This window comes from Caloenas nicobarica, chromosome 1, assembly GCF_036013445.1.
Source record: "Caloenas nicobarica isolate bCalNic1 chromosome 1, bCalNic1.hap1, whole genome shotgun sequence".
Taxonomy (NCBI): Eukaryota; Metazoa; Chordata; class Aves; order Columbiformes; family Columbidae; genus Caloenas; species Caloenas nicobarica.
Window position 1 is genome coordinate 147,301,473 of NC_088245.1, and position 72,089 is coordinate 147,373,561.

At 44.5% G+C, this 72,089-nt stretch overlaps 2 protein-coding genes across 4 annotated transcripts in view; both read right to left on the reverse strand.

Annotated features, from left to right (window-relative positions):
* Positions 1–6,297: 6,297 nt before the first annotated feature.
* Positions 6,298–42,575, reverse strand: LONRF2 (LON peptidase N-terminal domain and ring finger 2). Of its 3 annotated transcripts, none has more exons than XM_065655810.1 (12): positions 41,730–42,575; positions 26,412–26,530; positions 23,058–23,180; positions 21,891–22,052; positions 20,867–21,092; positions 18,712–18,808; positions 18,247–18,361; positions 17,445–17,566; positions 16,460–16,618; positions 13,359–13,425; positions 11,105–11,254; positions 6,298–10,110 (listed from the first exon to the last, which is right to left on the reverse strand). In XM_065655810.1, the coding sequence occupies exons 1-12, from the start codon at positions 42,496–42,498 to the stop codon at positions 9,952–9,954; spliced, it is 2,268 nt and encodes a 755-aa protein (XP_065511882.1). In that variant the 5' UTR covers positions 42,499–42,575; the 3' UTR covers positions 6,298–9,951. The 3 variants fall into 3 exon arrangements, 2 of the variants coding, with proteins under 2 accessions (XP_065511882.1, XP_065511873.1); XM_065655801.1 differs by having other exon boundaries at positions 13,359–13,521; XR_010607804.1 differs by lacking the exon at positions 13,359–13,425 and having other exon boundaries at positions 10,024–10,110.
* Positions 42,576–67,611: 25,036 nt separating this feature from the next.
* CHST10 (carbohydrate sulfotransferase 10) overlaps positions 67,612–72,089 on the reverse strand; it is a 12,963-nt gene continuing 8,485 nt past the window's right edge. Inside the window, exons 4-5 of the mRNA XM_065649277.1 lie at positions 71,957–72,062; positions 67,612–70,166 (exon numbers count right to left, since the gene is read on the reverse strand). Coding sequence (XP_065505349.1) covers positions 69,629–70,166; positions 71,957–72,062 — 644 coding nt within the window. The 3' untranslated portion in view covers positions 67,612–69,628. The remainder of the gene's footprint in view (positions 70,167–71,956; positions 72,063–72,089) is intronic.

Genomic DNA, 72,089 nt, shown 5'->3' on the forward strand with positions numbered 1-72,089 from the left:
CCCCAGAGGGTGGTGGACACTGGAACAGGCTCCCCAGGGAGGTGTCACGGCCCCAAGCCTGACAGTGTTCAAGCAGAGACTGGACAAGGCCCTCAGACACATGGTGTGACCTGCGGGGTTGTCCTGTGCAGGGACAGGAGTTGGACTCGACGATCCTTGTGGGTCCCTTCCAACTCAGGACGTTCTATGATTCTATGATTCTTGGCTATTGCTGGAAACAGAGCACAGGGCCAGACAGGCTTGTATTCCCGTCCAGCCTGGTAGCCTTACGCTCTGTTTTGGTGCAGCATACTCTGGGCTCTTTGGTCATCACCAGCCCTGGGATGCATAAGCCTGGGCCCGTATCCTGTCCTACTTCAAGAGGAAACGTGACAAACAGGCAACCCCCTTAGGACACTTCCCTGTGACTTTGTCCAAACTTTATCTCCACTTCTCCAATCCTCCACTCCTTCACGTTCCCACACGCTTAGCAGACCAAGACCTTATACACCATTTGGGGAGATCAAGCCAGAACACTGTAAAGCCTTGTGGATGTGCTTGTCCAGGAGATGCCTGCTAGGATCTCCTGTGACAGTCATGAGCATTGTATCAGAAGCCAGCCAGAGCCAAACTGCTGCCCTCACAGCCCCACTCCCGCCTGCGTTCACCCCACACACACCCAGGGTTCCTTGTTGTGAAACTTCTCATTACTTAAAAAAAAAGCATCAAGGCTATGTCTACACAAGCAAATTAAGAAGAGCTGAGGAAAGCTTTAGGCTCCTGCCAGACAATGTTACCACCACCCCCACCCGCCCCCTCAAATTTGCAGTCACAGCTGAGGAGTCAGCACAACGCAGGGACCGTTCCCAAGAGGTAGCTTGTGTGAAGCTGAACATTTTGGGTGGGAAACAGGATTTAACACTGTGGACACGCACAGCTGTTCTGTGCCAAGCAGTGCTTGTGCCAGAGAACGGTCTCACGTCCAGTTTATGAATAGAGGCACAGCCAAAAACATCCCCACTTTCCCTGTATTCCTTCTTTCACCTGAAATGAAGAGAGGCAAAGCGACGAAGCATCCTTAGTTAATCCTCCCAAAGTCCTGTGTGTCCTTTCCCCTGTCGGTGTGTTTTTATGTGCAGTGGCTGTTCCTTGGTTTCTGCCCAAGCGGGTGCATGTCAGACATGAGCCGCACGCTCCTGTTCCAGGACTGGTTCCAACCCCATACGTGCTTTCAAGCAAACCCACTCCAACACGGGGACAGATGACTCAAGCCAGGACTCAGAAATATTTAACTCCTCTGTGCCAACAGCTTTTCCAGCACTAAGCACGGAAGGAACAGAGTGCTGAGAGAAAGGCAAACTGCAATCAGCACCTGGCTCTCTAAAGGGGACGAGATATCTATCCTCCCTCCCCCCTCCCAAAAAAAAAAAAAAAAGGTGTGCCCAGGCTGTCTTACAACTGGAAGGACATCAACTCTTACCCATGTCTCAGTATGCATCCTCTGAGAGGAATTACCTGTTACTACCCATTAAAGATAAAATCAAGAAGCCTCTGCACTGTAGAATTAGCATGTACTGACAACATTTGAAAAAGTCCAGCCAAATCTGGCAAGCAGAGTTGATTGCTGCAAAGTAAACAAGAAAATTACTTGCTTGAAAGCACCATCTGGTAAGGAGGCACCTCTGCAAAATGCGGAGAGCCTGCAGTTCAGACACACAGCTTCTGAGTGCAATCCCATAACTATCAACACAGCAAACAACATACTCAAATGTGTGAAGAGTGGGAGGTGCATTTTTTTACAATTCCTTCATTTAGGAAAGTGTGATTGATTTGGGCTTCTCTAGCAAAAGAAAACATACCAGAAATAACAGAATTTCTGAGACTGGACAAAACAAAACAAAAAGAGGAGAAATAAAAATATCTCTGTGAGCAATTAATTTGAGGAATTGGTTGATACACTGTGGTACCGAGGTCACAATATTGCAGAAAAAGGAATGGACAGCTTTATGAATGCCATGACTATACAGCATTACTTGCCAAAGGTTATAGCCTCCCTCTAATTCTATATACCACAAGTTTGGAAGAGGAAAAGCAAAAGCTTTCCAGGACATACAGAAGCCTCTAATTGAGGGATTTGGGAAAAGTATCTTTCCAGATTCTTTTCATTTTTCCCATTTAAGCATTTCTTGTACTTGTCAAATGTCTGGTACTAGTCAGTGTTAAGAAAGGACAATAGGCCACTTGGAACATCATCCAATTCTAATGGAGGATTTACTCTGCTACAGGGACCGAATGTGCTTTATCCTGAGCTTCATAGTCACACCTGGCGTGGGAACAGAGAGCTGATTCTTAACAACAGTGAATGAGAATAAAAACTTAGTCTGAAGTAACTTCATGTATTCCAGATAGTTTTCCCTCACATACACTTAAGCTTTGGGAATGGTGCATCTTAAGCAAACCAGTCAGGATACTAGCCATTATATATATATTAGCCATTCCTCTGGAATTACTCTGGTCCCACCATGGAGCACAGCTCTTGGGGTTTGGGTGCTCACTCACGTGTCCTTCTCCATCCCATTTCCAGCAGAGACCAAAGAAACAACCGAGAGAAGGGAGGAGGTGGCTGAAATGGAAACACACATGGCGCACATATTAATGAAATCTGGCTCTGGGTATGTAATTTCTGCTTTATTTGAATAACTCTATTTGAACATCAGTCTCCATTGGCAATTAAGCTTTGGGTCTACATCATTTGGGTCCTACTACACAAGACCTCACAGATTTACTTAAATAGAAGTTGATCTCAGAGTGCTCCACGTGAAGAACCAGGTGTTGATACGCCTGTAGAGATCAGCATCATTTCCAGGTGCTCCAGCACAGTGTTTACTGGAAGTACAGGCAGGGCTCTAGGCAGCTGCCTAAAGATGTCATGATGGAGTCAGCCTTCAGCAAAGCCCTGATGCAGCTTGGGCTCTGGTGGCGTGTACTTGAGTTGCAGAAACCAATTTTACCTTGACAGCCTTGTTACATATCTTGATATAGGACCCATTATCTGTAACACTGAACATCATTAGTGGTTTAACTGGAACAGCTAAAAGACATGTTGGTGGCAGGTTCAGATCCCCATGCAGCCTCATGGGGAGAGGTCTTACCTGAACACTGCAAAACATTCACAGGGAGGGAACGGGGAAATCATGTTAGCGCTGGACAAGGGTCCTTGCTGGGTGGACTTCCGTTCTGGCAGTGGATGATCTCACTTTCTTTTGTCCAAGACAAATAATTTCAGATAAAAGTAAGTGAAACCAGCATGGAGCACTTAGGCATTTTCTGATACTGTGACTACAAGTCCATCGGCTGGAAACCATCTTCTGCTAGCCAACAAGGGCAGCCAGCCAGCACTGTCAGGTGCCTCAGCCACCAGCAGAAAACATGAGGTGTTTGCTCCAGGGCAAGGCTAAGCCTAGGCTCAAAGTTGCATATCTCCTCTTATGATGAAGGACACCACATTACATGTTGCTCCCTCTTTCTGCTTTAGAACTGTCATTTCCTGGTCAGATCTGCTCTGACGTGCCACGGTGGTCCTGCTGCCTGAACCTGCTCTCCAGCTGCAGCTTTGGCCAAAACACTGGCAACTAGAGCCACTGGCCAGTGAAACCTTCCTGGGCATTTAGTTTAATTCTTACCTTTTCTCTCTTTTTCCCTTGAAAACAGTGGATGAGCAAGGGAAGATCAAGGTCTCGTGAGGAGAAGGGGCTGGGAATCACAGGAAAGACCCAAGTCACGATGAGCAGTGGGTCTCCTATGGGCTTCATGAGCTGAACTGAAGGTGGGAGGATTTAATGCCATGAATGGTTTGGTGGGCTGAAGGGGCTACATGGAGGTGTTTCTCTTGTGGCTTTTGTTATGGTTAAAGAAAATTATGCTCTCGAGCACTTGTAGTTTGCCATCCTCCAGATACCATCCTCAGGTCTGCATGGACACTGGGAGTATAACTTGAGAAGTTTCAGCTCTGTCTCTGGAATATACTTGAGTAGGGAAAAAGGGACCAGAGCTGTTTCTCTAACTTGGTCTATGCTGAAGTCAACTGGACTGGTCCCTAGGCCCAGCTTCTGTGTTCAGAATCCAGGTCCTCCCAGGAGCAGGGCTCCAATGTAGCTGTTGCACAAAAAGAGCAGCAGATATTTATGAGAATAAAACATAAGTGACATTTAAAAGTGAAGACATTTCTTCCATGGATGCACGAAGTCCCAAATTTAGCAGACAAGGCCGAACCCCACATATGGCAGCACAGAGCTATAAAAGTTGTCAGCAAGTGATATTCATCTCAACTTAGAAACAACTTGTTCCTACTATGTAACGTAAATGCGATGGAAAACATGCCTGTCTTTTAGCTGTAAGTGTAGCAGACACATTCATTAGAGGAACTAAGGAAAAGTGCTGGCATGGATTCACATTTTTTTTTCCACCCCATCGATACTCTCAGATTTTTTAGTCCAGATTACTCATTTTTCTTATTCTATGGCTCAATAGCCAACAACTTCCAGCAAGTCCTCAGCCTTCCAAATATAAGTGCTGCTGGACAGCATTAAGCAGCATTATTTTGGGTCCCTGGTTTGACGAAGCAGAGGGCAACGCAAGGAGGACAACAGACCACTAGGGTTTCCACTCTTCAGGAATGGCATCAGTCTATGGCTTTGGGAAATGGGCACAATCTGACCTGCTGCTTTTCCAGGGCTCGACATCTCATAGCAAAGGATATGCAGGGTAAGGAAACATTAATAGGATTTTTTTCTAACTTCATGCAGTCATTCTGCTTCTATTGCTTTCAAAGTCTGAGGTGCACAAGGATGTACATAATAAAAATGAAAGCTAAATTGGTTGCCTTTCCTCACCTCCTTCCTTTCCTGAAAAGACTGATGTTTCAAGAACGCTGTTGTCTGGCACATCAAAGCAGCTCAAGCAATTTACACACGTACTCCAACACACACTTGCACTTCTTTTAAAAGAGCAGTGCTGTAACGGATGTTTGCTCAAACATCCAGTGAATACGGGCACAAAGGCCAAAATCAATCCAACACCAGAAGAAAAAAATAATTAAAAAAAAAAAAAGGCTAGTATTTACAAAAAATGCCGTCAGAGTAGTTTTGCTCAGCTGGCAGCGAGACACAGCTGAGGGATGGGATATGCTCTCTGCCATCTGGCTCAGCTTTGCCCTCCCACAACTGCATTTTGCTGCTGCCGCAGCCTGGCCGGTGTCCCACCACCTCCCACACCAGCGCCAGCCCTGCCCAGTGCCTCGGCGTGGAACATCGTCTTTGCCTTGCAGCACTCTGAAGGTACTTTATTTCACCAGGCTTATTAAAGCATTTTGTGTTCTTAACTGTAACCATATTTTTTTCAGAGTTTATTCTGTGGGAAAAGTCGGGTCACACTTATGGCTAGAAAATACTCAATATCCAAGAAGCTATGGGAGGAAGAGCACACTGCGCGATCCTCTCCCATCTTCGTCGCATCCCACTCCTGGGGGAGTTAAGGGTTTATCTTCCCATTCCACCTCTGCCCAGTGCTCCTAACCTCCCATCCCTACAAATCCACCTCTCAGCTTCACAACCAGCAGCCCTGGGGCCCCAGCAAGTCCCACCGTGCTGTGTCCTCTGCAGCCTCCCATGCTTCTCTCACACTGGGGGCAAAACCTTTGCCATGCAACCTATGAACCCCAACATCTAACCACTGCTCCTGGGATATTTCACAGAGTCACAAAATGTTAAGGATTGGAAGGGACCTCAGAAGATCATCTAGTCCAATCCCCCCGCCAGAGCAGGAACACCCAGATGAGGCTACACAGGAAGGTGTCCAGGCGGGTTTTGAATGTCTCCAGAGAAGGAGACTCCACAACCTCCCTGGGCAGCCTGTTCCAGTGCTCTGGCACCTCACGGAGAAGTTTCTTGTAATATTTAAGTGGAACCTCCTGTGTTCCAGTTTGTATCCATTGCCCCTTGTCCTATTATTGGTTGTCACCGAGAAGAGCCTGGCTCCATCCTCCTGACACTCACCCTTTACATATTTATAAACATTATTATATTTGCTTCTTAAAAATTTGTGAGGGTCAGTTCTCATCCCCTGGGCTCCTGTCAGGGAAACCAAATGATCATCCCCCTTCCAACAGCCCATGAGCAGCTTGTTTCTATTCATATTGTTTACCACAGCTCCAGCTCTCAGCCCTCACAGAATGATAAAGCTTTCCCATAAACTCACGCTCTTATAAATTCAACCTGTTTTATTCCAAATATCACATAAATTAAATACATTTTCCATGAATATTGCAAATATACATGAAATGAACATTGCAATTTTAAAAAAAGTTTTGGCTTTGCTTATGCAACAAGAAGTGCCAAATGTGGTTAGAACATGAACTTCTGTATTTACTAGATACAAAAAGGTGCAGATTAATAATTTATATTTATACATATGTACACACTCCATTTCATAACTAACTTTAAAACAGTAAAAAATGGTTTCAAGTTTATCTACATTAAACATACTCGTTTAAATCTGGTCAGAAGCCCCAGATAAGAGTTGATACAATCATTTCACAACTGCAAAATTAAGGCGCTACCGAAATACCAGTTCCACTAGTGTAAAATGTAATAGGAATAGAGAGTGTACAGCTTTCTATTTATCAATTTAAAAGTGGACTGGAGAATGAGGAAAAAGGAGCAGTAAGAAACATGACAAGATCTACAGGTTAGAAGTACAAAGATATCTCAATGACTATCAAATGAACATATTAAAATACAGTAGATAAAAGGCCTCAGTGGCAAACAATTAGTATGCTTCTGAAAGACAAAAAAAGGTTAAAATATATATCATTTTGTAGCTTGAAGCTTTACAGGTGAACAACAGGTGTAGAGGTAGAGGGATTTTTTTTTTTTTTTTATTTTTTAAATTTTGGCCTCTTTATGATGTATAAAGAAGGGCCACATTCACCACAGTGAAAAGACTCATCATATATCCCAGCATCCTTGCTTGGACGGCAAGCAAGAGAAGTGTAATGAGCTAGAAAGGCAACAAATCCTGTCTGTCTCTTCCAGGAGCTCAGCTCCAATGCTTCCACATGTACCTTGACAACAAGTTACACCTAAGCGTAGAATAGCTGTAACGTGGACATTTCCTCTAGAGAGAAATGAGATAGCTAGCTTTTCCCGTGAGGTACTACTGGATGCCGTAGAGATTATATGGCAGAGATAATTTGGTAACAATGAAATCGGTACTTTCCCTTAGAAAGCAAGTACCACAGGGCAGTGGTGATTTTTTATTTATTTATTAAAGCTCTGCTATTCGATCAGCATTCAACGTTTTGGAAGAAATGTCCGCTTTGGGCTGCTCATATGATTATTTGCATCCATACACGGACAATTCCTGTGTTGTTATCATTAATCCAAAACATCAGTCACTGAAATATTCACGAACTGCTTTAAACCTTGACTAAAAAAAAATCCCTCTACAGTTCAGCTTTCTTTTAGGTAACTATCACTCTATTAATTATGCAGGCCTTCATGAACACTTTCATGTAAAATGTGTCTTTACACATTACAGAACAGTAGGAAACAACCTCTCTTGTTCTGTAGGGTTTCCTCTCAGAAGTACCTCAAAAGTAGGTATCTTGAAAAATCACTTTTGCAAATAATATTCACATTGGTTACTGAGGCAAAGCCAAGAAGACACTAACTAGCACCTTGATTTTTTTTTTTTTCTTAAACACATTCCTCTATGTAAAATTAAGCACACATAAGATCAGGGACCAGCAATATACAAATAGCATCGACGTCCCCTTGCAGCTAAACTAGTAATACTCAGAACTACACCAGACACACGAAGGAGCGAGATGAGTCTAGAAGAAATACACAGTGTGAAAAGGGGCGGGAAGAACAGGAAGCTGAACAGATAGGATTGCGAGACCAAACAGTCCATCTTCTGGTCTGAGAATTAGTTTGGGAACCACCCTTGGGTGGCTCTGCTGACAGTGGGCTGAAGACTACTGACTTCTGACATTTCCTCCCCCAGGTATAGCACAATTCCTTTTTATCCTTCGGTGACTCCATCTTCAAATCCTGGAGGAAATGCATTCAACTTGAATTTTGAGTATTTTGGTGATGGTAGCAGAACTTGCAGAAGGCTACTGTAGAGGTTATGACATCATTGGTTGTAAGTTATGCACTTCACAATTCAGGGAATATACTTACAAACTATTTAAATAGAAAAGGCGTGTTCAAGGTAGAGGCAGTTACAGTACATTCAGGGTATGTTACAGAAACCATTTGTGGTAGCCGTTTGCTGAAAGGAAAAACCTCCGTATTTTTGTTTCCCAGACCACACAGGTTATGACTATAATACCCAAAGAAGAGCAGGTAATATATCTTAATCACTGCATTTTAACGCAGTCTTCTTCCAGAACTCATGTGCAAATTGGAAAAAAAAAAAGTTTAAATACATCTTCATTGACAAATAAGGACGAAAGAACTAAAAAAAGAAACCAGGCACTTTGACCATTTAGGTAAACAGCCATTTCTTCTTACCAGACTTCTGCACAGGAACAAGTCTTTACATTGGTCTTGCTATGCTTGCAGCATGTGGAGATTCAAGTCAACATTTTTTTCCTGTTGTAGTATCAGTTCTACTTAAAGGAAACTATGCCAATTGAGTTGGTAACACTGTTAGTTATTTCATTGGCAGGTGAGCAAATATTGATCATTTGACTGACAAGCAATCAATTTAAAAGCTATCAAAGTTAGATATTAACAAAAATGTTACATAAAAAATAATCAAAAAGACAAATGAAGGTTAACACCTGAATTAAGCTTGCATTGAGACTTGCCTTTGAAGGTTCAGTTTGTGCCTCCTTTCATGGTGTTATTGTGGACTCCATTCCATCCCATACAGGAACTGGTACTAATCTACAATACTTTTGGTTTGAAAGACGTTCAGTAGAGATCCCTCCAATGTAATGACAGGTTGGCAAGACGCTGCAGGCAGGAGGGAGATGGAAACCTCTCCACGTTTCATCCTCACCGGTTCCAAGTGCAGAACAGGCGTTCGGAGCAAACCGCAGCACACCGCCCTCAGATGTGGGGTAAAATCGGTATTTCACAGCAGAGTTTATCATACTTTAGGGAGCTGGTCTGATTTGACTTCAGTGATAAGATCAGCTAGGATTACTTTTTCTTTCCAAATAAACCAAAGTACACTTTTCCAAACATTTTGTACATATTCAATCTGCTACAACACATAAATCACAACACGAGGGATTACCTAAGGCTACTAAATAGTGTACTTATTCAGTAGCTATTATTCTTTCAGATAAACATCCTCAGATGCCTTGACCACAAATGGCTTTTTTTTTTTTTTTTCCTCACAGACTGCTATTTCCTGAAAAGAGAGAGATGTGGGTGTATGACAGACTGCCTACCCATTCACTAACAGAGCGTACTGTTGGTCTTAGTCTTCATGCATACTTCTGCCGGGCAGCGTGACTCCTCTTCTGTTCACTACCTTCAAGAAAGTCTAGGAAACACCTTTTCAATCCGCTGTCCAGTTTCCTTTTCCTACTAAGTGGAAATCCAAATCACATGCAGGCCAATGGTGCTACTCTAGTACTTAACTCTCTTGCAGGCTAAAACATCAACTCTATTGTAGTACTTTGAAGCAACTATCCACGTCTATCAGCTATGCTCCAACTGTAGCACAGCTTTGTAGAGGCTCAGATTTCATCAGGAAAACAGGAGAGAGTGCAAGGTTTGGTGAATACCCAGGATAACAAACTGATGCAATCGACGGACGCTGGACGCAGTCAGAAAGGGCTGTTCCTTTTTGAAGAAATCTTTAAAAAAAAATAAACAACCCCTCCCCCTCTGCCCTCCCCAGAACAACCTGTTGTGAGTTGTTTTTGGTGCCCACTCACAACTGAAGTCCATGTTATCTGGGTCTTTTGCGAGTCACAAATATCAATACGCGTCTGATGGCGATAAGACGATCTTTAAGGGAGGTCATAGCCAATATAGCCAGCTGAGCTCTGTTTTCCAGAGGCAACACTGCCAAGAGCCACCAGTACCAGGCAGGACCACTGGGGTTGCTCTGAAAAAGGATGGAAAAGACATGCAATCATGTATTCACCAGCACTGCTCCATGAAGAACACCACCTTCCTTCCCAACTCCCATTTGCTGAGAAAATCACCATAAAACAAACAGTTCACACAGCAACTAAACACTTTATTTCAGGTGCTCTCCTTGTCTATATGCACCATTAAGACTGATCTCTTCAGGTATCAGCTTACACTGATATAGTGTTTTCCATTGATTGTTTTCCATGCTTCAGGCTAATAGATCAAAATTGGGTGCCAGGGAATAGACTGCCTTAGCTTATTGAATTATTTGGTATACTGCTTCTCATAGAACTTGTTTAGAAATTGCTTGTGTAGAATTTGCTCAGCATAAGTAAGTTTGCTTAGCATAACTTCTGCAAGCTGTGAACTTTTGAACTTTCTGCTTTGTTAAGCAAAAAAGGTCTCACAAAGGTTCAAGCTAGAAGATAAGGGGAGCTGTGTCCCTGGAGATAAGTAAATGAACAGAATGGTCTCTAAAAGAAGACCAGAAAGAGAAGAATGTTTTGGTTATTGCCAGAACTTATTGTTCTCCAGCTGCAGATGCAAAATAGCAACCAAAGGTCAGGACTTTGATTGACAGCCCGCCTGATGAAAAGATCCAATGAAGAACGGGGAGACCCAAGACTCTAATTCTGCAATTGGCCCTGAGTGATGTGAGGGGGCTGGCAGGCTTGGATTGGGGGGTTGTAATTGCCTGAGGTTATCTTTATCCAAGATCCCTCTTCAGGAGGCACCCAGCTTGAGCTGCTCTATGCTGTACCTTGTGAATAAATTATTTAAGAAGAATTCCTGGAACCTATGCCTGAGTTTCTGCTGCAGAAAACCTAGGGAAAAGAAACTTCCTTAACATTGGGTCAGTAGAAGAGCTTAGAATGCACAAATACATAGCAAAAACCTGTCAGAAAAGAGTCTTGTGTAAAAATTGCATACAGAAAAAGGATGAATAAGTAGGAAGGTTTTATTACCTGTGGCTCTGGCTCTTTTCCTGGCATGGACCCAAAATGATTCAGAATCTGTACTTTCATATTGTCTTTAAGAGAAGTAAACCAGGCAACAGCTTGATCATAAACTGAGTCATGAAGGCGGACGAGTTCTTCATATTCCGGTCCTTCAACCTTATTGTTAAAAGAAGGGAGAAGGAACAAAACAGGTTTGATATCGTGGAGTCCATATGCTTCCCCAGAAGCAAGCGAAGCAAAATAACGCAGTGACTACCGCTGTTCAAATGTCCTTATCTAAGCAAACTGTACCAAACTCTCAGATTTCAAACTTGTGATGCTGGAGTCTTTTTACCCTCCCCTAGGTGTTCTGAAGCGACATTTCTTGGAGCAGCTACTGCCTTGTTAATATCCATCCCTAAATGCTGGCACAACAGAAGAATCTGCTCTCTAATCCCAGGACATTAATAATCTCAAATCTACAACCTCAAGCCCCTGTCGCAGAAGAATCTCTGAACATTGGTATATCGTCTGACAAAGAAACACTACTGCCACCAAGCACAGAGACAGGGGGTCTATGGCATTTAGAGCTCAGCAGAATTTTATAGAACTGTTAAGGCCATGGTAGGACAGCCAAGGAGGAAGAGGAGGAGGGCAGACACCTGAGCACAGAGGAAGCAGGGAAAGCAGATACTTTCCCAATATCAGGAATGGCCATGAAAAAAGACCCTCACTGAAGCAAAGCGTGCTTTAGTTGCACAGGGCAGACTATCAGTCATTAGGGAAAAGAAAAAGCATAAGCAAAACCCATTACAAATTGGTGATTTTGGTTTTTGTTTGGTGGATTGTGTTTGGTGTTTTTTTTCCCCCCCCTTAATTTTTTACTTGGTTGGTTGGTTGGGGGTTTTGGTGAGGGTTTTTTTTGGTGTTTTTTTAATGTGTGTGTGTGGTTTTTTGTTTTGTGGGGGGTGTTTTTGTTTTTATTTTGGTTTTGTTTTGTTTTTTGGGGAGTTGGGGTTGGGTTTTTCCTCCTGTAATCTGTACACACCAATGATTCATCTGTGCTACTCAGATGCACATCTGAGGTAGCTGTTCTGGATGACATTCAGAGCTGAGAAGAAACAGCTCTAGAGGGCAATTAATCTCATCTTAAGGTATGTATCTAAGAGCAGATAAAATAGACAGCTTTAGACTAAGATTTCTCACCATCAGATATAACATGAACATAGGGTGCTGAACACAGGCATCAGCCTCTCAAGTGAGGCAAAGTAAATCTCACCCTAATTATGAAGAGGTGGGTCTCTGGCACCACATACAAACAATGCCTGGATACCTGCAACCCACCACCTCTCACTGGGGATTTAAACGTGGCAGAGCCCTCACTCTGAGCAGACTGCCCACTCTGACCCTTTGCAGGGGCAGGCACCTCCACACATTGTGCTTTTCCTGCCCCGGCAAACAATTGCATCATCCTGCACAGGTCAGGAAAGACTTTACAGACTTGTGCTTCAACTGTGAGAGCACGCTGAAGAGCTATATGACCAGACTGGACTTCATCAATTGGCATGAGATTACTGCTAAACTCAGTGTTTAGAGGGAGCAGGGTTTTATAGACATGCTCTAAAGATGATCCAGGAAGCCATCATTAAGCATGACCAAAAATCCACCCCTTGGCCAATACCCATCACAAGCACCTCACTTTTGTAAGAGAACCTGTTTTTAAAAACTGCTCCGCTCTCTGCATTTCTCAGCTCTCAGCCAGCTCTGATGGATGCGTGTGCAGGCATGGTTGACTACATCTCACTAAGATCTCATTTTAAGAGCAGACTCCCATATGTGTTTGAGGACCTGTTCTGTAAACCAGAGCCTGGAGCTCATATGAAGTCTGGCAACTGCCTGTTCAGTGTCAGAAAGAGAATAGTCAGTTCTCTAACAACAGGGCCATGTGTTCCTACAAGGGTTTCAAGTCCGTACCAGTTTTAAAACATTACCCTGACCTCACCTACACACCATGACAGACCTCCAGCACCTGAGTCTCGGAAGCTACTTTGAGATCCATGAAGGGAGTGCAACACTTCAAGCAGAGATAATTAGAAGGGCAGAAAGGAAGAGAGGGAAGGAAAAGACAAAGTTTGTTCCATGGTTTTCAAAATAGAGCTTCAGTATTTATAATGATACTGGTTTAAAAATAAGGCACATCTAGCTTGAAATGCAACAAGGAAAGGCTATTTAAGTGAATCCAGCAATACATGGGTATGAATAACTTTGCACCATAGATCACCTTTTTATCTTCAAGATACTCGATGTTTGCTGTGTTATATCCATCTCGCTGGCCATGGCTTAAGACCCTAAAACGACGGACACCAACTGTATCAACAACTGAGCGCCCATCAGGAAAAAACTTTACGTCCCTGATCTCTAATATACAGCCATGATCTGCAAATCTGAAATGACAGAAGGGCATAAAAGTGGAAGTCATCAACAAGTGTTTATACACATCAGGACAAATACTGGGCCTAATTCACCACTTTTTATTTGAAAGAAGATCCTGCTTTGGTGACAATACATTTCTGCGTATTCACATAAGCCACACAACCCCCACCCTTTCTGCCTTCCCTCAGAGGTCCAGGGCAGCAGCATTTTTCAGACTGTAAATATTCGGGGGGGTGGGGAGGGAGGGTTGGGAAGAGACAAGAGACTAAACTGGAACACATTTCATGCTGGGAGTTGCCAGGTGCTGGCGGCAAATTCACCTGGTTTGCAAAGAACACAAGATGGGTAAAGATACCATAAGGAAATCTAGAAACTGAGGAACAAATGCAGGGCTAGGAGGACTATCTCCCTGCTCCAAGGTGTAAACAGAGGATTACAGGCTTTAGAAGGAAAAGGCTTCTATACAGCAAGATTCTTCTTGCACTTGTACCCTTTAAGTTAAAAAAACCCCACAAAATCCAAAAAAGCGAAAAACTTCTATAAAAGCACTGTTGTATCTGTTACATTTAAAGTACGTACGGAGTTTAATCACATCCTGCAAACGAGCATGCAATATTTTACTCAATGTTATCAGGCTCACCTACTCAACATTTGTGCAGTAGTGAGTCAAAAGGACTCTTCACCAGGATGTGCTCACCTGCAGCTCTGTACCTCAGCCTACCGCTAACCAGGACAATGCCTGTCTCAAGCCAGTCTCAAGATACCAAATCCCTGCACGGTCTGATAAATGTTTCATCAAGGAAATCCTTGTTTTACCAGGGCTTGGCCATTTCTTACATCAGAGTGATGAAGAAACAGAGACACTGTGGGGAAATGAGTTCTGTTTCTACTCTACCAGAAACATGGTTTTGGGAGGGGGAGAAAAAAAAAAAAAAGCCAACCACTGTGAACAACCATTCTCTCATATTCATTGTACAAAACCACCTGAGGAAGAGCAAGAAGAGAACAGCTGCACACAGCTAAACCCTCATGCTCTACAATGGGATTATAAGCAAGTTTATTATAGCAATATTAGACTAAACACTATTTAAACTGCTACCCAACAATTATTTACATTAAGCATTTTAGTGACATTCATACCAAGTTTAGAGACTAATGTATAAGCGATGGAGGTTTTTTGTCATTCTTTGAAAAGTCTCTTGGATAGAAAGTGACTTTAATCGAAAAGGGACAAGAAAGCACCTAGAGATGGGTATAAAATGTACTGTTTATAAACAGTTCTTCTCCCAGTTTTAATTTACAGAGGAGAAATAAAACAGAGCAAGGTAATAAACTGAACATGTCTTGTCAGTGTTTTTCAAAGGAGGTACGAATCTCAGCCTTCCACATTCATGTCTTAGTAGAAGAGGCAAAACAAGTTTCCCCACTTTTTCTATTCCCACTTGATTTCGCAATTTGGAATCAACAGAAGTTCATTACTTGTGGAAGAAGCTGCAACAGCCTGCCAGATGTCTACAGATGAGGGCCTCCTGCACATCAGTCTTTAAGTTATAATACCATGCTTAAAAAGTTTAATTATTTCAGTAACTCAAACCAGACAAGACAAAATCTAACCGTACTAGCTGTATTTTAAAATATCCTTTATGACAATACTTAATAAATCAGTTCTTATGGTTTTGGAATTGTAGGCCCTTGGCCCTCTGTATTAGACCTGAGTACAAATACGTTTGGCTCTTCCATAAGCTTTGATAGATATAAGGGGAGTTATCACTCATGTCCTAGGGTCATTTTTTCCTCACTCTTACAAGTATGTGCTTCCAGAAAATTGGTAACAAGGCCTGGAAGGGACTGTGGACCCATCAGCTGCTGTTGGGAGCCTGAACTGCACCAAGTGCAGCACTGACAGCAGGTCAAATGGATGCTGTAGCATCTCCTTTATTCTTACTGCCACCTTACCATCCAGCCTGGGAGGAAAAAAAAATAAAATAAAATAAACACTGAACTGGACAAGGACAGGCTGCCAAGTCCCAGTATGAATGCCCTCCTCTCAGCTCCAGTGATAATCACCTACAAAAACGCTGCTCCTGAGGATACCTGTCTAATGTGTCCTTACAAATATCTACACTGGTCACCCATGCTACAGTCTGCATCACTCCAACGCATCTTCTGAAGTCAGTAACTACCTATTACACCTTGTAAGGTAGACCTTTCTTAAGATCACCTCATTTTTTCCCCCACAAGCATCTTCTTATCCCCTTCACCTAAGAAACTGTTATCTATACAGGAGTTCAAACTCTGAAGGTTTTAATCTAATGATTAGTGTTCAGTCACCACAAAGGCAGGCAGAAACACGCCAGTGTCAGAATTCACGAAAATGAATTAAAGGTAACATCAAGTACAAAGACAAAGTAACACACTCACTGCAGATAGTTTAGACATTGCAACACAGCAGTAAAGACAAACATCAAAATTAAGCGTTCAGCAGCAGAACAGGCTTCTCAGACAAGGGTATACTCTATCTCTTTCAAATTATATTACCTATGCAGGAAAACTATGCAAGGTTTGAATTTTTTTTGATATTATTTTTGTCTTTTATAACTGAGCAGACAGAGGAGCAGCCTCATACAGACAGTCAGCTTTCACAAGAACAAACAGGCCAGAAAGCTTTTCAACCACGCAGACAATTAAATGCTATTTTTGGAGCCTGGAGTAGCAGGATGAGTTGTATTCTTGCTATCCATCCAACAGGGGAGCAATAAAAGTTACAACTTTGTGTCAAAAGGAATGTTTAATATATGGAACAAAAAAGCCAGACATTTCTTTATTGGTTTGTACAGGACTTGGAAGGAACCACAGTGGTTTGGGGAGACAAATATACTGTGCTGTACTACTCCACTAGCATCACAACAACTTCTGCAACAACAAAACACCCTCAGCTCATCTCCTTACCCTTTTAATTCGTCAGCTAAGCACATGCCAAACTGCTTGGTACCAGTTTCCATGCATCTTCTTATCATTAGACGATAACGAGGCTCGAAGACATGGAGTGGGCAAGGGATGGTAGGGAAGGCCATGGTACATACGAAGATGGGAACATCTTTATTCAAACTGTAAGATAATTGTTAAAAAAAAAAAAAAATCAGCTTTTTTCTGGGTACTGCTTTATTCAGCATAAGCCCTTAACATGACACTGAGTCCAGTGGTTTCTTTAGACTCATTCTTTGCTAACATACATCTGGTCAAAGTTTGTCATTTTTGTAAGATAAACATATTTCAGGACTCCTTCTGTTAGTACATTAAAGAAACAATCCCTCTAATTTACTTTCGTAGAGGAAAAGTCAAGAAAAAATAGCCAATTTTTCAAATGTGTGTACATCAATAGTTAAATACAAGTACTAAGATTTTGGTGATAACTTTTTATAGTAATATAGTACCTAAGAACCAACCATGTCCAAAGCAAGGTGGTACAGAATTCCAAAGCACAGTAAAGCCATTACATTTTGAAGATCACTAATCCTCATAGTATTTTTTCAGGCTTAACTGCATGTTTTATTTTTCATTTTAGCCAAGTTGTAGTGCAAGATCCAAAAGTCACTGACAACAGTGAGCCCTTGAACTTTTCCTGACCTGAAGTATAACCCATTTATAATTAGGCTTCGACTCCCAGAAAACCCCCATTATAACTTTTAAAGCTATTACATTGTTTCAGAGGAAAAAGCAATTATCTTTATTTTAAGAATATTGTTGTGCCTCTCCACCATCTGAGCATATTGTTTGTTTGTCTGCAAACATGTCAAAAATACAAAACATCTGCTACATTCATTTAGAAATTCATTCCTTTTGTGCATTTTCACAAGCAAATAAAGCTTCTTCAAGTAATTTAGATTAAAAATACATTTTTGTAACAGCTGTCAGTAGTAAAATGAGAGCCTACTTTGATAATTCCTTCATTTCTTCCTCATAAACTTTCTTCCTTTCAGATAATTCCTCTGGCAAGTAACGGACTATCAGTTCTTCAGTAAGGACGGTCTTCTTGTAAGTTCTGCTTGCCAGAAACTGCAAGGAAGAGTCAACTCCTAAGTCTGATGACGAGAAGTCATTGAGCATCTCTTCCTCCCAATCCATCCCCTTTCCTAAGGCTAAACAGCACATTAGCTCAGGACCGTACTGATCCCTCCTCCTTTCCAGCCTTCCGGTATCAAAACTTCCACTTTAGGATACAAGGTTCGCTCCAGCGCCCTTTCAACTATGGCCCTTTTTTTGGCAGAAGGTGTACTACCACTAAGAAAAGGCGGTCTCCTCCTAGCTTTTGCAGAAGATTCATCCATTATTTTCACCTAGAGCTACGAGGTTACGGCTCCCCAAAAAGTACTCCAAGACATGTCACGTCTGCTGGAGCAGAAGTTTTGACCAAGGAGCAACCATTCCTCATTCACCGCAGGTAGAGACACAGACTGAAGAGGTGGTAGGAACAGGAGTATGGACGGGAGTCCCCAGGCAGAAGTCTGATTGTGATACTGGAAGCCTCTGTTCCTTTAAGCACCAAACAACCCCACTTGTCTTCCAAGGAATGACACAAATATATCCTGGAAAAAACGAGGTTTGTGCACAGCCTGATGCTGTGGGTAGTACTGTGTTGTTCTGGTCTGCAAGTAGAGCACAGAAACCCCCCACATACGTGCTTTCAGAAGAACACAGCTTTGTATTTTTGTTATTTAGGGCAAGGACATACTTACTTCTGACAGCTTTTCTTTGCAGAGTGGGCAATGCGGATTATGGTCAAGGCAACGCTCAAGGCATTTGAGGCAAAAGGTGTGTCCACAGGGAGTGGTAACAGGTTCGTAGAACAACCTGAACATGAGAACACAGAGCAGAAAAGCTAAGCTGCCAGCATAAACAATGCAGATTCCCAAACTGTGGAAAGGAGTAACTAGATCTAGTCACCTCTTCCTTTCCTGCTTTTGGGTAAATCACAGGCGACAGTTTTATCTAAGGATATGAAAAAGGTTTCCATTTCTAGAAGTGGTAAACAATGGACAAAACAACATCTGTAAAGATTCACGAGATGCAAGGTTCAGGAGAAAGGAACGGAGTAAAGATTTAGACATTCTTTGGCAGGTTTGCCTTCTGACACCATGAAAACTCTTTTTCAGAAGCTAGAAAGGCTTTCCAATCTTAATCCCAGGTCAATGTAGTCGTACCTCATGCAGAGGGAACACTCAAAGTCCGATGCATCCACCAGAGTTGTTGGTACCTCCCCTGAAGTGATGATGGCATTTTCAGGTAAAACATCTGCATCTAAGTAGAGTTAAGAAGATGATTACAGTAAATATTTAAGCATTACTGCAGTTTAAGATGCTGTTCAAGTTGTTTTTCCATAAAAAAATCTAATTTCTCTCTTTTCTTTTTTGAAGTTTTGTTCCAAATAAACATACTTTCCTTTTAAATTTTACAGTTTCTGGCAGGACATCTTTTGGAGAGCAGAGCATGACATCTACAGCCAGAGAAAGCACTTTAGAGCTGAATACCCATTATTTGCTTTTCCAAAAATGGCTGGGGTTTTTTTGTTGGTTTGTTGTTGTTGTTGTTGTTGGTTTTTTGGGGTTTTTTTTGGGTTTTTTTAAGTCTAGTTTTTACAATACTCTGTTATTGCTTTCCCACCACCATCACCACTCCCACATCAGCCAGGCCAGATGTTTAAAGTACATTAAGTCCAGAATTGAATTTGTTTACAGTCAAACTATTTCATCAGTGTTTATTACAGATTTCTCAGCAGGAGTAATTTTTCTTACAAGTATTAAAAAAGCTTATACTCTTCTAGAATACACTGCTGTGGAAATCCCATGTTTCAGACAGCTTGAAGTTTAAGGAGTATGGGAGTTGCATTAGCTAATACTGATTTCACTAGCTCAGCGCCCTGCAAACAGAGACAAAACACCCCATTTAAAATTCTGCCCACTCTCATTTTCTGGGGCTCGTACGTATCCCTGTAGTTAACACGCTTAGAGGGCACAGGCTTCAACAGCAGCAAACTTCACAGCACCAGCATTTAAGCTCAAGAGCTATCAGCCTGAGCTGCTTCTGACATTTCTACAAGCTGATTCCGCAACTTTTTTTACAATCTGCATCTTTGTTACTCAGTGAGAGTTGCAAAAGAGCCACAAATGCTGCCTCCATGTCCTTTTCATTAACCAAATTCTTGACTGTTAAAAAAACAAACGCTCAGCTTTTTATGTTAAAACACTAGGATGTTTTGTTAAAGGACAACTTATGCTCAGCATCTGGTTTATCTCGAGCACAGATGGGACAGGGGAGAGCACACGGGTGTTGTGGGGCCTACGAAGAAAAACAGCGTTATCTTCAACCTACATCTCACATGTTAGTGTTTACTAACAGCCAGAACCTGTGTTAATTCTGCAAACAGTAACACGGCACCGGGATCTAGCACAGACCAGAAATTAATGGTTAGGGGTAAAATGCGGTCCCTGGCCTCCGCTGTGAAGATACAGGCAGGTCAGATTTCACAATCTATTTACTAAGTCTGCAGTTCACAGACCAGTACAGGGCTTTTTCCCTTCACAGCAACGTGATCAGGAACTGGCCACACACTGAACATTTGCAGAGGCGGCAGACAGACAGCAGCACTTGACTTTTAATATTTCAAGGCAAAAGTCAGATTTGTCAAGGTGGTATGTGCGGTTTTTTTTCTCTTAAGGGAAAAAATGCACACGAGTACAGCAGCATCTTCAAAGTCCCTTTTGACTAATTATTTCACTACTCAGTGCAATATATTGCCTTCAGCATTCTTAACCCAGGGTACTAAAACCGCTTTGGAGGTCTTTGTTAGAAGCTTGAGAAGCATACCAATTGTAAGCACAGCTATCAAGTAACGGAGGACTGGGGGGGCTTATTACCCTTCAAAAGGCTTCTTTGTTTGCTTGGAAAATTTCATGCAAAGTTGCACGTGACTGTTTCTGCTGCCAGTTAAAGATTAGTTTCCAGGCTTACCGCCATCTTTCCTTCATATAGAAAGACAATTAAGTTCAGCTATACTGCTGAAACCTAGAAAATGGAAATGGCACCAGCAACACAAAGACTAAACTGTTAGTGGATTAGACTTTAGAAACAGCTCATTTGAGAAAATAAAATACAGCATTCACCAAATGAGTCAAAACTGCTCTGGAATAAGGTAGATAGGCTGTTACAGCAGAAACAGACACACCAGAAAACAAAATATTATTCCAATCCTTGTACGGAATGTATCACTGACACCTATGAAAAGGGAGGAGGAAAAAAGTGGTTTATCATTTTTAGGTATGTGCAAGAAAAAACCCCTTTTTAAGCCACAACACAAACCTTTTTTAGGAATCTTATTGGGGACATCCAAGCTTTGTAAATCCCTCATATCATTGGACAGCTTTCTTTTTAAGCCAACCCCAGGTAAACTGGAGAGAATAGCTCCCAAAGACTTCTTGTTATCTTCAAAATACAGATCCAGAACATGATGGGAAACAGGAGAATCAGTGCTTCTAAATACATCAGATTCTTGGGACGGGGTTTTTGTTAACCTGAACACAGTATCCTAAAAAAAATTAAGAACAGTTATATGCAGCATGAAACAATTTTGCTTCGTTTCTTTCCTATTAGTTGTACACATCAGCAATAGATCAATGAGCTTAATAAGGGAGAAAGGTCCACATCAAACAAGGCCACTCCCTGGTTGCATGAAACAGGGCCACTTCCCTCCTTACTGCTCCTGTCCCTAGAAATTATGTTCCTGTCACACTAAAATTCCGAGTGGAAAAAAAAATGTCCACAAATATAACTGATCCTCACTTTAAGGTACAAATTGTTTTCTGAAGAAAAAGTTTCATTCTCTGTGGCCTTTTAGTACTTAAAAGGGGCCTATAAGAAAGATGGGGACAGACTTTTTAGCAGGGCCTGTTGCAACAGGACAAGAGGTAACAGTTTATAAACTAAATGAGGGGAGATTCAGGCCAGACATGAGGAAGCCATTTTTTTACAATGAGCATGGTGAAACACTGGGCCAGGTTGCCCAGAGAGGTGGTCGATGCCCCATCCCTGCAGACATTCCAGGCCAGGCTGGACGGGGCTCTGAGCAACCTGATCTAGTTGCAGATGTCCCTGCTCATTGCAGGGGGTTGGACTAGATGACCTTTGAAGGTCCCTTCCAACCAAAACTATTCTATTATTTTTCTGAGGGAGTACATACCAACAAGAGATCAAACAGCAACAGAGAAAACAGGCTTACCATGAAAGTAAGTGCCCACATGAGTGCAGACAAAGACAACGTCACACAAATCAGACAGATCCTCCTGTTACTTTTTGGTATTTTTATGTTGAAAGCTTTTGACTTTACCTTTGAGGACCCAGCAACAGAGCTATCTTCCACAGCTGACTGTGTGTTTATGCTACTCAGAAATGCAGGTTTCAATCTTGTATGGGATGTTCGACTAGAGAAAGGTGCAGTTAGACTATCATGCACATTTTCAAAGGCTGGGAAAAACATCTCACACATTATCTAGTCAATTAGAAAGAGAAAAAAAAAAGAAAAATAGTAATTACAACAGAGATAATTATGTTTGTATGAACACAGATACACAAACTTCACAGCTTCTGGATGCCAAGAAGCTTGCAATGATCAGTACACCCTGCATTCCCCAGCGTCCACAGGAAACCTGGCTGACAGCCCCACCACAATCACAGACACATCCCAGGGTGCTCTTCTGATGTCCACCTCCCTCCCCAAAGGCCTCTGCTCCCCAGGAGCACCAGGGCTGGCAATCTGTTCCATCCTTCTCCTGTCTCCACTCTGACTCTCAGACCCCTACCTCCAGAAGTCTTCAGACCATGCTCTCCAACCAAAATCAGTTAACGGAGATGTGTTTCAGCTCTCCTCGTGCTCTGCATCCACCTGCTCTACCCTCAAGCAGAACTGACCCCTAGCTAAAAGCTGTGTTAAAACCTGTTCCCCCTTTCACCAGTCTCCATCAAGCACCTTGCCGAATGCCCATTTCTTTTCTGTAAAAGCCGCCTGTATGGACTGTCACAGAGAACCTGACAATGGCTGGTTAGCAGTGTGTCTCCTTATGGGAAGTTATACAAACTGCTACAGAGACAGGATGTTTCCAGGACAGGGCAGTACACATCTCCCCATCCCAACCTTCCACCATTTCCCATGTAAAAGTAGTTTTCCGATGGGCTCTGAAATTAGGGGCCTCAAGTCTACAAAGTCCAGGTGTATTCAAATCCAGCTGACATAATGCAAGTATAATCTACAAATAGCAGTGGCCAGACCTGTAGATTTGCAGTAGAATCCAAAAATATATAATCACTCTGGCTGAGGCATCAACAAAACCCCAGAGGTGCCTCACACAGCATAATACTAATTGGTTTATTGGAGAATCTACTGAATCAAATTATCCTTTGGTTGTTTACTGTCACCTGAAATAACAAGAATTTTACTTAGCTGGAGGGGCAAGAGCAGCATGATGGCCAAGAAGCAGTCAGGAAATACATTTTATACCTTTTGGGCTTCTTTCTTCATTGAGCTCCATTCAGGATTTAAGGCAACACAATAGAGAAACTCCTTCAATGCTTCCTCAGTCCTTTCCAATCCAGAAAGAGCTTTTGCTTTCACATAGTGGCCCTGTTCACACAAAGGAAACGTACAAACCTAGAGATCATTTCTGGAGCAGCAGCAAGACACCAGCAAACAAACTTCTGCAGGTGAAGAATAACATGCTTTTGGGACAATAAACTTTTTAATCCACAACACTAAAGGAAAGTCAGTCCCTTTCGCTGAAAGATGATCCCCCAGGAACCCACTGCTACATCAGCCCTGGCCAAAGCCACTGCTCCTTTCCTCACAGGCAACTTGATGCAGAATGAGGAGGGGTATTTGTCTCCCCAGTGACTGAGACTACTACGTATCCCACAGGGCTCGATACCCCAGAGAACAGTTTCACATACCAGTAACGAAGCTGCATGGGAAAGGCAGTGGCATGGGGCAGGCTGGAGGTGGCAGCTGAGGGAACAAAAGATTTTAGTTTCAGGGCACACTCACTTCTGCTGAGTGTCTTACAAGGACAGAGATGATTTTTCACCTAATTTGGCTAGATAAGACCAACAACATTATGAATTTAGAGCAACTTGCCAATACTTAACCTGAAACCTTTTAGCCTATCCTACCTCTCCCGCATCCTAGAGTAACACATCCATGGCCAACAGGTATGGCAGTCAGCTTGGGGACAAGTCCTACCTTACTTGTTACTAGTAGCAAGGGAGGAATGCCTCACCTCTGAATTTCCCCATGGATTTCAATTTGCAGTTCAAATCTGGCTATGGAAATTACTTCCTAAACGATGAAAAGAAACTAAGTGTACATTTAAACATCTGCCTCTTGCTTATTAGACAGAAGTGTGTTCTGCAAGTCCACCTCTGAGCCACACGAATGCCCCTAGGCTGCGCTGAAAGTACAATTTCCCTAGTACGAGAGACTAGTGTAGGTTATATAAGCAGATATACTTTTCTATTCTTCACACTAATGCCAAAAAATCCATTATCACATAATCTTCCTGAGCAGGTACCTCCCTCACTCTTTCAATATAGCCCTTCAAGCTGAGGCACACTATGATCTTCACCTTTCTACTACTGGGAAGAAGGAGGCTTGTATCAAAAGCAAGTAATGGGCACTGTGTAGGACAGGTTAATTAACATATGTCATTTGGTGACCTGAACGAGAAGTCTCAGTACATACCAATTTGTCAAGGTGAAATACATTTTTCTTTTCCTGATTACAGTAAGAAGATAGGAACTGTGAGGCCTGACCCTGACCTTCTTATCTTGACGCTTGCACAGCCTCTGTAAAACCTTTTTAGAGAGGTCCTGACAAGCCTGACATCACTGTCAAGACTACTCCACTGCACTGGGGAGGCTACAAGGTTGTTTGGCCTCATCCACAAAAGCAGTTTCCTCATCCAAGCTGCAAGGGAGGACTGAGCTGAGCTTCCTATGGACAAAATACCTGCAGATCCAAAAGAGAACTTCAGCCCAGGGACCAGAGGCCCCTACATGTCAGAGACCACTGCTGCCACTTTCCCTTTCCTATTTTCAAACAGCCCTGACAGGCATCAGACTGAAGGGTGAGGTCCAGGCAGGATCTTGTGCAGTAGGCAGGATCTTGTGCAGCAGGCAGGATCCAGGCAGGAGGGCATCTGTTCCTATCTGCCACATGAAAGTACAACTGGAAACTTCCCCCTACCCCAGAGAGTCCAAGGACCTGGGATTTCATAGCAACCGAAAAGAAACAAACTTATCTATTGCTCTAATGACTACAAGGAACCCAAGGGCTTCACCAGTTAACTCAGCAAGCCACTACCTTTCAGTTATCAATAAGACAAAAGGTACTGGTAGGTGAACACTTGCCTCTCAGGAGTTACTCCCAGAATGAGCTTAACTTTATGGTCTATTTTTTAACTTCTTTTTTTTTTTTTTTTTTTAACTACACAGCACACGTTTGAGCTAATCTCAGCCACTGGATGAGATGCTGCAAGATACAAAAATCAGATGCCCAGAATTCCTGGAGAACATGGATTCTGGATCAGCACAGCTTACGTGGAAGTTCTCAAACACACATGCAAGCACAAGTGAAATGCGTCTTCTGTGACACTGCTGGTTATGCCGCAATGACAAATTTCATTTTCAATTAGCATTCTTCAGAGATGTGATTAACGAAATCTTTATCCGCCTACGACTGACGTGCATCACATTTCCATGGAATCAAGGCAAACAGAGAAGACACTTCAAGAAAACATCTGAACGTGCGTAATTCATCTTTCTCCTTCTGCACGGAAAGCCAGCCAACGCCACCCGAGATGGATTCCTTACTTGAGGAGAAATTATTCCAGACAGAAAGGCAAACTGGAGGCAGGGGGAAGGTTATGAACCGCCTTCAAATAAGAACTGTTTTAATGGGTGACACGACAGCCTTCAGAAACAAGCACGTAACTTGCCAAAAACTAGATGCTTCAGGCAGCACCTCTCTGCTCACCTTTCCCCAGCTGGAAACAGACAGCTAGTTGCAGCCCCTGTGCAGAGGCAAGGCAGATAAGGGGTTCATGCAACCCCTCCTTAGTCTGCCTTCTCCAGGTGGCACACAGGGGCTTTATCTGGCCAAAACTGTGCTGCAGTTTCACCCCTTAAGGGTGAGGGACTGACTGAAGGTGTAACCCAAGGTGAGGTGAACCTTCAGACACCCAGTCTACCCTCAAGCAGCCGGCAGCAACAACAGGCACCACACGCTTCTTCCCTTTCTCTCTCATAACATCATTTCTGGTGCTTGCTTCAGACTACCCACAACCAGTGCTCCTTGTAGCACCTCTTTTCGTAATAAAAATAAATCCCAACCCCCTCTGTGAATCACCATGATGCAGGTAGGCATCAGAGATATGAACTCTTAGTATTAAAGGGGAGGGAAATACTGAAATACAATCTTAGCTACTCATGAGAAGACACGGTGGACAGCAGGCCAGCAAAGCTACCCACTGCCTGGGACACACCATTCCACAAAGGGAACCACAGCGCCATCCCAGGCTGCTGGAGCCTTAGGGACCTGGTTCTTCCACCAAGCTGCAGCACTAGCCCTAACACAAGCACAAACAAAACCACATCACCGGCTGCCCACCACTGAAATCCCACTGTCTGGAAACATGCTAAGGACTTTCCAAGACTCGTCCCACGAAGAACTTAGCTTTCAGTAGGTATTTCCAGCCACAACATTCTTCCAAGAATGCCCGCAGCAGCCCTATCCCCATCACAGAGAGAAGCCCTGAGAACAAGCAGTTTCCATTTTGGTCTTTATAATGTGCAAGCACCATACCGCAGGCCAGTGGGGTTTGCTTCGGCAGAGGACCTCTGCGTCATGGAGAGCTTGCTGGTAGTTTTTCATCGACGTACAGAGTTCTGCTCGCTGTGCTATGAGTGAACACTTGCAGGAGGCTGGAAAACAAAAAATGTTACAAGGAGCTCCATTACAAAAAGCATTAGCACGTGTTAAATACAGTAACCTAAATTCCAGCCAGAGTAACCTAAAAAGCACTGCTGCACAAAGGTTACATTTATATTCTTCTGTAACTGAAAAAAGGCAATTCCTTCCTTCTTTCCTTCCCAAAATATACTCCTCTCAGCCTGGAAGCAACCTCTGCATTTTATCTAGCAGGACAGATTTCACATTCACATACAGGATGCCACCTGCTCCTTCCCCCACCTTGCTTACAGGACACTTAAGAAAGCAAAAATTAAAAAAAAAAAAAAAAAAAAAAAAGCCCCAAGTGTTTCTCCCTGCAACATGGCTTTGCTTGAAAAAATCACCAATGCAGGACTTCAGCTAAAACATTCCTGTAAGCCGCTCATTAAGAAAAATGCGTGCAGCCTTCATATTTCACATCCATTTGCCACCCTCAGGGCAGGCAAACCTCTCCTGATCACACACACCACCTCAGTACCAACACATTCATGAACCGTTCAGTTTGCATGGATTATGAACATCTCAAAAGCATCATTACTTTGTTCTTTCCTAAGGTCTCTATAACACATTTTAAGATGAAAATCTAGCTCCAACAGAAAATTTCACAGAACCATAGATCCATGCTCGGCTTGTCCACCAGGAACTCCCAGGTCTTTTCTGCAGAGCTGCTGCCTAGCCCAGCCCGTTCTGTTGCACAGGGTTATTCTGTCCCAGGCACACTTGCCTTTGAAGTTAAGCAAGTCTGGCTAGTCCATGCCCCAGGCTGTTGCTCTGAACAGCAGCCGTGCCCTCCAGCACATCAACCGCTTCTTCCTCCCCCAGTTTGGTGTCACAGAAACCAGGTGACAGTGAGCTCTGCCCGCTCATGAAGGCTGTTTATAAGGTGTTGAACTGTGTCAGCCCCATCACCAACACCCAAGCAAGGCCACTGGTAGCCATCCACCAAGCAGCCCTCAACAATTCACCACCACCACTCTTTCCCCACTCCCTCAATGGTCCAGCCAGTTCTCTACCCACCCCACCTCTACTTCACCGGCCTGGCCAGGAGGACCTTATGGCAGGCTGCACCAGCAGCCTTGAAAAGAAACACAGTGCCCAAATCGACGCTCTTCTCTTTGTCCACCAAAGCAGTTATCTCATCTTAGGAGATGAGATTTAGGCACAATTTGCTCTTGGTCACTCTTGTCCTTCGCGTGCTAGGACAGGGCTCCAGAAGACTGGAAGCTGGCTACCGGATGGTGGCAGCTAAGTGCGGTAACCCTTACCCAAACGTGAGCTGGTTAAAACTGTCATAGCTGGGATTAAACTTTAAAAAGGTTCCAAGGTGTGCAAAGAGACAGTACTGTGTTATTCCGACAAATTTTAGACTTCATTTCCAAGCTAGCTCTCTCAAGACTTCTCCTGCAAGTGTCACCTCCTATACGTTCTTATGCAGGGCTCTTGTCTCCGTACCGCTCCTGCTCTCTCCAGCCTGCTTTGGTTTCACTGTTTGCACCTCAATTCAACACAAGCATCCTAAACACACCCTCGGTAAGAGCACATTGCCCACAGAAAGCCTGGGCACACACCCAAGTCTGCGTGGACACACAAAATAAGCTTATACCTGCTTCAGGTGCCACTGTTCATTAAGCTCAAGCACCTACCCGGAGGGATGGCATAAGCCTACATCCCTCTCCCACCTCCTGCCCTCCCTTAAGCTGACGCTAGCACTCATGCAGCAAACCAGGTTGGCCTGGTTGCACACAGAACCAGAGCAAGGAATCAATTGACTAGAAGCTAAACAAATAAAAACAAACAAATAGTTTTAAGAGGATCAGCTTCCTCTCAACTGGTTCACCGCACAGCCATGCCAAGACAAGTGCCAGGACAAGGGACAAGAACGCAAGCAGCAGAGAGGACTGCTGTCATCTTGGCTGCGGTGTGGACAGATGCCAGATTTGCAGAATTCTGCCAATTGCGGAATAACATACCAGGGTTGATGCAGCCTCAATAGTCCCAGTGATGGCTAGAGACTACACCTAAAATAAGGAGCTCTGCAAAAGCTAGTTCACACTGTGGGGTGGGTTTTTTTGTTGTTTTGGGGGGTTTTCTGTTTTGTTTTAGTTTTGGGGGGTGGGGGGTTAAGTATTAAACATGCAGCCTGCTGCAGTGATCCACACTTTTAGCTGATAATTCTTAAAGTCCGCAAGTTGAATGAAATTGAAAATAATTAACGTAAGATCTTCAGAAGCCAGCTTTTTTTTTTAGTACATGCTCAAATATACAATTATTTAATTTAGCCACCATTTAAACAACTGGTGTCTTCTGTGTGCATTAAATATAAATGCATACTCCATATTTCTGCCATGGTATCTGCTGTAGGGTGTTTGTGCACAGTATGCTGATGGGGGTAGGTGCAGTAAGCAGAGGTAGGTGCCTCAGCAGGCAGGCAGAGCACTGGTCGGGGGTATTTTTTTGCAGGGGAAAGGAAGGAGCGTGAGATTAGGGGACAGGCAAACCAGCTCGCTGCTTCTTCTGCTCACTACTGCACGTTTCAGCCATGCTGACGCTTCCAGGCGCTTTTCAGCACACGGTTCAGCACACGGTTCAGCACGGTTCACACATTCAGCAGGCTGAGAGAGAGAATAGCTTCATCAGCGCTTTTTTGGGATCTTGTCTCCACCGAAAAAAAAAAAAAGCCACAGTGGTGTGGCAAAGGCTGCGAGCCCTCCCAAAACAGAGTCCAAAGGCTCTCACAACATGAAAGGGAAAATAACAAAGTACTGAAAAAAACACAACCTCAAGGCAAACAAGAAAAAGCTACATGTATTCAGGGTTGTACCTCTTGTTCACCGAGTCTCAATTGGAGTAAAGTGTGACCCATCTTAATGAGTAACTGGCCAGGAATGTTTAGTTAACTGAGAAAGATGGGTTAAAATAAAATAAAATAAAATAAATAAAATTAAAAAAAAAAAAAAATCACACAGAGCTTTGCTAAGGAGAGCGGTGTTTAAGAGACTCGAATATAACAGGTTTTGTATAGGGAGATGAAGCAGCCAGACAAGATGCCGTAGCTGGAGCGGTGCCCAGCTGCCTCCACTCAAGCTCACCCCACTCGAAGACGCAGCGGCACAGCTCAAAAACCCACAGGCTCTGTGCCTGACCGACAGGTCCCCTTGTCTCCAGTCTCCTGCTGCTGGCGGGAACATCCCAGGAGGGCCCACGGCCATGGAGAGGACATTAAGAGTTTGTGAACATTGCTAGATGCCAGTATACTATAATAACTGTGAAGATTATTGAGAAAGAAACAAAAAGTCGCACAATAGCCGATAGTTTGTTTTGAAATAATGCATTATTGCTTCTGGACATTAGAGAAAAGATTTCTTTTATGAAATGACTTATTATTTCAGGTCAAATTAAAGAAGAAAAGCATAGAAAATTTTACTGTTTCCACAATACCAGCAGATGGCACTTCCTGAATCAAACTCTTCTGGGAGCCTGCAGCTGCACAACAAAATTTATGTCCTTGTCAGCATCAGGGATCCACTGCTGAGGCTCCCAGGATCTGCAGCTCCAGGCGGCTGGGACACAGAGACTTCCTCAGAGCTGTAGGTCCTGGGAGCCTTCCCCACAGCCCTGATCCCACGGCACCACACGAACCTTGGCCCCAGCAGCGCCACGAGCTGCGGGGTTTGGTGCCTCTACGCATCCTGGATCCTCCATGGGACTGCCAAGGATTGCCGACCCCAAGTGTGGCTGCCAGCTCGGATTTTCCAAAAAACGTTGTTAACTTTCCGCTCACACCACCTCTGCAGATGTCCATTAGACTGTGCTTTTACTTAGGCAGAAGCTAACACCCCAAATTAGTTTTCCAGATATGCCCAAGCAGTCAAGTTTTAAAAAACCAAACCAAACAAAAAAAAATACCACCAACCAACCAAACACAAACAAAAAAAAACCCAAACACCTCTCGACACTGCTTCATATAGGGAGGCTGACAGGAGAAAAGGACTCCTCAAAATCTCTTTGTGCCAGGAAGGCATTTAGAGCTTTACGGGCTCTAAATTACTAGAATTCTAATTAATTAATGAATTAGAATAAATGAATTAGAGGACTAATTAATGAATTAGAATAGATGAATTAGAGGATTCACCAAACTGACTGTTGATGACAACAGAAGTTTTACTGTAATAAATTACCGCTGAGTTTTCTTCCAGGAACTCAGCACAGAAAGAACAAGTTTAAAGTGGCTAAAACTCCCTAATCCTCCTTATCTGACGTTTCTTCCTAGGAAAGCACATTTTATTCAAATCTATTTCAATCCTCAGCATACCTCCTAAATCTTTCAGTCTTGCTAGCAAGAGTCAGCCTGCACAGGACTTCAGGGGAAATTTTTCCCACATTTTAAAGAAACTTCTACCCCTGGAGAGAGGAAGAAATTTGGCTTGCTTTGTTATGTTATGCATTCAATTCTGAACAATTCAGTATTGAAAGCCTCTTCATAAGCTCGAAAAATAATACGAAACATTTATTTTCATTTCAGTGAGAAATCAGCAAGATTTGGTAATTAACTGAACAGCAAGCTAGTTTTTCTCTTCCAGACTTCATGCAAGCATCAGAGAAGTCCACTAATAAAAAAATAGATACAGCAGGGTTGTTTGGTTGGGGGGCAGGTGAAGGAGCATACTTGATAAAATAATTAACAGAAGCAGTAAAGACATTCAGGACGTTCAAATAAAACTTCATTCTACAGCAAAGACGAGAAACAAGGTCAGCTTCCCAAAGCTGATTAAGAAGGACAATGTACATGATGCATACTGGCAATCAGTAAGCCCATGTTTTCTCAGTTATCAGCCCACCTTAACTGGATCTATAACTGCATTTTAAAAAAAATACATTTTCCGAACATCACAGCTTTTCCTCCCTGCATTCACATCACTGGCAGCCTTCAGGAGGTGAAGTAACTGAAGATCCAGAGGAAGCGTGCAAGACGTTTCGGTGCAGAGGACGCAAAGAAAAACTTCTTCCTCTGTAAGCCCACTCTTGCAACCAGGGATGCTTCAACTGCAATTAGGACGCTCTGCATGCTTGTCAGCAGTACTCTACAGGCAAACCTAACAACTATTTCCACAGAGAAGCCAATCCAGCTGCCACCAGAAAGCTCCAGTATGGCTCATTTGCACTACATAGCTACTGAGCTGGTCCATGCCTGACTGGGGTTTTGTCTCTACACACAACCTAAGTGCACTGAGATGAAAAAGCAGAGGATACCTATTTAAACCAGGGTGGACAAATTACAGCCACTACTTCATTTGCAGAGTTGAAGTTGCAACCCTTTCCCCCTTGCTGTCCCACCCAAAAATAGAGGACATGGACCCACTCAATTCTTTGCCCTGCAGCATGCTTACCTAGGTGCTCTCTGGTCTGGGGGACAAGGAGATGTCAAGAAACTCCCTGGTATTATCACTTTGACTGAATGAAAGGACACTGGCAACAGATAAGCTGGATTACTCTGAAGAACATACAATTTAAGACAATTATCTTCTTTCTAGGCCTCTGTATTTTGCTGTTCAGAAATCCAGACTTAAGAACACAGGTTTCTCTCTGTGCTGGACAAAATGCTTCGGATTTCCAATGGTTTTATTTCAGGCTCAGTGAGTAAGTCCTCAGTTAGGACACTCCATATATTATGTAAAGCCGGACTGTCATCGCTGCTAAGCACAGATAATCACTCCTCCCATCATTACTCAGGAGAAACACTGTAAGGAAAGTTATATGCGACCAGGAAAAAGAGCTGCTACAAAGAAGACGCAGCTAACTTTGCAACCTTGCTTTCGTGTTGTACCTCTAGCCTCATGAGGCAGAAGCATGCCAGGCCAATTCCATTAATCTATGGTTTAGTCTGCATTTCCACAGTTGCAAAGCCAGTGACAACCTTCTTTATAAACCCGTTAACTGATAAATTGCATGGTACAGCAAAAGTCCTCAATTCAAAAATGCCCCAATGTAGAGCTAGGTGTAATATATTAGATTATTGCTCCCTCCTATCCAAATCCTAATCTTTGAACACGGCTAGATGTATGCTACTCCTTCCAGATAAAACAGCATGAATCAACACCTTCCTACATTTTCAGTTCCCACTCTACCCTTTGGACATTTGGGCACTGCTTCAGGTGACATCCCCTAAGTCCACCCATGGCTGCTTGGCAGTAGTATAATAAAACCATTAAGTACACAAACGTGACTCATTTTCAGTGTTTACTACTTCTTCCAGCATTTAGTCTGGGGTTCAGGTAAGGTTTCTTACCAAAGTCTCAGTCAGAACTGAGATATCCTCTCCAACAGCAGGTACAGAGACTGTCCCAAAGCAAGTTGCCTATGGATTCAAGTATGAAGACACAACAAGGAACCTTCAAAACCGGAACACCCCAAGAAGTCAATCTACTACTTGATCTCCAAAGCACTCAAGGGAAAGTCCCGACCCCCCTGCTTCCCCTTAAAACGTGGAGCTGTGCTAGACACACATGAACCTGTAATTGCAAGCAGACTCCAAAGACACGTGCTTCACAACCAGGCAGGACCAGCCACATAGGTCTGCCACAATCATAGTTAAGAAGATCAGTTTACAGCCAGATGTTCTACTATAGTATGACTTCACTGGTGATAACCTAGTTGCCCTCTTCGTCATGATCAGTATCTAAGCTACATTTCTACCAGTTCTTCTCCAGGTCTCTATAACCTTTTATTTTTTCCAGTTAAAGCTTATTTCAGCCCAGAATTTCTGACTCTCCGCAAGTTACAAAAACGACCTTCTTGTTTCTCAGATATTACCTCACTGCATCTGCCCTCAAATAGAACGAATCACTTAATACATTTTTAAAAGAGAAAAGGAGTGGTGCAGTATCCTACTAATTTTAAGATTAGGAAGCACAAGTCAGTTCTATAAATGTCTTCTTCCAAAAGCAAAAGACATCCTGTTATACTTTTTCACAGCAAAAGAAAGAGAGAATATGCTGTTTGAAGAGACTTCAAAAATTCTTCAGACTTTCTGATACGTAGGTACATTTTGTTCTCTAGGATTGCTGAAGTAGTTCAATTATTTATAGGAAATTACATCTGGGTTACATACATGGGGGAAATATTCATCCTATTTAAGTGGTACATAACTGTAAGTTACATGAGCAATTTTAACTACCTAAAAAAATAACATCCCTAAAGACTGTACAACAAGATGCCTCCTCCCCTTCCCACATGTAATTGATAAGCCACCTCTCTACCACAGTCCTAGTCTTAGAATCATAGAACCATTTTGGTTGGAAAAGACCTTTAAAATCATCAAGTCCTACTGTTAACCTAACACTGTCATGTCCACCTCTAAAACACATCCCTAAGAATCTCATCTATGCATCTTTTAAACCCCTCCAGGGACGGTGACTCCACCACTTCCCTGGGCAGCCTGTTCCAATGCCTGACAACCCTTTCCATGAAGAAATTTTTCCTAATATCCAATCTAAACCTCCCCTGGTGCAACTTGAGGTCATTTCCTCTTGTCCTATCACTTGCTGTTTGGGAGACCAACCCCCTCCATGCTACAACCTCCTTTCAGGTGGCTGCAGACAGCGATCAGGTCTCCCCTCAGCCTCCTTTTCTCCAGGCTGAACAGCCCCAGTTCCCTCAGCCGCTCTTCATCAGACTTGTGCTCCAGACCCCTCACCAGCTTTGTTGCCCTTCTCTGCTCTCTCTCCAGCACCTCAATGTCTTTCTTGCAGTGAGGGGCCCAAAACTGAACACAGAATTTGAGGTGGGGCCTCACCAGTGCTGAGTACACAGGGGCACAATCACTTCTCTAGTCCTGCTGGCCACCCTACCCTCCAGCAGATCAACACTCCCACCCAACTGGGTGTCTGCAAACTTATGGAGGATGCACTCGATTCTCTTGTCCAGATCATTGATAAAGAGATTAAACAGAACTGGCCCCAATACTGAGGCCTGGGGAACACCACTCGTGACCAGCCACCAGCTGGATTCGGCTCCGTTCAGTCCATTCCTGCAGCCCTGCAAAGGCCCTGCCTGCAGCAGACCCTCTGCAAGCAGGCAAAACTTCCAGAAACCCAGCTACAGGATCTGAGCTTTCCACCGCCAGCTCTTTACAAATCAGGAACAACACAAGCTCCGGTTCCAAAATACTTGACACATTTCCAATTGTGTCATATACTAAGTATTTACTACTATTTTTCAAGCACTACCCTCAGTAAAAAAAGGGGAGCTGAGGGACAGAAGTCTGCAAAATATTTGAAGTTTAAAAATAACACTCAGACTACTGCAACAGTCTCTAGGTAACCTTGACTCCTACTTCTACACATTTTTCTGCTCCTGTAAAACAGAACAAACAGGTTTTAGGGACACGTTTTAAGCAGATTCCAAGAGACGCTTTCACAGAGGGATGGGAAAGTTCCTTTTTTAGCACAAATCCTCTAAGCAGTAAGCATCTACTATTTTCTGCAGCATGCAATTTCAGAAAGACTACCTCTGATTCTTCACTTAGAAGTCACTTTCAGAAGCTACAAAAATATTCTTCTGATCAATTATTAAAACTACTGAACCATTTGCTGTTCCAGGAGTCATGACAGCTGTCTATCATTGTGTGGGGGGTTCTTTTGCCTTTTGTTTTGGCTAGTACAACATCAAAGACCTTACTACTGGACACCAGAGAGCATTCTCTGTGAGGAAGAAAGATTTGTTTAACCTCTTTTTTACCACATCAGAAGGAGAAAAGTGACCTTATCTCCAAACAGCAACCTTCTAGAAATAGTGTACAAAAGAAGAGACCACTAAAGTGTACTTAATACACATAACTCGTACATAGGTACGCGTGGATGCTCTCTAGCAGTTTTCTCTCAACAATGTGACTTCGGTGCAAGTGCATCACTAAGGAGCACAAGTCCTTACAAAATAACAACAGAATTAATGAAACACATACTATGGCATCAGAGACCTTTGTAAAAATCTAAGCATGGATTTCTAAAGAGAGTCCAGCAGCTTCCCTTTGCAGACAGGAACTCTTCTTTACTGCTTCTAACCTTAACCCAAGACTAACACAGAAATCCTTCAACCACCAGGTCTGCAGTAGTACAGCACCAAGACGATGTCCCCCCACTCCATCAACAAATTCTGATCATCTTTTTCCCCCTTATCTAAAACAACTCAGAAGAAAGCTTGGAAGGAAAATGCTCCAGAAAATAATTTTGGGGGCATGGCAAATCGCTTGCTATCTTACTCATGGCTGTAAGTACTCAGCTCAACTCCCAGGAACGCTTGGTTGGAAGTTCACCTATGCTGTGCTCTCCAGGAAGCAACCACACAAACTGGCATTTTACCTAGCAGGAAAATCCACGGCAGTTGCTCTTGAATCAACTTGCACTGAAGGTCTGCAGCTTTAACACCTTGAGCGCCAGTATGGAAAGTCCAGAGACATAGTAAGACACTAATTTTTTGTGTGCAACACTGATAGGGGTTTTTTTTACCTATTTGAGAGTTACCAGTGTAAAGGGGAAAGGAAGGAAAAGCCAAAGATACACATCAACTGCCCACCTACCTAGTCAGTACACCAAGAGAGGCATAATTGAATTTGTTGCCAAAGACACTGACATGAACAACTGACCAGAGCAGACAGGAGAGGACAAGAAGGCCATGACAGTTTGCAGATACTCTACACTGAGGTCAAACCACCCCACTTGTTACTCAAGCAAAGCAGTGGCCCCAAGCTCAGGACCACGGAGGCAGCACCAAGTACCTCACCATGCAAACTCAATGCTTGGCAGGGGATGGCAATGGAGGTACAGTGACCCCAAGCAGGCAAACCCCAGCACACTACCTAAAATGACCCAGTGAGCAAGGCTGGGGAACAGGAACCAGCACTGCACTAGTATCTCAAGAGGCTCCAACTGCTTGTGAACAGGTGTATTTTGGCTTGAGACCTTTTCCTCACAGGCCTGATGATGCTCTCTTTGTGGTTGTTTTCTACTGCCTCCTGGCCTGCTCTGCCCCCTTAATTCAATTCTTAGGAAGGAAGAATTTAGAAGGCGTCAGATAAATTCTCATTAACTGCTTGACCACAAAATAAATTAGTGCTGAGTGATCACATTCAGTTTTCTTTTGGATCAGGCCAATCTATGGTGAATGTCCACTAGGATAAGAACGGAGAAACCTCTCTCCCCTAAAGTCTTGCCAAGAGAGGCAGATCCTCTTCTTTCCACCAAAGCTCAGGAAAGCTCCTACATTTTGATCCTAGCAATGTGCCACACACCACCCTGTGGGCTGGGAGTCAGCACATGGCTCTCCACCCCAGGAGATGCGAGACTGAGCATCTCCCTTGCCCTGCAGCATGTTACCTCTGACACTAGGTCAGGCCTGATACAAACTTGCCCTCTCTCTTTGGCCTTTTCTGCACTGCTCTTTACTCATTGGAAATCAAGATCCATGTAGAGTGCTTGGGAAGAAAAGCCTACACATTTTGCACATATATCCATCCTTAACTCCATCGTGTTTTTAGAATTCTGATAGAGCTGAGCTTTCTCTCCTACAAACTTTTTAGGAACCTCTTGGAGGGGGAAGAAATTAAGATGCTGGGCAATTTGAGCAGCTACATGCATCAGCTTTTCCTCTCCCCCTGGAGAAACCTATTTCTGCTCAGAAAGAGTCCATCACACCAGAAGTAAACACAACCACTCCAAGGAATCACTGCAGCTTTTACTGCTCTCCGGAGACAGCGATTCTTCTCAAGCTTGGCAGACTCCAAAGGGACACTTTGCAGTGGCAAGTAACTACACACCAGAGCCAACATGCCTCACGCAGAAACAAGGTGTCCTGGCATGCCGGTGTCTAGATACGAAGCGTGCCCCTGCACTGGGAGCCAGACAGCAAGCACTGCACAGCGGGCAAGCGAGCACCTGGCCGAGGCATGGTCATCCATGTCCACTCGAAGCAGCTCACTCAGGATTAGGGTCAGGCACCCACAGCAGGGTAACAGCCCTTCCCAGCAGAGCCACAACCCTGCGCGCAGGCTTGAGGGCCCACCGAAAATCTGCAACTGCTGGCACACCTCAGCAGCCACTGCTGTTGCAAAAACAACTGCAGCAGCAAGTGCCGTTGGGCTTTTTATCTGCAAGCAGGCATCTTCAGGCTTATTTACAGGGAAGGCGCAGGATGCTGACAGGCTCAGTGTGAAGACAGGCATGGAAAAATCGCAGCTGAAGGCACAAGCCACTGTCACCCAAACCCCCTTACACACTTCAAGTGTCTGCTTATGAGTGCACCCTCGCCCCATGAAGAGCTTGGTCTCCTTCAGAGCCAAAAAGCACCTAATTTTAACTAGCACAAAGTGTACAACATGCTCCTACTTGCCCTGCACAAGATAGCATTTTTTTGGTAAATACTGTTCCCTAAAAGCGAACTTTGCTGTAGTGCTCCCACTCTTGCCATGATACAGTCTGTGGCCTTAGTTACACATGGTACTTGGGAAAAGCCCTAGTCATTATCTTCCCTGTGAAGTAACAGCCCCCTGCTGCCTCTGTAACTGGGAATTGCTTTCTAGAAAGAAAAAAACACACACACAAACAAACAAAAAATCCACAACCAAAAGAACCGCACTCCCAAAAGCACATCCTCAAAATACCTACATACATTTCTCACTGAAATCTAGCTTCCTTTAGTTTCAGGCACACAGCTTAAAGGTTCTGTAAGTTTGGACACACAAAAACAACTCTGCTCCTCCCAGGCACAGTCTCTCCAGAGAGCATCTCCGTCAGAAAGCAGCAGGTGAAAGGAAAAACAGTGCAGAAAGCACCTACTGCACAAAAAAAGCCCCAAACAAACAAAAAACCAAACAAACTCTGCATGTCTATATGAGAACATATTTCAGTTTAATTGACGTAAGAGTTCATACAATCAGAAGACCAGTTCAAAGAAAAGGCATGGAAGAGAGGAAGCCCACCCCCAATACCCCTGCCCTCTGACTTTCATCTGAGTGGGGAACAGCCCTGAGAGCAAGATTTGGAGAATAGTTGATATTATGACTGCTGAACAGCAGAAAGCTTGGCAGAAAGAGCAATCCAGCTGGAAACAAATGCTTCCTTTTAAGCAGCCTGACATGTGCTTGCTTTGAAGCTGTGGTAATTAGATACCTTGCAATAATGAGGGATCTATTCCAATGTTTATGGCAGTGAAAAAGCTGGTGACTTCGTTTAAAACAGCAGAGATCACCAAGCCGTGGGGATCTCAAGAGGACGAGAAATATCAAATAATAAAGCTGATTTTCTTAAAAATACAACAAAAAAACCCCAAAAAAACCACACTCAAATCCACAGCAGACTATCAGAGCAAATGCAGGAGCAGCGGTGGCACTGTAGATGTGATAGTTAAGGACAAAATATGAACATACTTGCTAAGAGTAAGCTTTTGCAAGACTAACTAGTCCAACTGGAAAATGCTGAGAACTTAAGGCACACAGACCTCTTCTGAGGCCTGAAATTAGGAGCAGATATTCCAGATTGTGCTGGAAATAAGTGTACTGGCTACATGGCAGAGGCCTTTTACAGTTTAGACTTGAAGCTCCTAGAGAACTAAAATGCAAATCAGAAGACAGAGTGTCACAACCAGAATAAGAGAAGTGATTGGTAATTGAAAAACTTGCTTTAATACAAACGGCCAGTTGTTGCAGATGGAGCAGGAAAGTACTCCATAAGAAACACCAGTAAAAAAAAATCCCACAGAACCATGCGTCCTGCCAAGAAGCCTGGAGTTTTACCTAACTTTATACAGTTGCTGTATAATCAATGTGTTCATGTGCCTTTAGTCTCTAAAAATAAATTAAAAGGATGCTTCATGCCCCTGACCCTCAATAGCAATACATAAGCATCCGGAGGTTAAAAAAAGCATTTACTTTCACACACTGAAAATCTTGAATACCTGACAGTGGCTCGTAAGCATTTCAAGTTGCCCATATGCTAACACTTAATAGGTCTTGACCAGTTAGAAAACAGCCGTGTTTTCCTTTTTTTTTTTTTTCCCCTCTTATTTACTGCAATATTTGGCTGGAAAGCAAGCAGGCAACTCCAGTCAGCCAAAAACAGTACCTGACGAGCACGTGGTAAGAACTTCAGAACACAAGGCTCAGATGGGAGTTCGACCTATGAGAAATGGCATCGGTACACACTAAACATGAAAGAAGGTGAAGGGCTGGGGAGAGGGCTGCCCTTCAGCAACAGGGTTTTGCATCCACTATCGAGAAGTTACAACATGTCAGCCTATGGTTTGAGGATTTCAAAATCCAGCAAAATACCTGCTATTATTTTTAATTGGATTTTTTTTTATCTTATTAAGCAATCTTGGTGTCACTGACAGAGTGAGGAATTTCTGAACAGATTCCCAGCGTGCTTGGGAAATCGCAGACAGAAATAAGAACACTGCAACGGAGTTATCTCAAGACCGTGACACACAGCAGCCACGGCTGGAGATGTGTGCTGCAGGGACAGGAGGGGGAAGGACAGGCTGTGCAAAAGCACTACCAGCACACTACGCTCTGCCCTCTCCTTTCGCCCCATCCAGACACGGCAAAAGGCACACGTGACAGCGAGAGACAGTTCTTTAAAAACCACCACATCAGTACTTCATTAATGAGATGCTATCTTGCCCAGCAGCGGAACCCTGAACCCAAAACTTCGAAAGGCTCCAATGCTGAAAGCTCACTGCCTCCATCAGTGACCTACATCAAACCTCTCCCCTCCCTCTGCTTTACCTCCCTTCTTGGGCACTCCATCCTGCCCTACTTTAATACAGATTACTTCAGCTAAACCACGTAACAGTTTTACAGGGAGACTGGGCTAGGGCTGAAAATTTGTCACATCTAGCTGGAAAAGTAGAATAAAAGCATAATTAATGGTTTCCACAGCCAGCATGGCATGCTATGCTATCCCAAACTCTTTATTTCGGATGCCTATCATGCAGCCATGGCAAAAAAACTGGAGTCAGAGATGAGCATAATGGTGTGTTTCTCTCCACAGCAGCCAGCAAAACAATAAGAAGGTAAAAATTCACAGTAATGTGCCCCTAGATGTAAACTTAGGAACAAGGAAAGCAATTTTACTCCCAAGCAGGGAATGAGCTCTTCCACAGAGACACAGTTTTCTCTGTATTTGTCTTCCAAAGAGATTTGCCCACTGGATTTCGCCTTTGTTAACACAACTAAGGCTTTCTCTCCCCTTCCTCCCCAGTTAAATGAGACATCCATCACGCTCAGACTGGAGGAGTGGCACATCCTGAGGGATTTGCTGAGATCCCAGCTCTTCCCAGCTCCGTGCCTCTTCCCATGCGTTGTAGATACTCACTGTGCTGTACCACCCCCTCCACTTGCAGAGCAAACAAGCCGGGAGCACGCACGCACACAAGCATTACTATAAGGCTACAACCGAGCGAGCAGGATCCACCTACTACTCGGCACAGAGCCTGAAAACAACCTAGTTTTAATAAACTAAGGCTGCCGTCGGTTTTGGCAGGGGAGGAAGGCAGACCGTGCCATTTTTATTTAAAACCCAGGCTCTTCAGAGAATACTTTCCACACGTCTATAAAGAGGTTACACTCAAAACACGGGTGGATGATCTCCACAAGTCAAAAGGCAGGTTTCTCTTGAATGTTTTGCACAGTGTAAGATAAAGGAAATTTTCTGAGCCTTTATGCCTACTGATATTTCAATCAGTGTTTTCAAAGGCTCTGCTTTGCTGAAGATGCAACTGCACGTAGCTGAATGAATCCCATCCGCACACTAATTTCTTCCACAAAGCCGCAGCGTGGCTTAACGCGACCACTACTGCCCACCGTTTACTGAAAGATGGTTTCCCCACAAATAGGAAAGCGGGTTTTCTAGAAATACTGCATAATGAGTCATCGACTGCAGGCAGCTAAAACGCCCGGCACCTTCTGAGCAAGGACAAAAATAACAGCGGAACAAAAATAGCCATTCATTTGGGTGGCGGGGGGAGGACACCCGCGGAGGAGAATTCATTCTCAAAGCTTCCCCCGGGTACCCTGTCCCACCACTCACCACAAATCCCCCCTCCCGGCCCGCTGCTGCGGGGGTGGGGGGCAGCGCTGCCCCCTCCTCCTCCGCCCCTCCCGCGCCCCCCGCCGCCGCTCACCCATCTCCAGGGCCTGGTTGTACTTCTCCAGGGCGGCCGGCAGCTCCTGGCGCTCCCGCAGCGCGTCGCCCTCGGCGCGGAGCCGCCGCGCCCGGCTCTCGGCGCCGAACCACTTGTGCAGCAGGTTGCCCAGCACCACGTTGACCCGCAGGCGGGCGGCGGGCGGCGGCGGAGCGGCGGCGGCGGGGGTCGTGTCGGCGGGCCGGCGCGGGCGGTGGCAGCGGCCGCAGTCGCCGGGCTCGGCGCAGCGGCGGCAGTGGGTGTGCCCGCAGTGCAGGGTCACCGGCTCGCACAGCAGCCGCCGGCACAGCGGGCAGGCGAAGAGCTCCGGCGGGCGGCAGCACGCCGGGTCGCCCAGCCCCTCGCCCTCCGCCCCGCCGCCGCCGGATCCGCCGCTGCCCCAGGGCGGGAGGTGCAGCTCCTTGTCGCGGATGCTGAGGGCGAAGCTCTCGGCCAGCTCCCGCAGCTCCTCGGGCCGCAGCCGCCCCAGCCGCGCCGCCGCGCCGTAGGCGTCCAGCGCCTCGGCCATGCGGCCGGCCCGCGCTAGCGCGTCGGCGCGGCGGAGGCACAGGCCCCGCTCGGGCTGCGGCAGCCCCGCCAGCTCCGAGCCGTAGATCTCGGCCGCCAGCTCGAAGTTGCCGCCGCGGAAGGCCTCCTCCGCCACCTGCAGCATCTCGGCGCACGGCCCCCCCGCCGCCGCCGGAACAGCGGACCCGGCCGCGGTCCCGGCGGCGGGGGGCAGCGCGCAGGGCCCCGGGCCCAGCTCCATGCCCGCGCAGCGCCGCCGGCCCTGGGCCGCCCCTACTCCATGCCGGGTCCGCGGCGCTGCCGACTCCCGGTTCCTTCCTGGGAGGGGACGGCGACGGAAGGGAGGACGGAAGGCAGGGAGGAGGGAGGGGGCGGGTCACATCGCTGCAGCAGGGGGGCGGCTCCCGGGCGAGGCGGGGGGGAGATGGGGGGCGGTTGGCACCGCCCCCGCGGGCCCGGCTCCCGGCTTATGTAAGGGGCGGCGGGTTGTGTAAGCCGCCTCCGGCCGCCCTCCCCCGGGGCGGCGCGGCCGCGGGAGCGCTCGGTGCCTCACTCCCTGCGGGCCCGCCCGGCGGCCGCCGCCAGGTGCCGGTGCCGCACGTGCTCCCGCGCCCGCACGTGCGCCTCGCCCGCTGGCGGCGGCGGCTCCTTGGTGGAGCGGGGCCGGGGGGGGTGGGACCGCTGTGCGGCTCCCGCTGAGCTCGGCCTCTGCCTTCCCGCTTCCTGGTGCCCGGCATTAACCGCTCCGTCGCCGGGGCTGCCCGACACGCCCCCCCCCATCTCGTCCCGCCGGGCACGGGCGCGGTGCCGCAGCCGCCGCCGGGAGCCCCTGGGCGCCGGGACTCTCCTCCGTGCCGCCCGGCTGCCGGGCGCGCCCCTGCGCTTGGGGCGAGCAGCACGGCGCGGAGTGGGCCGGGTTGCGTTACCCGTCATTGTTTGGTTGTATTTCCTCGGTCGCAGAGAAAGCGAGCACGTGTTCTCCCTTAAATAAAAAAAAAAAAAAAAAAAAATCTGAAATCCCACAACTCTCAGAAAAAAAAAAAAAAAATCATTTTCTGTCAGCGGCAGCCTCGCCAGCTCAGCTTGGGATCTGCGAGTCGTGCTGAGCGTTGGCTTGTGCATCGGCAGCAACAATAAAACTAATGCAGCTGGAAGTTAGTTAATCATGCGTGAGTCAGAGAGGAATCCAACTTGCTCCGCAGGAATAACAGGAGTAAAAAAAAAAAAAAAAAAAAAAACAGGGAACGTTTATTTTAGACACAGCTGTAAACAAACTGTTCGGAGGAGCGGAGAGCCTGTCAGTCGGACCAGGAGGTGCCCACTGCCAGCTCCTTGGATTGCAGCTGGACAGTGGAGGGTGTTTTGGTCTTTGCCTCTCTCCTGCTAGGCCTTAAGCCTCTTAGCCAGAGTTAGGAAAATCATGTTCCTTAACTATTCTACTGATTAATGTTTATAGTATGAAATTGTATCAACTTTCTTAATAGTATGAAATTTTACTACCTTTCTTAAGATATATATATATAGTTTACATCATATACTGCGTGGTCATGCTTAAGTAAGTGTGAATAATCATGACCAAAGCACCGCAGGTCATGGCAAGAAGGACAGCCCCCACCTGGAAGGTAAGGACCTTTGTTTCTCAGAATCAGAAACCTGTCCACAAAATATAAAGGTTTCCCCTGGACTACCAAGGTAACGCCAGCATCCTAGCCCCTCCGACACCTCTGTGAAACCATCCCCTAATCTGGCATCATAGATAACATTCAAGGAGACATTCCAGGCCAGGCTGGACGGGGCTCTGAGCAACCTGATCTGGTTGAAGATGCCCCTGCTCATTGCAGGGGAGGTTGGACTAGACGACCCTTGAAGGTCCCTTCCAACCCAAACTATTCTGTGATTCTATTATATGATTCTATAAGCAACTGTAGCATGACTGACTCCAGGGATGTCTAGGTCAATAAAGAAGCTGGTGGATGATGATGCCATGGAACTATAGTTGCTTTGCAAAACAGTAGCATGTGTGTGCATTAAGTTGTTCCACAACTTACTGTTTTGCACTATTAATGTTTCTAACAGTGGTTCTTTGAGTGATGCTCACTGGTTCACCACCTGCACCACCCTCCTAGGCCCAAAGTTTCTATCCAGAAGCCGGCCTCAGCATCCCATCCCTATTTAATCATTCTTGACATTTTTACTTGCAATTAGGATGGGATTGAATCCCATTACCATCTTTATCAAAGTCATCACGCAGACAGAAGCAGTGCGGCTAGTTCTGCTCTGCTGTATCAAGGACAAGCGAGGGGATCTTAGAGAGAGGACGAAAATATAAAAACGTGGACTTGCCACCTGAGCAATACCACATTACTGGCTGGCTCCCGGGACCCTGACAAGGAGCAGTAGCATTTTTGCTGGTTGCTCCTGTCCCGCCGCCCTGCCCCCCCTGCTTGCTTTCCTGTGTAAGGAGCTAGCAGGCGAGCCCGTCCTGCCACACCACTTTTCCGCACGTGACTTGGGATTGCTGCGTGACAGCCCTTCGTCTCCAGTCATCTCTTCTGACGGGCACCTTGGGGGGCCACCAGCTCAGGTGGTGGTATTGAACATGGTCAGTCAGCCCCTCCATTTGCTGCTGTGCTTGTGCCGTGCTGTGCCAGCGTGCTGGGATGGCTGTGGTCCGTTCCTCATCAACGCTCAGCAGGTACTTCTAGAAGAACCTGCTGCTGAGTGAGGCTACCACTTTATTTAGCAATGGAATCAATAGCCTCTTGGCATGCAGCCTCTATTTTTTTTGAGACATCTGTTTCTGAGGGAACAAAACTGCCTTGCTGCTGTTCAAACTGACTCAATGTGGCATCTTCTCCGTTCTTGCTGTGTACAAAATTACTTGACGCCAGCATCTGAGCACACCTGCGTCGCTCTTCTCCGCGATGCCTATTTTGGGGTCCATGTTCTTTCACAAGTCATCTTGCTCCAGAACACAGTTAATTTGTATGTCTCACTGTGGCATTACCTCGCACTTGTATCTTCTGTTTCCCTATCTGGGCAACAAAGCCACTTTGATATAGCTGCCATTTGCAACATTGATAAGAATTCACCAAACCATGGATCTTGGATGGACAATGAAAATGTAGAATCCCCACTTGACCCACCCCAAAATATTAATACTTCGCAGGAAAGAATACTAGCCTAAGAAACAGCAAGAAACAGAGGAAAAGAAATGAAAGTAAAATTGTTAATGATCTGTACTTAGGAAGCTCACGTTTCTCACTGAAATTATTGGTAGTATGCCTGCCTCAGCGAACATGACATAGGAGATTCCTGCCAAGAAGCTCCAGTGGAACAAGTGGCCTACGATGTCGTCATGTGGTTTATGGCTTCTTGTTGGACAAACTGTTGCCAGATAGGCCAAAAGACCTGACCATGAAGTCTACTAGAAAGTTAGTTTTAGATGAATAATAGATGAGATGTCTCATATAGGTTAAGTTTAATACGAATAATAAATGAGATGTCTAGTGGTAATTAACTTTCAATTGTACAATAAAGCCTATCTCAGAACTGAGAAGTCAACCATGAACAGTTGATTTAGTACTTGGTGATTACTGCCAAATGTTGTGGATGTGCTTAACCTAAAGCAGAGGTGTAACTACTCCTACATTTATACAGTCCTAAAATGACATTCAGCCCTTTGAAGGCAACCGCGAGGCTGATGTGGCCCCTGGTGAAAATGAGTTTGACACCCCTGACCTAAAGTAAACTTTGCTCACTATAATGTCATTATAATGCTAAAAAACACAACCCCTGAGGGAAAGACACCTAGCCCATCCAGGATCCTTCCTCAGGGAGCATGCATAGTAAGAATAATGTATGCAAATATCGGAACCAATCAGCCCTACAGGACTCCCCTGAGGGTGTGCATATAGTGATAAGACTTCGTAGAAATGACTGAGTCTTCGTATTACTGGTATGCTAGTTTGATCTAGCATCCAAACTTGTACATGGTCTGTAATAAAATCAGTACATCGTCTCTGAGCGTGAGATTGGCTTTGCACTCTGGGAGCAAACTCACAATTAGCGACAACAAAACTACAAGCAACTGATTGCAACAGCCACAAAGCAACATGGAGTTTTCATAAAGCATCTGAAATCCAACCGAAACACCAAAGTTGATTTATAACTTTTATTAGAAGAAAAGCTGTAGCTACTGCATAGGACTGAAATGTTGCCTGCTGTAGGAGCTGAAGGACCTCCTCTTGTACTCACCAAAACCAAGGCAAAACTTGGGCTGAGTTCATCACCTTAAAACCCCCTCCCCCATCGCCTAAAATTAGCCACTGTGTGGCAGGTTGTTGGAGGTGCTGCCCGTTAGCAGTCATTATTTTTCCTGTTAATAGTATGCTTCCACTTAGGAGTGGCCTCATCACGCTCTCTCGAGCAACATGCAGTTGCAGAAGTCCATCCGCTTTGCAAGGGGAGAATTACAGGCGCTTACTCCACTGAGTCAACTGTAAGATTGTAGCCTAATTTTCAGCTTCTGCCCCAGGCCCAGCTTTCCCAGCATTTGCTCCAGGCTAGAATTTTACTTGAAGTTTGAAGGGGAAAGAAGGAGATGAAGCGACTTTAAAATGACAGCATTTACATATTTGGAGGGCATTTTAATTCCTCTAACACACTTCTATTCCAAGGTAGTTTGAAGTGTTAAACTCCTGTTTGTTTTGATGACCTTATGGAGGAAATCTGTCTTTTATTGTTTCAAAATAAGTTAATTAGAAAAGAATGATAAGATATAATCAGTGCACAGACACACACATCCAAGACCAAAATGTTGCTGAAGTTGTAAAGTCAAAGACATAAAAATTAGGATACAGCATAATTTAAGGCTGTGTATGCTTATTTAACTCGTCTCCTTCATGCCTTAACCTGATGCAATTTGCATTAATCACACACCATTTTCTCTACAGGATGCATGCCTTTTTCAGTGCCTAGGAGAGCAGCTACTCAGTTAATGGGCATCCACACAATAACTTTCTCACCGGTCACTGTGCCATGCCCTGTACCTTTTAATTTGTATTAGTTGTACTTTGCTGCAGTAGCAGAATTATACATTTCCTCGTGTGCTTTTCTATAAAATTCAGGGCTACAGCATTGGAATATTTCAGAAATAAGCACACATTTTCTCAACTGCTTTTCTATTTCCCTAGTCACTGCATCATTTCTTACAGGCTGTACAGCTTTCAAAAGAAAAGGTCACTGTATAATTATTACTACTGAAGTCTGTGTCAGTTTAATGAATTTGCCCCAGCTGAAATAGCAGAAATATAATTTTTTAGTTGTTTGTTTGTTTGTTTTCAATAAAGCCTTTTTTTCAGAAGTATCATTTTTGTAAGAAAGTTACACAGTACTGCCAGTGATGAAAAAGGTGCTGGCTAAAATATATTAATGTAAACATAATGAAGATTTTTTTTTTTTCCCCCCAGAAGATGTCCAATATGTTAATCCAGCTGCTGTGAATCACTTCCTTGCAACATCCCAGACAGGGAGATGGATCTTGTCCTTTCAGCGTGACACACATGTATCATGTATAAAAGATATTATACTTAACTATATCCTGCATGGGCTGACTGGAAGATTAAAGAGCTTAATAATTGTCCAGCAAATCACTAACATGTCCTATGATGCAAAAGGAGCCAATTAAAGTGTACTACTGGATTTCCTTCCAATAGCTGTCATGCAGAGGAAGCATCTCCTCATTCTGAGATAACCACTGTCAAGAAAATCTTCTTGTGTAATTGTTATGTCAATCATTCTTTATAGTATGAAAGTGTATTCCCTTTGTTAATATGTATTAGTTCACATTATACACTGTAATGAAGCAGTGGCATTTTACTGGAGACTTTGGTATTGTTCACGCTTAAGTAAAACAAACTAAAGGACAGCCCAGCCCTGGAAGTAAGGACTTTGCATCTTAGAAGTTTAGAAGTGACCTTGAAGGATAAAGGATACCCTGGGACAACCAAGATACCACCAGCATCCTATCCCCTCTGACAACATCTTTGAAACCCTCCCAGCACTGGCTGGCCTCACAGATATGTAACTATAGCCAGACTGACTCCAGTGACATCTGGATTGATAGACAAGCAGCAAGAATGCTGCAAATGTTTGACTAAAGTTTGACTATGATTAGTAATCAGTAGTGTGGGTGTTAGTGTTTGGTCAAATAGTGTTGTACCTGAATATTTGAAGGATGTAAGAACCCTGTGTAAAACCACATTCAGGGTGCTCCAATTTGGCTGGGACATCTCCCGCATGTGAATAAATATTTACTCTTGTAATTCTCCACTTTGCACCCGAGCCTCTCTCCTCGGCGAGCACAAGCCAGTTGTGAATTTTCACAACAGCACCTATTTCCCATTTGGAGGGTTACAGGGAGGGTGATGCCACCAGTAGCTCTTGGTGAGCTGGGGAGCTGCTGCTGCCCTGGCACACACAGCTGTGGGTGGGGTTAGTTCATCTGAAGGATGCCTTTTTCCACGAGTTGCTTTCCTATGTCCTAGCATGGAGTTGGGGAATTTTTCAGTCTTGTTTGGTAAGCATCAGCTTGGATTTTCAGAATATCACAAATATTTTCCATTGTGCTGGTTCACATGCCTGAAGAAAGAGCAAGACCTCAGTTTTGCTCTGTTGCTGGCACCATCAGGGCTTTTTGCAGGCAGAGTGTTGGAGTGAGATGTCCTCTTGTTGGGCACTGATTTCCATCCACCTCTGGATACCCGGGGTCAGTTGGCCCACTGAGCAGGAGGGGGTCCTACAAGCATATCCCTGGTGATAATCTGTCAAGTTACGCCTGTGTTGCAGTCCCTGTTTAAACTGTGGCTTAGCAAAGCTCCACTCAAAGTCCTCCAGACCACTGCACATGCTTAAGTGCAGCAGGACCTGGATCAGGCTGAGTGGCCCAAGCATTTACCCAGCATGGGTGAAGAGTGCTGTTGCCCAGGCTCACATCGCGCCAGGGCATCCTGAAGTTTAGTGAGATGACACACACCATGGTAAGGGACCATTCTGCCATCTGGCATTGAGCTTATTTCCAAAAGCAGGATAGCACACTGCAGCTGGTGGCATCCAAAATCCTTTCTGATGCCAGCTGCCCACCTGGGTGGTTGTCCAACTGGATAGTGGGCACAGTAGGTGGCATCTCTGTGGGCACAGGAGACATCTATTGGTATCTAGGGACCTCTCCCATTTCTGCAGCGCTGCACAAACATTTTTTCAGGGAGATGGGCAGCCTTGGAGATACAGATGGGGATCAGCATTTCTCAAGGTATGCTCTCTCCCAGTCTTGCTAGGACATCGTTATCTTCTCAGATGTTTTATCTCACACTTGCCATGATTGACTTTTGAGCACATATAACCTTACACCTCTCTTCTCACATGGCATATTTTCAGAGGGAGACACCTTGTTTCCTGACTACTACTATTAGCTGAAAAAGGACCCATCAAAATGTAGGACTTTGTCCCGTTGCAGAAGAGATTCCCTTATAGTTTGACAGTGTTGATATCGCACACCAACAAGTTTTCTCTGAGACCGTGCTCTGGAACAGAGTTTCTAGGAGCCTGAAGGACACCCTGGTGTTGTGTTTCTGTGTCCTACCTGTGGTCACGGCTTCCCACGGTTCACGTGCTGAGATACGGCCCTCATTAATAGCAGCACAGGGGCTCTTGTTTCAGGAGTGCTGTCTGGGATTCACCAAAGGCAAAGCTGGACCTCAAGCATTAATTTCTTTTCCTGCTTTAAAATTCTTGGTTGGTTGCAATCAGCATGAGAAAGGCATATAACGTCAGTTAGACACACACATGAGATACTCTTTTGCCTGCAAGAAACTTTCTTGTCCTGTTTTGATCACTTCATTACTGTGAGTCAGCCTATGACACATTTTCACGAAACTCCCAGACATTATGCTTACAAAATTAAATGTGGGTCAAATGGAAAAAACATGACACTGACAGCGTCAAGGCTGCAAAGAGATCGTGTTCCTACAGGTGGAGAGCAGCACAAGGTCTTGTTCCCCTGGAAACTACTGGTTGCTCTCTTCACGATCCCACACAAAGAATACTCCGGGAACCCATGCTGCAGCAACCTGATTTTAATTATAAAGTAATTCCTGGTAAGGTGTTCACCATGGGCCCCTCACAGAGCACCCACCACCTTGAACATCATTGCTGTCATCAGCTCAGTCATTAGAAACCTCCCGATGACATCCCTGGCCCTAAAAGTCTTGCAGCCTACGAAACACATAGGCAGGTTGGAAGATAAAATTTGGAGAGTACACAGCAAAATAATATGTCTGTTGTTCTTTGCCAGTCAAGAGCAGACAGGACCAGGCACAAGGCAACTTTCCATCTCCCAAACAATGACTGTTTGTCATCTTTTTTTCTTTTTTTTTTTCTTTCTCTTTTTGGCAGAAGCATATATTAGAATAAGAGTGTAGTGGGTTTTTTTCATATTTTCTTCAGAAGAAAGGTCAGCCATCCTGTTCTGCGGGGTACAGCTGAGAGTGTGAATTTCGTCAGCCCATCCAAATCAGGGCATCTCTATTTCTGAGTCAGAGTCTTCAGTTTTTCTGCTCAGCGGGCCGTGCCATGGAAACGTGTGCTCAGGGAAGATCACTGGGTGGTCACTGGGGGGACTTGGAGAGGGAGCTGGCTCCAAACATCTCAGCCGAGAAGGTAAACTGGATGTTTGCTGCTCCAGGAATGAAAATCTGTGTGCCAGGACTCTCCTGCAGTGGGAGGAGGCAGAAGACACCAAGCCAAGATGAGGTTATGTGACGGGGTCAGGAGGGATGATGGTGTCACCCAGCCAGGAGGTGTGGTTGCACACATCTCCCCACGCTCAGCCAACAGGACACAGGCAGGACCACCTGCCTCCATCACTGGGGACTGGGGAGGGCGGCAGCACCGCAGCCGCCTTCTCCACTGAAGAAAAAAAATATCAAGGGAGTGTCCATGACCTCAGAAACCAGAAATCCAGGGAAGCAGGGCTGGAGAAAGCTATGGAGGAGACTGAGGGAGGTTTCTGCTTACACAGAAGAGGTGAGGTGGTAAGGGAACCCGAAGGAGGAATAAGAGAGTAAGGAACAGGAAGGGCAGAAGGCTTGAACAAATGATCAGTGAACGGGCACCATCAGAAGAGAGACCAGAGCTGGAGTGTGAACAGACATAAGATCTCATCTGGAAAACACAATGCAGGCAGGAATAGAAATATTTGGACAAAGCCTGAACGTTAGGGCCAAACCAAAGGAAACCAAGATTACAGGGCTGAGTCACAAGAAGTACAGTGACACGGATGGTTGTGATCAAGTGTGAAAAGATCCAGTCTTTTGGCCATGGCTAGGTACCCACTGAATGCTGTTAGGAGAACACATCATGACTTATTTTAGCTGCAGGGAGAGAGAAGATAAGAGCTGAAGCTGTGTTTGGGGCTGACATTGCTCAGAGGGGCACTGGAGAGGAAAACTCTGAGGGATAGCATCCTTCTACCCCAGGACAGGAAGGCTCATGACCTGAAAGAAAGGGGAATCAGGAGGCGATGGTCACAAAGCTTCCATGGATGGTGGGATGCAATAGCAAAACACATTGCGTAGGGGACAAAAACAGATTGGAGGAGACCTAACGGAGAATTAGAAGAAAATAAAAGTCAGTGTCTCTGGGTAGCATGTTGACAGCATTGGGAGGCAAAGGAGCAAGGAAGGAGGAAGGGCAGCACTGTTGTGTGATGGCTGCAAGAAGTGATGTTTTCCATTTAGGCTGGTGGGAAGCTGAGGGGAAGAATGAGGTAAAGGCAGGAGGTGCAAGGCTGCAGTCACTGGGGAAGGAAAGGCTGAAGACGGCAAGCAGTTTTAAGCTTCCACAGCAGCAGTGTCACGGAGGGATGAACCACAATAGGCTCTTTCAAACAGCTGGAATTTCTTCTGAAATGTCTTTTTGCTTTGAAGAAATGAGCAAGATTCTGAGTGGAGAAGATTTTGAGAAAAAAACCCTGAATTCAGCTGCAAGACCAGAAAGATGGAAGAATAGGAAAGTAAAATGCTTACTTTCTTGGATTTATTTATTTAGTTAACCTACCTCCACGGGATGCATGCATTAATTACTGAAGAAAAGCAGAATCACTTAAGGGAGATGGCAGCCAAAGATAAGGTTATGTGCGTGTAGGTTGGCTCAGATGCAAAGATAATCTTTGCTGCTGGTTTATTCAACATCTTCATTCAGATTCTTTGGGTGTTATCCAGCCAACAACTGATCAGTTTTAAGACTGATCCAGATTTTAAGGAAGCCAATAGTAAAACTTCAAAGGATTAGATCAACCCCCTTAATGAAATATCTGAAAGCAACTCTGTCTATCAAAAGAACCGTGCAAGCAAAATGTAGGCATTTGCTCTATCATAAACAAATGGATTGATATTTTGTGAATCACTCTGGGAGATAAACAACAGCACTGAAAAGTGAATGTCAGTACAACAATCACCATCTTCCCAATTAAAACTAATGATTTGGAAAGAAGCAAGACAAGAATGGAAAAACACCTCTGTGATTAATTCTGACTGAACCGTGCTAGTTAGTATACAAGCGAACCTTTCGGAAATTGAAAGAGTGCAAAAACAGTGGTAGGGAGTTTGCAGCCATTTTGAACCAAAGTAATTCTTAATGAATGAAGCAGTGATTAGAATGAGTAAAGATACATTAAGAATCTCTTCTGTCAAGATATTTAGAACGAGATCTCTTAAAGCCATTAAGCTTTCCAGTGAATTTTACCCTGAACAGCTCGCGGGGCCGTGCAGAACCAGATACGGCTTTCAAATGTGTACGAAGCTCATACAAAAAGCTCATTCTTATACTCAGGCAACCACACAAGTGCAAATTTTGTAGTTTCTCAGTCACAGAAACACACAGTACTTACTTTTAGGAGGTATAGGGAGATGCATTTTTAATGGTTGTCCCTGTAAAGTCCTGATATGGAATAGCCACAGCTTACTGCTCAAGCTGACCAATAATTTACATGTTATCACACAAATTAGCCCCTTATCAAGACTACTCTCAAGCAACCTGTGCAGGATACATAGTCTACCTTTATTCCGCCTGCATACACACACCTATTTTCTGGTTTTACTGAACTAGTAATCAGCAGACTCCACAGCACTCTCATCACTTCCAGCAGTCTCTTCTCCCCAGACTACTTGGCTCAGATCCTCTACAAACATTATTTAGACAGTGTCTTTCAACTTTTTTTTTTTTTTTTTTAGGTGGAGTGGCAAGCCCAGCCCTTCAATGGAGTCAGCATATTTCACGTAGCACGGAGTCAATGCCAGCTAACTGGGCAGAGTAGCGCAAGCAGGTGTCACTGATGACTTGCAACTACACCCAAGACTCATTAGTTCCAAGGTGTGCCATACCTCACTAGGCGGTCAACTGGCTCCCTTCAGACTGAAATTCTAACTGGTCGCTATGAAAAAGACTCACAGTGTCTGGAAACTTAATCCTCACATCTCTTGTTTGTCAGGTCAAGGAGAATAAACAACAGTGCTGCTAAGTGTGAATAGCTGCGGGTGATTTACAGAAAGATACAGACTGCTGCTACACAGCTGCAAAATTAAAGGTCTTCTGGATGCCATGCCAGTGGTTTAGGCTTACACCACAAGGGAATAAAAGAGCTTCTAATTCCTCTCTTTTATTTCAGGCTTGGTTATCTCTATTTGATTCTTAAAGCAAATTTCTGGAAACAGATTGAGAAACAAAGCAGTGCAATTTTTTTGTTTGTTTGTTTCATTTATCCCTTTCCATTTCTCTTGAGCCCACCTGTCATGGGAGAGGCATAAAAAAAAAAAATCAAAGAAGTTGAAAAGCTGACAGTGCTTTTGCAGCGCCTGCCAGGAACAGAGCCTTATTTCATGGAGGGTTACAGCAGTAGCGACATATGTGGGAACATTAGGAAAGGTAGAAACCCCACTGCTACAAGTCAGTCCCCGCTCTTCCCACCTCTAATGAGTGTTACGTGATAAGGTGCGGGATCCTCCACTGGCATCTATGCCAGAACAGACATCACATCTAATCTCCTGGCTGCAGTGAACTGAAGCATCCCAAGTTTCGACAGACAAAGCTTGAAGAAAGTTTAGACTAGAAATAAATAATAAATATTTAACTGTGATGATAATGGAAGGTAATTACCTGTGAAGGTAATTAAGACATTTTACTAAGTGCTGTGATGACTTCTCCATTAATGGGCCTTTTTAAATTCACGTCAGATTCCTTCCTCCTCCCCTTTCCCAAATGTGCACCCGTGGTCAAAACAGAGTCAATTAAGAGCATTGTTTAATGGCTGTGTGATGCAGAAGTTCAGAAGAGATGATTACGGAGTCTGTGAACCAGTCTAAGACGCAGATCCCTAACGCAACCTTTTTCTAGCCTCTCTGTGCTCGTTCTGGTTGGAAAGTCTCTCTTGGAGTTGTGTGCCCATGTTTGGGTGAAGTTTCACTCAGGGCTTGCACAGAGGCATTAATATTGCCCTGTCTTCACCAGAAATCCCTCAGTACGTGCCTAAATAACACATGCCAGGAACAGGAGTGGTGACAATGCCTGACTTGCTGCCAGAAGATCTGCGTAAAGGCATTCACAGCGGGACAGCTTAAGGGTATTCTGATTTAATATAGAATTCAAACATAATTTTTCTTAATTAACAAAAAATACTCTGTTTCCAGAGTCCAACCTGGCCCTCCTCCCAACCCATAAACCAGACAAACCCCCCCCGCCATGATAGGCCAAATAAGCAATAATGATGGAAACTAACCATTACCTGCTTACAAGCATTTTCTCCGTGCACATTTCGTTACCTTCACGCAAACACTTTATGGTTTCTGCAACTGCAAAAGGATTATTAACAGTGGTTTGCATTCCTACCACACACTGTGTGTGTACCCCTGTTGCTATATGTGGGTGTCAAGCTTCAATCAAGGCAAGGCATAGCAACCATCGAACACTTAGTGTATGTCTCCGAAAGGCACAGCACACACACGGTGCCGTTCAGGTGTGCCAGAGGCAGTGTCCTCTGGCAAAACTGGGTCCACGGCAGTGGTGCTCCCAGGTTAAAAACGTATCAGTGAGTCAACAGTGTGAGCAAGCTGTCAAGCCAGAGGAACTTCCTGACAAGTGAAATTGCTGTTTGTGTGTTGCTCAGCACGTCACACCCAGTACACGTTACTTGGAAAACAGCGTGTGAGCAGGAGATCACATTGCCTGGGTAGGAAGGTACTGGTGGAAAACAAGGTAAGGAGGTCAAGAGTACAGCTGAGCAAGTGTTGCTTTGTTTGTGTCTCAACGAGGGGATTTTGAGTGCCAGGAATTCTACAACGGGCCTTGCTTGCATGCCAAGGGGGCTGGACAGAGTAATGTTAATCAGATGGAGAGAAAAAGCAGCAGACAGGATCACATAAGTGTCTCTTTCTAGCACACTTGCAGTGAATGGCATTCGGCCAGCATTTCACCGTCTGCATGGGTCACTTCATGGAACTACAACAGGCATACTCCATGGGCTTCTCCTACTCCATATAATTTCTGTTTTCAAGAGAAAAAGGACAGAAAGATAAAGTTAAGAAGTTGAGGAAAACTATGCTTACTGCCTACCCAGACCATAATAATCGTAAAATGTGAGTTGGAAAGGATCTCTGGAGATCATCTATTCCAAAACTTGCTCAACACAGGGTCAAACTCAAAGTTAGATAAAGGTGCTTACTCAAGAAGGTTGCTCTGTACAGCTGGGTTTCACACACCTCCAAAGATGGTGATTCCTCAGCTGCCCTGGACACCTGCTCCAGCACTGACCCACACTGTAAAGAGAGTCTTTTCTTATATCCAGAATTTGCAAAACTTGGTGACCATTGTGTGTCATCCTTGCAGCTCCAAGAATATCCCATCTTTTCTATAGCCAGCAACCCATAGGTGGTTGAAGAACATAAGTCTATACAGCTGAGGTAGATGCTGTATATAAAATGGACAGGAGGAGGTAGGTTAACACACTACGTGCTCCCCAGCAGATTGGTCCCTACCCTATGCTGATGCCTGGGATTTTTCTGCCCCAGGTGCTGCACCCTGCACTTCCTGTTGAGCTTCATGAAGCTTCCACTGGCCCAGCCTTCAGGTTTTTCAATGCTGCTCTACCATCCAGCATAGCAAACCTTTCCTTGCCCAACATGCAATTTAATGTCATCTATAAAATGGCTGAAGGTGCACTCTGGCTCATCATCCAAGATCAGCGATGAAGGTATCAAACAATACTGACCTCTTGTATTGACCTTGAGATGCTCTGTTTGCTAATGCTGTGGCCACCTGGACATTGAGCCATTGACGACTTACCCTTCAGTCCAGCAGTTCAGCCAACTTCCAGCCCATCTCCCAGTTCCCTCACCCAGCCTGTGTTTCCCCAGCTTTAAAATGAGAGTCCTGTGAGAGACCATTTCAAAAGTAGTTTTAGAGACAAGATAAACAATACCTGTTGCTGACCCCTTGTCTCCAGAGAGAAGGTAGCCAAGCTGCCCAGGTGTGATGTGCCCACAGTGAAGCCGTGCTGACCAATCCTGATAGTGACCTGGTACTTCACGAGCCTGAAAATGGATCCCCAGGGCATGTGCTGTGCAATCTTTGCTGCCCAGAGGACGGAGAGGAGGCTGACTGCCCTGGTGCTCACGAGATCTTTGTTCATTAGTGTGAGGCTCCTTCCCATCATCAAGGAGGTCTCTGTGATTTTCTACTGATGATCAGCAGAAGCCTTGCACTCCCATCACCCTCTGCATGAACATCCTCCAGCCACAAGCGTTTGTGAGAAAAATGTGTGCAGTATCTGCATTAGTACATGTACCAGAGCAGAATTACACAAACTCTTCCTGGAATTAAGGTTGAGGTGAACGGATTTCTGTGATGTGGCTGGTTTTTGACACATGCTCTCCACATATTTACCACCAGAGTGAACTAGTGTGACTGTCCCTGAACAAACACACCAAGACCATTTGTACGCATCCTAATCCATATCAACCTCCGTCTCCCCAAAACCAACCTTGAACATCAAGGTTGCAAAGTCACAGTCAAAAGTCCAGTAGCATTAAAGTGGTCTAAACAGGTGTGAATTTATAAAGAGAGATCCTAGGGCTTTATTCATGCTGGCAAGTGACGGTGCCCAACCGGAGCCAATCTGCAGAGTCAAGGGCACTAAGAAGGCTACATTTCCTCTTGAGGGTTTCCCTTCAGACTGGCCGTAGCCTGGCGTTGCTCAAGAGATGACACGTCAGGGACTCAGGTTCAGCTCAGGGGCCCAGTTCTCACGCCCCAGCATCAAGGCACATGAACCACAAAATCCAAGGGATGGGTCAGCCCTGAGCTTCATTTCAAAGGCGTGCCCTGACCCACACTGTAACTTGAACGAGACAGTCTGTGATTTCATAGCCTCACAGCCAGCATTACTACCAGCCGCTACATCCTCTAGGGAAATGTGCCTGCTAGTCCTGGCTCCCTAACTTGTCCCCTCACATCTACGCATTACGCTTGGCTCTCCTCCTCCATGGCTGTTCAGCTTTTCCATGCTTCATTTTGTCCTTCAGGTCCTGTTTATATGACCCTGCCCAGAGCATGATTGAGAAAAAAAAAAAAAAAAAATTCAATTCCTGTAGAGTTCTCTAGCCAGTAATTATTTTCCCAAAATGCCTGTAAGGTGAAGGAACATGTATTGACCCCGCTTTATAAGTGGAGATCAGGTATATGGAAAGCCTAAGGAAAAAAATACTCACCCATTTTGGAATACCAGCTGAGACACCTAAAGGCTTACTTAATATTACTTTCAGACTACAGCTTTGACTGACTTCAGTTGCAGCTGTGAACAAAGAGGGCTCATGCAAGTCATATCTCAAGGCTTGTGGTCAGAGAATGAGGAACCTGTCACCAGTGACCACTTCTGAGAAGTCGGGGTTAGATGACATAATTAGTATTATGCAAAACTTTCTGGCAACTGCTGGAAGATTGTCAGATTACCTTTTTTCTTCATGCAGTTCTCCCCTCTCTCAGTACCCACCTTTTACCTTCTGCATGAGATAACAAAGCAGAACCAGAGGCATCTTACTCTTTAAGATCCTGCTCAAGCCAGGAGCACCCATCTCTCCAGTACAATGAATGAAACATGAATTCTGTGAAAAAATAGCACACGCCAATGTAATGAGAATAACTTACGTGGGAGAGAAGGACAAGGGGAAGCCCCAATTTTGGCATTTTCCAGCCTTTGGTATCAGCTGTTGCAAACTCAGTACTTTCTGAATGCAAAATTCTAGACATAGGCCAAAAAAAAAAAAAGGCAAAAAAAGTCAACTCCAACATCCTTCAGAGGTTCTTAGGGCAAGTCTTCATGGTTTTCCCTCCCAAGCATCCCTGAAGCGTTCAGTCTCCTTATCCATGCTTATATCCCAGATTCCCCCCGAGATGATCCTTATCCCTCTAGTCCCCAGTAGCTTGCCACTCAGGTGTAACACCTGAGGCTTCAGCAGGCTGCTGCAGTGAGGAGCACTGATGGATGGAAGAGCCCTCTTCACCACTTGTAGGTTGGGACAGGTCATACCCTCTATGAAGAATATAGCCACCAAGCTCTAGGGCTTCTTCCAGTTCGTGTGGCCTGAATTCTTCAAAGATTTGTCATTTCCCCAGTGGTTTTACCACACAAATAGCAAAAGGCACATTTCAAACAACAGAGTGACTTCCCCTTCTCACCGAGTTTTAAGTCCTTCATCCCTTGCAAGAGGTCAGTGTAGCACATCAAGATTTTTTGTCCCATCAAGGGCACAAAAAACCTAAGTAATTTTCCTACAGGGTATTCCCAGAAATGGCATAATCATTTTAGCTCTTAGAAACAGTCAACAAAATTAGAAGTAATCAAAGGCAGGGGTTTATAAAGAAAGCATTTAGGAAACCTAATTGCAGCTGGCACTATCAGCTCTGCATCCTGTAAAAGAAACTACCTCAGCCAAATGCCCTAAATCACCTGTAAGCTCCTCAAAGTTGAAGCCAAGGCGCTGGAGGATCCAATCCCACTTGCAGAACTCACCTCAAATAACACAGGCATTAAACAAAGCAAAATCAAGTAACCCCCAAAAAAACCCCAAGTTCCCTGATCAGGTAGAGCAGAGAATACACTAAAGCCTTCCGTGCCTTTAGCTCTAGTAAGTGTTTAGCAGACTTGTTGTGTTTCAGAATAATACATTACAAAGAAAGCCCTCAACTACACGTTAAAGTTTCAGGTGGCTGATGCAAGCATTGCTTGCAGTCTGGAGCATTAGGTTGCTGCACTGACTGCAAACACATACACCTCCGGTTGTTCAAGTGCCAGGACAAAATTTAAATAATGCATCAAATTAAGCTCCTGACAGTATTTCATGTAACCTGTATTAGCTGTAAGCACTGGCAGCCTACATACTAAGTTCACTCAGCATGACTGAACCCAGAGGTTACAATTGCCTTTTAAAGATACCTGCTGATAGTAGAGCCATTAATATTTTATTCCTGCTCTGTCTCCTACAGGAACTTTTCACCTTCTCTAAACATGTTACAATATCTTCAATACTCCCAGCCTCACAGGGAAAGTTTTATTTTACAAGGAGTGGTCATCAATAAAGCTTATTTGGCATGTTGCCCTCCCAGCAACAGCTTCTTCATGTCTGACAACAGCAGTTCCCCTCTGCAGAAAGTACTCATTATTCTTCCCTTCAGGGATGGGGAAGAAGAGGTGGATTGAAACTTTGCTATTCATTTTCAGAAGACGATACCTGTTTGAGCAGGATTGGCAGAGCCTGCCATGGCAACGCCTTGCAGAGGTCCTCCTGAGCAATGACACTGCATGGACCTCTGTGTGCACTGGGCCATGCTGGCAGTTTGGCCAGGTAGGGATGGGATATCTGGACTTGGAGCAGAAATCTACTTTCAGTGTGCTGCCCAACCTCTCCCTTGGATTAGGAAGGGATGGGGGCCAGGGAATCCCAGAAACTTTAAATTAAGAAGTTACTCCATGATAGTCTTTTCCACGTCACTTCTGTTTGTGTCAGACATCCAACTCAAACATGGACAGGGAGAAGCACCGTACGTGTTGCACTGAAGAAACATAGTCAGGGAATTAACTCTGCACTCCTGGGTCCTTGAAAATTTGACATTTCTGCCATCATCTCCAAATATGATCCTAAAGAAGATAAGGAGGCAGGAGATAACAACAGCTCCCCTGCTATAGCCCATCTTTTGGGATACAAGACTGGGTTGGATGTTTGTGGCCGTGTGAGATTGGCCCCACCTACCTCTGCTGATCCTTCTTCTCCCAGTCAGATCACCCAGTGCTCACACACCAGCCCTGCTCCGCTGTGCTCACAGCCAAGGCTCACTGGTCTGAGAGGAGAGATGGGACCTGAAGATCAGCCAGGACATGAAGTCAAGGCCTCAGCTGCTTTAACAGACAGTGGCATAGCAACCTAGTCTTATTCTGCTTCCTTTATATAGACCAAAATTATGACAGTGCCTCAAGGTTGGAAACCTCCTCCCAGCTTTCAGCCTCAGCTGGCTCCTGGCCAACTCAGACTGGTTTGCGTTAGTGACGGCATCATCTTCTGGCTCCCCTCCTTCTCTGGATATAAGCTTCTCCCACTCCTTCATTTCCCCCATTACAGGTTCAGACAGCAGTTATACCCCTTCTCCTTTCTTAGGCTGAGCACGTTCTCCTCACTGCCTGGGAGGTGGGCTCTTTGTTCCACTCCAGCGCCAGCAGTGCTCCTCTGTATCTCTGCTAGATCCCCCGACCACAGCTGATGAGAACTGGAAACAGGCGAGGGCTCTCCACAGCCGCAGTCACCATATTCATATCTATTGGCTATTATTGGAAATATTTAGCTGGATGCATGCAGGTTCTCCTCCCCCTCTGCTCTGCCCTGGTGAGACCTCATCTGGAATATTGTGTCCAGTTCTGGGCCCCTCAGTTCAAGAAGGACAGGGAACTGCTGGAGAGAGTCCAGTGTAGGGCAACAAAGAAAGGGAGTGGAGCATCTCCCTTATGAGGAAAGGCTGAGGGAGCTGGGTCTCTTTAGCTTGGAGAAGAGGAGACTGAGGGGTGACCTCATCAATGTTTATTAATATATAAAGGGTGAGTGTCAGGAGGATGGAGCCAGGCTCTTCTCGGTGACAACCAATGATAAGACAAGGGGTAATGGGTACAAACTGGAACACGGGAGGTTCCACTTAAATATGAGAAGAAACTTCTTCACAGTCAGGGTGACGGAACACTGGAACAGGCTGCCCAGGGAGGTTGTGGAGTCTCCTTCTCTGAAGGCATTCAAAACCCGCCTGGATGCCTTCCTGTGTAACCTCATCTAGGCGTTGCTGCTCTGCCGGGGGATTGGACTAGATGATCTTTTGAGGTCCCTTCCAATCCCTAACACTCTGTGATTCTGTGAAAATCAGGTGGTAGCTTCCTCACAGCCATGTGATGCTGCTGACTCATAACTCTTTATGAAAGCCTCCACAATTGTCCTTCTGGTCTGCCCATAGCCCAGTTACATACTTTCCAACGCAAAGCGTTTAAACCTGAAATGGTTCCAACAAGAAGCTGCAGAAAAGAGGCCCCAAAGTAACAGAGGTATGAAAACTCTGCCAATACTACTTCAGAACAGGAGAGGAGTGCACAAAGCAAATCTACCATGCTGTATTTTAAGCCCCAAATCCACCAGTAAGAGGATTACAATAAAAAAGTATCACTATCTAATGAAGTGATTTTTCTCTGACTGGCAAGCAATCATATGACAGACCCTTACATGGAGATAGCAGCAGTGTGCATAAGTTGTTTTCCATCAGAATGCCACTTCCAATAACCTGTTAAGTCAGCCACAAAAAACCAATTACAATTTACTGCAGTACCTTGCTCTCAGAAATTTACTTAAATGGTGTGCTGAGATTAAAACCTGATTAAAACACCGTTGCTATCACTGGTGAGCTTCCAGAAAAATGAAATTATGTTTATACTGCCTAGCAGTCAGGAGAAGTAAAGCAACACACTGCCACTGCTTAGAAAGCAAGGAAATAACACCTTTTCTCCATCTTTGCTATGCAGCTCTGTAATGCTTGATGGGACACAGGTCTAGCCTACAAGAAGCTACCTTGATTTCACCAGAGAACAGCAAGTGCATGTATGCAACCCAGACACCAACGGGAAACCCATCTACTCTACACACTATACCTGACTTTAGCCAAAAGGCCGAGACCTTAGGTCCTAAAAGCAAGAGTATACAAGACAGAGCAATTTGTGTGGAATTGAGAAAGGGGGCGTGGAAGCCCGTTCCTCATGATGCTTCTTTCTTTCTTTCTTGTTGCAGCTCCGTTCCTAATCCCTTTCCTCTCACATGTTTCTAATCCATAATTTTAATAATAAATATATACCCTGATTTTTTTGCAGCAAAGAGCTAGACTGGAAAGGCAATGAAAGGAAAACATATGCTGGCAGATGAAAGAAGCTTGTGGAGTGGACAGAGGCATACAAATAAAGGTCCACTTTGGGGTCCTGTTCTCTCCAGAGTGTTTGCTAAGCGTTCTTGCTCACTGCTTTTTCACAAGTACAAATGGTACAACATTGCAAAGAACAGCCAGAAACCAAGTGCGAAGAGTCAACTCTTACCCTACAAAATACCTAAAGTAGAATGAGTGTAAAATAGGTGGATCCCAAGTGAAGCTTTGCAGTATGGCAGATTTCAAATTCTACTTGCTGTAAAACCTCACTAGAAGCCATTCAAAACATAAGAACAACAAAGATGTCAAATACAGAAGAGTGATGATTTTTCCGTAAGTGAATTCCTGACCAACACACGAAACATCTAGGAAGTGGCTCGTGCAATCTTGATGTTTCACAGTCACCACAAGTCATTCATGACTGATAACAACTCCCTGAATGTTCTCTTTGTGTTCCTCAAAATTACGGAGAACATTTTGTATTTCCTACAGCCTCTTCCGCACTTCTGACAAGAGAAGAATGACGGGTCATACTGTGATGTATCATCCAAAGACCTCTCAGGAGACGGGAAAGAAAACTGAATAAAACAAAAAGGCTGTAGACAGGAGGAAAAAAAGCTCTACAAGGCTAAATGTTCCTACTTCTTAAATCACAGTAGGTGCACAACATACAGTTGTTGAAAGAGCCAGTTATACTACAAGAGCTTTTTTCTTCTCCTTGTATGCTTCCAGCATAGCTATACATTTTTCCTAGATGAGATCCATTTACTTAGGCACGATTGAGAGCCTTGGCTAGGTTCTCAGTATTAAATCACTTTCCAGAGCATGTACAGATACCCCGTGGTCCTCGTTTACCCTCCTATTTGCAAATTTGCTTTTGTCCAACAAACCGCTCAGAAATTACTTGTACACAACCAGGGTGGTCAACATACTTCTGGCAGTTAGGATGGGTACTGCATTTCCAGGTGTGCAACCTTTAGGATTATTTTTTAATTACTTCCTTTGCACTTTACTATTTTTTTTCCTTTCTTTGATTTCAAACAGACATGCTCAGCAGATCCTTCATGCTTTCAGCCCACCATGTGCCTGCTGTCCCATCTGCAGCTGCTCCTCTGGCATGCACAGAGCATACAGGGGAGCACGCTTGCTCCTCTAACAGATCCCATAAAACTTCAGCTTCCTTCAACATGGAATCCAGCATCTCCAGGGGCTTTAAAGTGATCACCCATGGCTTTTTTCAGCACTGTTCTCCCAGACATTGCCTTGCCTGGGTTTACCAGCCTGGAATTTCTAACAGCATAGTTCCTTTTTATGACTCAAAGCAAACACTCATCTTTTTCACCTTTCTCTCCTGCCTGGATTAAAATGGAAAAATGACATAGACAGTGGGATAAAGTGCACCCTCAGCAAGTTTGCAGATGACACCGAGCTGAGCGGTGCAGCTGACACACCTGAGGGACAGGATGCCATCCAGAGGGATCTGGACAAGCTTAAGAAGTGGGCCCATGCAAATGTTATGAGGTTCACTGGGGCAAGTGGAAGGTCCTGCACCTGGGTTGGGGCAACCTCCGGTACCAATACAGGCTGGGGGATGAAGGGATTGAGAGCAGCCCTGCAGAGAAGGACTTGGGGGCACTGGTGGATTAAAGATTGGACATGAGCTGGCAATTTGCGCTTGCAGCCTAGAAGGCCAATTGTATCCTGGGCTGCATCAAAAGGAGCGTGGCCAGCAGGTCAAGGGAGGTGATTCTGCCCCTCTGCTCTGCTGAGACCCCACCTGGAGTCTCGTGTCCGGCTCTGGAGCCCTTAGTACAGAGAGACATGGACCTGTTGGAGAGGGGCCACAGGAGGCCATAGAACTGATCAGAGGGCTGGAACAGCTCTGCTGTGAGGACAGGCTGAGAGATTGGGGTTGTTCAGCCTGGAGAAGAGAAAGCTCCGGGGACACCTTCATGTGGCCTTTCAGTACTTAAAAGCGGTCTATAAGAAAGATGGGAATAGACTTTTTAGCAGGGCCTGTTGCAATAGGACAAGGGGTGATGGTTTTAAACTAAAGGAGGGGAGACTCAGCCTAGATGTGAGGAAGAAAGTTTTTACAATGAGGGTGGTGAAACTCTGGCCCCGGTTGCCCAGAGAGGTGGTAGATGCCCCGTCCCTGGAGACATTCCAGGCCAGGCTGGACGGGGCTCTGAGCAACCTGATCTAGTTGCAGATGTCCCTGATCATTGCAGGGGGGTTGGACTAGATGGCCTTTGAAGGCCCCTTCCAACCCAAACTATTCTGTGATTCTCTTCTACAATTTTACAGTAGCAAGCCCTAACAGCACCATTTCCATGCTTACGCCAGCCTGTTGCCACCAGCTGCATGGCTGCAGGCCTAATTCTGCTAACCTTCATAAGGGAAACGTCTCCTACTGCACAGCAAAATAGGCTGCCGGCCTTTCAAAACTGCTCTGGTGGTGATAAGCTGAGGCACCTCAGGCTACTGCCACACGCAGGGAAGGAAGATGACAGCTCAGCTGCACACAATTGCATTAAAAGCACAAAAATAGAGATTTATACAAGGCAGCACCAGCATCGGCTGCGCACATCAGCGCGAGCCGAACTCCTCTGCCAGGAGGGAGGCACTCTGCCTTTGCCTGCCCAAGCACTGCAGGCTCTGCTCCTAATATGATAATTTCCCTCTAAAACCTTCCCTGCTGCAGTGGCCCAGGAACACGCACAGCTAAGTGAGGTTGAGAGGGAATTTTCCACCACCCACAAGTCTCTTTCTAACTTGCATAAATCTTCTCAAGCGCAGGCCACAAAGAAACTGTGTCAGTCTCTGCAGATGACATGTAACAAGCTACTGGCCAAGATAAATCTTCAGGGCCCAACTCCTGGGTCATGTTTCCTTTACACCCTCACATTTAAAATAAGCACACATTGAGTTTACACCTCCTTCCAGGTCCCTTCACATTGCCGTAATAATCGGACGGAGGTTTAGTGTAAACCACGATAAGGCCATTAAGCAGAAGAATCATTCACCCTCTCTCTGTCAATTAAGCGATATCAGATACAGGCAGATACACTGATGAGACATCCTTTTTCATCTGAGGAAATAAGCTTAAGCAATCCCTATATAATCACTCCTTTCTCAGCAAACTTTCTGGAGCACAGATAAGATCAAAGGTGGCTTTCCCAGCCAACAAAGTTATTAACACTTCAAGGAAAAAGTAATATTACACAAAAGACAGAGCTGTCTGATGGCTTCCTTGATCTGAGGACAGAGAGACAAGCGGTAGCAGCAGGGGGCTGTTACCCTCAGTACAAACAGGGCAGCATCTGAGCATGAATAGGAGAAGAATGTGATTATCTGTGAAAAATATGTATTTTCAGGACATTTTTGAATTGCTACTTCTATGAAGGAATACTTCCCGAAATAAAAAACTCCACATACAGTTTTAACTAGAGAAAAGCATTTTCACGGCACATGATCTGAAAGCACACTCTCAATAATGCGCTGCGTGCTGAAGTTAATAGAAAAGGGGACAGGCATTGCTCTTAAAGTTGGCTCACGAGCAAGTGAATTCTGGATGCATTTTCACCACAAAGAAGACAAAAACAACCCCAAGACCTCAAAAGCCCCTCAGCTGGCTGACCTCTAGAAGTGTCCTTAATTTTATACGAAACATGAAGATAACAGACCCATGGTAAGCCTTGTAATTCATGATTTCTGTCTTTGTTAGCTGAGATCAGAGGGAAGACTTGGAGCACTAGGGAAGGGAGTCCATGAGAATCAAGGAGCTCCACTATGAGCAGAAGCAGTAAAACTGGGTTTCCTGTCTGTACTTTCCTAAAGCTAACATACAGCACAGGCTCTCTGATGTACAAAGAATGGTTCTCTCCTCTCCTGTTTTCAGAAAGACTACTGCAACTCACTATCCCTAAAAAGTCAACTTTCCTCTCTAAAATGTGGTTAAAATGGGTCAAAGGATTCAAAAGCTGCTGAGGAGGAACAAAAAAAGAAACAGATATGCATAAAGGATGTGATTTTGTTTTCTGAAGCTATAACAACAATAAAAGAGAAGTAACAATCAGTAGTACCCAAAATATGACAAGAATAATACCTGCAGTTCGAAAGCAAATGACAACAGCCAAATTACGTTAATGCACACCACTGGGACTAGATTTGTAAATAGCTTGTATAGAGTACAATTAAGCTAAGACAAAACACAAGCATTTAATTAATCATAATTAGCAGGGCAAGACCCTCCTTCCTGACAGAGTGTGCTGTGGCCACCCTATCTGCCTCGGACCAAGATGAGGAGAACCACACCATACCTCACCGAGAGCTTTCATGTTCTCCAAGTTTCTGCAAGTGCCATGCCAAAACTCCGCCATCATTACTTCAGCCATGTGAGGAGAAAAACCGCACTCCTAGAAAGAAAATATAGCTCAGGAGGGTAGCATTGAAAAGAGCAACTCGGCGTTTGAATTGAAGAAATGATAAGGAGTGTTCCAGTCCCAGCCTGAAAAGCATGGGAGCAGGGAGAGCAGTACAAACCTCTGCCCATGCCAATCCATAGTTCTGTCCACATGTGCTGTCAGATGCTTGAGAGAACACAAAGGAGGGAAAGCTATTAGAAAAAAAAATTATTACTTAATATTTATGTAGCATTTTCTACCTGGCAACTTTTCAGAAATCAATACAGTAAGTCATTTACCAAGAAAAATAAAAACATACATTGGTGTTTTGTGTGATCAGTAGCTTATGCTTTCAGAAGAAAACAATTTTACTTTATTAGAATTAAACTTAAAGGCCTGAATTTACTATACATTATTCACTGTTACATTTCAAATCAGCAGAGAGGTAATCACTCACTCAACAGCTCCAAAATGCATTTAACAGTATATTTTGCTAAGCTCCCATATTAAGAAAACCTCAGAAAAACCTGGAGCTGTTAACATCTTTTTGTGGTTGGCTAAGAACTAACAAGTTAGGGCATTGTAATTGTTGGCTTTAAAAAAAAGAAAAAAAAAGAGGAAAAAAAATGAAAAAAAATCCCACCTTCCAGTTTTGCCACCTTGGACTATTCTCTTGATAACGATGCCCAGTTAATGATTCTCCCTTATTTCATTTAGTGTGTTGAGATCTTTCTGAAATCATTTCCAGCTACAACAGGGCTTCCTTTTTGTGGGCAGCAGCACATGTCATCTTGGCACAGCTTTTCTTTTTCACAAGTGCAAGATGCTTCCTTGTGTTGATCCAGGAAGCTATCAAAAACCTACTGTGGCTGGATTTAAGAGCAGATTCCATAGCACTGGCCATCATCAGCATTTCTAGCCAGCAACATTATGCTGCCCTGAAAATTAATCTTTCAGGACTAAGATTTAAAAAAAACACAGTTCACACGATGACTGTGACAGAGCAATTCCTGTATTTCAGATATATAGTCTCCCTTTCCCATTGCCGGTGGGATGAGGTGGCAGTGCGCTGATTTTTATTGCTGGTGAACTCAAAACAAGAGATTGCTCTTTATGAGACCTTATGAGCCTGCAAGCACAGGCAAACATGATGCCCATATCCATTCAGTTCTGTTTTTTGGTTGTTTTTTTTTTTTTAATGTGTGAAATGGGTACACAAATTTAAGTGACATTCAAACTCCTGACAAGTTGCCAGTTCACCCCACTGGTAACACAATGTTGGCCATTTTTGAGTTGGGACACTATGGGACACTATCCCGGAAAATTCAGGGATTCATTCTGTCTCCTTTAGCAGCAGGGAGATGACTTTTTAAAAAGGGGTTAAATTTTCTGTTTTCTGAGGTACTGAATATTGAGCAAGGCTGGATATAAGGAAAAAGGTAGATCATTAAACCCAGTAACTCTAGCAGCTCTTTTATATGACATCCTGCTTTTGTGGCTTCTTTATTAATCTTAACTGTTAGAAGACAAAACAAGTTAAATTGTGTGATATTTAAAGAGCATCTTGTGACTTCTACATGTGCTCCTGGAAATACAATTAATACTTTAAATTAATTCTCCTTAAAGTTTCCCTAGCAGTTTCACATTTCTTCTATGTTCCAGTTGCACCTGGTGTTATCAGATAACTTACATAGCCAGGAGTGAAATAATATTTTGAAATGAAAAATAGAATTATGAGGCTCAACAGACCAGTAGTAAGCAAACACTTGACAAAAATACAAAGACAACCGAGGCTCTGGAACCTGTCCCTTTTTTAATACCTCTAAAGCTTCTGCCTGATTAGGTTCATTTTGTGACAAATAAAAATGGGATTAGATCAGCATTACTGTTATTATAGCAGCCACATGACAGAAACTAGATGATTTTACTTGTCAAGCATTTAACCAATTTTTAGTCCTGTTCTGGCCTCTCATTTTCAAAGCTCAGGGGAGACTACATGCTTTTCTCACGAGCATGAATCATCAAGTTTACCCACATACTAGAGTTAACCTACAGTGAAGTTGCCATCTTTATAAATACTTCACAACATTTTTAAAATGGCATTCTGTCTGCAAGAGGGAGGGGAAGATCATAGCCCATTCCTTCTCCCTCTTTTTTCCTGGATGGAAGAGGGGAGAAGTGAAAACCTGTATTTCAGATAACAAGGACTTCATTCCTAACAGATTGCAATGTCACATATTGAAAACATGATCAGTAAACAACCTGCTTGTTCATATGACAAATATTTCACTGAAAAGTGGAGCAACATCAAAAAGCTAGAAAACAAATGGTCATTCTCAGCTCTGTCAGTGTTGTAGCTGGTATTCACGCAGGTTTACATTAATCCATGAGAGGCTTCTTCAGAGCTTATCCTAAGCGTCAGTTAAGCAAGAAATCTGGCTCCCGATAACCAAAGAGTTTAAAATCACCTTCAAATCGCGCATAAAGGCGTCTTATGTCTCTCTTGCTAATTCCAGAAAAATACCGTTCTACTTTTGTTTTGTTGTACACCGTTATGCCTGGTGGAATTGTGGGGTATGATACCAGATGGTCTATGCCGGCTGCTTTCAAGATATACGGAGCATCGTCCTCCAGGGTTTCGTGGTGTCCGATCACGCTGTACGTGATTTCACACGGGGCGCAAAGTTCCACGTACGTGACCCAATGAATGATGTGGTCACCAAACTGAACATCCAGCCATCGGTGGTTAGGGTCACCCAGATAGCGCACAAAATCCTCAAACTGAAGCCCTTTGGTCTCTGTGCGGTTCTTTCTGTATTTACGAATGATGCCAGGAGCAATTTCATGCCGGTACCACGGTTCAAAACGGGGATTGTGCACAAACTTGTCTTTAAATGCAGAAATAAGTCTTTCAAATGGATCTCTAACAATAAAAAACTTGAAGTATAAATTCAGTCTAAACAGAGGAAGGAAAAAAAAAAGAAATTTAAATAATTAAAGTGCTAAGCAAAGTGTTTAAAGTGTGTTTAGCAAAGACTTACAAAATGTACATGAACTCTGACTACAGCCACAGCAATATAAATCTTACACCACTTTTTTAGTCTATCTATATTATAATCAATAGGACTAGAAACAATTTCTGTCTTTTTACTAACAGCTTTGTATACAGTACAAAGTGGAAATAGTTCGTCCTAGTTTTCACATTTTATTCAAACTGGAAGAGCTCAGTTTATCTCAATCCATATAAACAGGAGACAAAAGATGCTGAAAGCTCCAAGTCAAAGATATGTTTAATGCCATGCGATCAAGCTCAAGAAGCAAAATACACAAAGGCATGAAAAAAGTGGCTTGGTGCAGCTAAATGCATAGAGAGGGCTGTGTTTTTCACTGGCAAGTAGTTAAGACAAATCACTGCTTAAGTAAAAAAAAATATTCTGGTACTTTATTTGATGTTCTGTCATGCTTTCAATAATGGTCGAGAACATCATTTTTATGAGACCACAGTTTTCAACAAATTTCACAATTTTTTGTGACACCACTGAACCATAATATCCTGTAGTCAGAGATTATCTATAGGAGGAGTAAACTGAAACCCAAGTTTATTTCAGTAAACAGCTGAGAAAGGAGATTTAGAGCCCAGTCCTCACTGAAATAGGGGGATGGACTCTTTCCAGCCTCAACAGGCACTTGGATCAGTCTTCAGCTTCTCCTGACTTACTCCTAGTAAGAGCTGTGCTGGAGCACAAGAGTTGTGCATCTCCAGCACAACTTCTGTGGTGGGCAGACCGCAACAACCCAAATCATAATGGCATTCAACTTCTAATACCCCAGCTACGGCTCATCTCCCACATGAACAGCTACTTTCTATGCAGGGCTATGTTCACGGTGAGGGAGAATGGATCCACAGTCTCAAGAATGTGGTGACAGTACTTTCTCTTGCACACAATCAAGTGACCCCATTTCCACAGGCACAGCTGTGATTAATGTATTTGTACTGCCAAATGCAACAAACCTCGGGCTGAGCTCTGCTGATAGCTGATAGCCCATGTATAAGGGCTGACTCTTCCCAAGGGCTGAATACACACAAAAACCATACAAGCACAAGCTTACTAGTGTCAGCTGTCATCTTATGCCCTTTTCTCTCCATGTTGCCACCCCTTACAGGGATTACATATGGCATAGGCCCTAGCAGATATGAGAGCAGACACAGGAAAATTTTCTAGCCAAAGGAATTTAGAGGACTCTACTGCAGAGAAGTATGTTTTCTGCTCTAGGAAGAACCAGAAGCACCCAAACAGGAAGATAAAGTGGTTCAGTTGAAAGGACAACGCTCTCAGGCTAAGAAGCACTCATGTTCTAAACTTACCCAGTTCAATCCCAAAAACCAAATCTGCCTGCAATGACAATCTTTCGTGTAGGCAAGGCACCTTGCAATTAAATCTTCTCTTCTGAAGGTCAACTATGTAAGAACCAGGTATGCACTGAACTACAGAAACCCTATATCCAGAGGGAGTTGGTTGGCTCACCTAACTATATCAGCAATTGCACTGGTGCTCTCCTTCGAAGCCAGCAGGGAGGTAGTCACAGCAACATCTGTGAGGATTGCAGAACAGTGCCAGAATACACTTGCTGGAGCAGAAACTCCATTGTCCTCAGTTCCAGATGTAGACTTCAACCGTACTCTTGATTGTCCCTAACACAACTGACTCCAAATGCCTCCCACACCGCTGGGAAGGCATCTCTTACCGTTTTTTAATTTCAGAGTCACTGAAGGAGGACAAGCGTGGAAGGCCATTCTTCTCATGATCATGTACAATATTTTCTGGGATCTCTTCTATGGAAGAAAATGCTCCTAGAAAAAAAAAAAATAAAAAAGACA

Excerpts from the sequence above, each read along its gene's own strand:
- LONRF2 (XM_065655801.1), bottom strand. The coding sequence starts at position 42,498 with ATGGAGCTGGGCCCGGGGCCCTGCGCGCTGCCCCCCGCCGCCGGGACC. Across the intron at positions 23,181-26,411 it reads GCAAACCCCACTGGCCTGCG|GGCCACTATGTGAAAGCAAA; the intron begins GTATGGTGCTTG and ends TTGTGTGAACAG. Across the intron at positions 22,053-23,057 it reads TGAAGAAAGAAGCCCAAAAG|ATAATGTGTGAGATGTTTTT; the intron begins GTATAAAATGTA and ends CTAATTGACTAG.